This window comes from Erythrolamprus reginae, chromosome 2 (genome assembly GCF_031021105.1).
Source record: "Erythrolamprus reginae isolate rEryReg1 chromosome 2, rEryReg1.hap1, whole genome shotgun sequence".
In the NCBI taxonomy this organism is placed as follows: Eukaryota; Metazoa; Chordata; class Lepidosauria; order Squamata; family Dipsadidae; genus Erythrolamprus; species Erythrolamprus reginae.
In genome coordinates, this window is record NC_091951.1 from 347,544,970 (window position 1) to 347,617,058 (window position 72,089).

At 42.4% G+C, this 72,089-nt stretch overlaps 1 protein-coding gene across 1 annotated transcript; it reads left to right on the top strand.

Annotated features, from left to right (window-relative positions):
- The first annotated feature begins 27,078 nt into the window (after positions 1-27,078).
- SYT4 (synaptotagmin 4) lies at positions 27,079-55,263 on the top strand. The gene is made up of 4 exons (XM_070736431.1): positions 27,079-27,112; positions 30,815-31,629; positions 49,802-49,922; positions 54,956-55,263. Exons 1-4 carry the CDS (start codon positions 27,079-27,081, stop codon positions 55,261-55,263), a joined length of 1,278 nt encoding a protein of 425 aa, XP_070592532.1.
- The last annotated feature ends 16,826 nt before the right edge of the window (positions 55,264-72,089 follow it).

Genomic DNA, 72,089 nt, shown 5'->3' on the forward strand with positions numbered 1-72,089 from the left:
TCAGAGATAGAGATAGAGACACACACAGAGAGCGTGTAACCTCACCTACAAAAAGATAAGGATAAAATAGGCTACAAAAAACGGTGGAAGGTCTTAAGCATAAAACTCATCAGGAAAGACTTCATGAACTCACTCTGTATAGTCTGGAGGACAGAAGGGAAAGGGGGACATGATTGAAACATTTAAATATGTTGATGGGTTAAATAAGGTTCAAGAGGGAAGTGTTTTTAATAGGAAAGTGAACACAAGAACAAGGGGAAACAACCTCAGGTTAGTTGGGGAAAAGATCAGAAGCAACCTGAGAAAATATTATTTTACTGAAAGAGTAGTAGATGCTCCGAATAAACTTCCAGCAGACGTGGTTGGTAAATCTACAGTCAATGAATTGAAACATGCCTGGGATAAACATATATCGGACCAGAATATCTCCGGGACTGCCTTCTGTCGCACGAATTCCAGCGACCAGTTAGGTCCCACAGAGTTGGCCTTCTCCGGGTCCCGTCGACAAAACAATGTCAATTGGCGGGACCCAGGGGAAAAGCCTTCTCTGTGGCGGCCCCAGCCCTCTGGAACCAGCTCCCCCCCCCCCGAGATCAGAATTTCCCCCACCCTCCTCGCCTTTCGTAAACTCCTTAAAACCCACTTCTGTCATCAGGTATGGGTGAACTGAGATATCCTTTCCCCCTAGGCCTATACAATTTATACATGGTATGTTTGTGTGTGTGCTTGTTTGGTTTTTAATAAGGTTTTTTTTAGTTATTTTAAATATTAGATTTGTTATATGCTGTTTTTATTATTGTTGTTAGCCGCCCCGAGTCTACGGAGAGGGGCGGCATACAAATCTAATAAATAAATCAATAAAATAAATCTCCATACTAAGAAAAAAATACAGGAAATGGTATAAGGGCAGAGTAGATAGACCAGGAGGTCTTTTTCTGCCATCAATCTTCTATGTTTCTATGTTTCGTGCTTGTGTGTGTGTGTGAGAGAGAGCGAGAGAGACAGACAGACAGACAGACAGACAGACAGACAGACAGACAGAGACACACACAGAGAAACACACACAGAAAGAGAGAGAGAGAGAGAAAGACAGACAGAGTGAGACAGAAAGAGAGAGAGACAAAGAGACAGACACACACACACAGAGACACAGAGACAGACAAAGAGAGTGAGAGATTGAGAGGCTTTTTCACACATTACCCAGCATGAGGTCCATCTGAGATGCACTCAGGTGTCATTAGAAAAGAAGGATGGATAGAAAAAAGGTCTCCCGGCCAACCATCTTATTTGTTTGTTCCTGAAGGTCACCTCTCCAGCTCCACTTTTCGGACCCTAATTATTCATTCTCATTACACAGCCATCATTTCGGATTTCAAAACTGCGGGGGGCCTTCAACCCCTTCGTAATGATACCTGTAAAGTAGGCATCAGGTCTTCGCTTGAAGGACACTTTGATTCCCTCTGATGAGGCCATTTGGAGTCCGAAGGCAACCGAGTAGCCATCAAGAAGAACGGGCCTCGCTCCAACAGGCAGCTTTGATAGCCTTGGACTTCTGATCATCAGACGAGACTTGAACGTTGCATGAGTAAAAGCTTCTCACTGTTATAGAGATTGTTGAAGTGACGTCTACTGGAGTAGGCAAAGTCAATCAAAACGGTTGCAGGAACTGGATATGTCTTGTCCCGTGAGAACCTATGGCTTGTGTTTGCATTTTTATCAGCCTTTTATTAAGGCTGACTATCATTGAAAGTGCTCTTATTATGTTTGTTTTTTTGCCAGAGAAAAAACGTTAATCACGTATGAGTTGTTTCTTCTAAACTAAAACCAGTGATGGGCTATTGTCTCCATGGGAGGTTGGGGGGCGCAGTGGGAGTATGCACTATTTTTGATTATTTAACAGGGTTTTTTAATTGTCCTTCCTTCTCTAGTACATTAGTATGATCCTTAATTACTTAAAATAGGAAATAATTAAATAGTATGTTTTACACATAAACACTGTAATCATTTTAATCATCATCTAGGACTGAACTTTTATAGGAATGAAAGAAAAAGTGGGCCTTCTCCAGGTCCCGTCAACAAAACAATGTCGGTTGGCGGGGCCCAGGGGAAGAGCCTTCTCTGTGGTGGCCCCGGCCCTCTGGAACCAACTCCCCCCGGAGATTAGAATTGCCCCCACCCTCCTTGCCTTTCGTAAGCTCCTTAAAACCCACCTCTTCCATCAGGCATGGGGGAACTGAGATATTCTTTCCCCTTAGGCCTTTACAATTCATGTGTGGTATGTTTGTATGTATCGATGTTTGGTTTTACAATAAGGGTTTTTTAGTTGTTTCAGTATTGGATTTACATGCTGTTTTTTGTTACTGTTGTTAGCCGCCCCGAGTCTACGGAGAGGGGCGGCATACAAATCCAATAAATAAAATAAAATAAATAAAATAAAATTTTAAAAAATGGCTTCCAAAACTGACAACATCCTTGTACCTTTGCTTATTAATTCAATCTGGAAAGTCAATTTAACCCAGAGACTGAGTGTATCTTCAAACTAGAATATTTGCACAACTTTAGCAGAATATGGGCAAACGTTTTGTTTTGAATCCTGCAGGTGTTTTGGCTTAAAGCCAACTTTTTTCTTGGAATCCCAATGCTCTTCCTTTATAGCATGTTAAAAGCAGTTTATTATTCTTGCCCCTTTGACAAAGCATTCTGTAACTTTGCCCGTTGCAAAACTTGTAATCACATTCTTGATCTGCTGGTAACAGATGTTTTATGTACATCTCTGGGACCACCTTCTACCACACGAATCCCAGTGACCGGTTAGGTCCCACAGAGTTGGCCTTCTCCGGGTCCCGTCGACTAAACAATGTCGTTTGGCGGGACCCAGGAGAAGAGCCTTCTCTGTGGCGGCCCCGACCCTCTGGAACCAGCTCACCCCGGAGATCAGAACTGCCCCCACCCTCCTTGCCTTTCGTGAAGTTCTTAAGACCCATCTCTGCCATCTGGCATGGGGGAACTGAGACATCTCCCCCGGGCCTATACAGTTTATGCATGGTATGTTTGTGTGTATGTTTGCTTTTAATAATGAGTTTTTTAGTGTTTTTAAATTATTAGATTTGTTCTTACATTATCTTTGTTATTGTTGTGAGCCGCCCCGAGTCTATGGAGAGGGGCGGCATACAAATCTAATTAATAATAATAATAATAATAATAATAATAATAATAATAATAATAATATTTTGCAGAATATATTTTCCAAAGCACCAAGAGGGCAGAACAAGAAGCAATGGATGGAAACTGGGAGAAGCAACCTGGAATTAAGGAGAAACTTCCTAGCAGTGAGGACAATTAACCAGTGGAACGGCTTGCCACCAGATTTTTTTTTCAAATCAATTTTTATTTTTTTGTTCCCCATACCACGTCCAACATACCTATTTTATGAACAGAGTGTTGTCCGGATCAATCTTATATATCTTTCCATATACATAATACATATATATCATCCGTCTATTTCCAATTTCAACCATAATATTCTCTTTACATATTTTTTAGCTTAACTTATATTCTTCTTAATATATAAACAATATTACTAATCGCCCAAATTCCTAATCTCTTACAATAACATCAATTATCATATTTATTCATTATCAATACACTTCTCAAGTTTTCTAACCCACCACATTCCAACTTCATCCCTAATTTAACATAATTTAATTTGTCTTTGAAAGTAAAACCTTTTCACATTTCAGCTTCCTTTTCCATTTTACCATAATCAATATATTCTGCTCAAAAAAAATAAAGGGAACACTTAAACAACGGAATATAACTCCAGGTAAATCAAACTTCTCTGAAATCAAACTGTCCACTTAGGAAGCAACACTGATTGACATTTAATTTCATTTTGTTGTTAACACATTCAACTTTTTACAGAACAAAGTATTCAATGAGAATATTTCATTCATTCAGACCTAGGATGTGTTCTTTGAGTGTTCCCTTTATTGTTTTGAGCAGTGTACATTATTATCTTCAAATCTTACATAAAACCCTTTTACTGTCCACCATTAATAATATATCAAATTTCCCATCTCCTTTTTCCTATTAATTTGTTTTGCCCTAAAATATACATCATCATACAGCTTGATTACTACTGATCCATTTTACCATAATCAAAATACAGCAGCCCTATTTGGACAGTGTTGTGGTTAGCTCTGGCCCAGCTCCTGCTCCAAGGACTGTGTATCCACATGCTGCAGGCCTGTTTTGCCCCCGGTGGAATCTGCTGATGAAGGCTCTTCTGACCAAGAAGACATGAGTGACAGGGAGGAGGAGAGTGTGGCAGACAGCTCAGAAGGAGATCAATTATCTAGCTCCTCCTTGGATTCGAAACAAGAGTTAATGATACAGCCACTCATGCGGAGAGCGATGCATAGGAAGCAACAACTGAGAGATTATTATCAAAGAAAATGAGGCCACCTGTGGTTGGGTGGGGCTGTGGTAATTAGTGAGGCTGCTATAAATAGCAGCCTGTGGGTTTGCCCATTGTGGAGGATTATCTGATCGTTGTGTTTCATGACTGCTTTGCTGACTTTGATCTTTGTGTGCTGATTTTTCCCCGCTTTGAAACTAAACCAGAGCAAAGTGTGTTTCACTTTGTGAAAGAAGAAGGACTGTGAATTGCCTCACAGCTGCAAGCTAAGTATCACAGAACTGATAAGGGACTTGTACAAATTACCAGGTTGTTTGGAGACGAGGGCTCTTTGCTATACCAAAAGAGGGCTTGGTTTAAGTGACTTTTCATTATAAAGAACATTGTTTTGAATTTTCAAATGTGTGTGTGTCTGAAATTTGTACCCGTGCATTTTTAGGAGGAGTCTACCAGAGAGCCCGACACAACAGACAGGGAGTCACTTTTCACAGTGACTCATGCCCTCATCACTTCGTGGTTTGACTACTGCAATGCTCTCTACATGGGGCTACCTTTGAAGAGCGTTCGGAGATTGCAAATAGTGCAAAATGCAGCCGTGCGAGCCGTCATGGGCCTCCCAAGATCTGCCCACATTTCAACATCCCTCTGCAAGCTGCATTGGTTGCCGATTGGTCTCTGGAAGCAATTCAAAGTGTTGGTTATTGCCTATAAAGCCCTACATGTCTTAGTACCAAATTACCTACAGAACCGCCTTCTGCCTCATGTATCCCAATGACCGGTCAGTTCCCAGAGGGTCAGCCTTCTACAGGTCCCATCGACCAAGAAATGTTGTCTGGCAGGGCCTAGGGGAAGAGCCTTTTCTGTGGCAGCCCCGGCCCTTTGGAACCAACTCCCCTCGGAGATTCACACCGCTTCCACCCTTCTGGCCTTTCACAAAGGCCTGAAGACCCATCTTTGCTGGCAGGCATGGGGGCCATGAGTGTTAAGAATTAACTCCGTCACTGAATGGTTAATTAGTTGGATCAGTGTGGATGGTTTTTTTTTAAAAAAATAATGGGGTTTTAGACATTTTTTTTAGATTTGTAACGTCAGATTTCTACATCTTTGCATTGTATTTATTATGTTGTAAGCTGCCCTGAGTCGGTTGAGAAGGGCGGCATAGAAATCTAATTATGTTTCGCCATCACTCCGCAGTCTGCATTGGTTGCCGATCAATTTCCGGTCACAATTCAAAGTGTTGGTTATGACCTTTAAAGCCCTTCATGGCATTGGACCAGAATACCTCCGAGACCGCCTCCTGCCACACGAATCCCAGCGACCGATTAGGTCCCACAGAGTGGGCCTTCTCCGGGTCCCGTCAACTAAACAATGTCGGTTGGCGGGCCCCAGGGGAAGAGCCTTCTCTGTGGCGGCCCCGACTCTCTGGAACCAACTCCCCCTGGAGATTGGAACTGCCCCTACTCTCTCTGCCTTCCGTAAAGTTCTTAAAACCCACCTCTGTCGTCAGGCATGGGGGAACTGAAACACCTCCCCCGGGCATGTACAATTTATGTATGGTATGTTTGTGTGTGTGCTTGTTAATATAGTGGGGTTCTTTTTAAACTTTTTTAAATATTTAAATTTATTTGGATTTGTTACGATTTGTTTATGCCTTGTTGTGAGCCGCCCCGAGTCCACGGAGAGGGGCGGCATACAAATCTAAATAATAAATAATAAATAAATAAATAAATAAATAAATAATAAATAAATAAATAAATAAATAAATAAATAAATAAATAAAATATATATGTTTTAATCTAGCAAAGAAACCCTATAACTTAACTATTCACAATTAATATTATCTGTACCCTCTCCTTAAATCTACTAATATGAACCCTATTTCCTTCCTCCTTTCCACTATTTTTTTAATTCTCTCAAGAATTCCACTTCTCTGTCTGTCTGTCTGTCTGTCTATCTATCTACCTACTAAACCAATAAAAAAACCCAATTATTAAAAAAAATCCAAAATAATAAACCAATCAAATATACACATACATACCATTCGACACAATTTGGCCGTGACAGATGGTAATAATCATGGCCCACAGGTCTTCACAGCCTTTCGGAAGTCCAGTAGGGTGGGAGCAGTACGGACATGGGGGGGGAGGTATAATTGGTTCCATGGAGGTGAGGCAGCCACAGAGAAGGCCCTCCCCCATGGTCCTGCAAACCCTCATTGCTTAGTTGATGGGACCTGGAGGAGGCCAGCCACATGTGATCTTATTCATCTCTGGGAGGTATGCGGCAGGAGACGGTCCCGTAAATGTTCAGATTGATTGACTAAGATCATCCCATCACAGTCCTCATCGAAAGAAATAATCTCTGGCCTCCATTCTTCTCTATACAAAAGGAATTTTTTTGTGTGTGCAGTGGCCTTGCCCTTGCTACAGAGAAAACCGGAATAAAAGCAGAATCGCCTATCTCTGCCACTCTTCATCATTAGTAGGCATACTTTGTTCAGATCTGTTTCTTGGCAACCTGTTTGTATTCTTCAGTTCTATTTAGAGTAGCTAAAACCCCAGTCCTTCTGGCTGCATACAAAGAAGAGGTGAGACAAGATTTCTTTGCTGGCCTAGTGAGGTGGAAATGGCATGAGATCATTACAATTGTTTACCTCTCGGGGAAAAATGGTACACAGTAGATACCTTACAACAGCTTACATGTGTTCTTTTTGATTGCATTGCATTAAATTAATTTAATTTAGAAAAGACATGTGCAAGCACATTAACAAACAGTCTCATAAGAATATAAGAAGAGCCATGTTGAATCAGGCCAAAGCCCATCAAGTCCAGCATTCTATGTAAGGGCAGACTAGATGGACCAGGAGGTCTTTTTCTGCCGTCAGACTTCTATGTTTCTGTGTTCTATGTTTATGTCACACAGTGGCCCACCAATTGTCCATGGGGATCTTGAGCAGAAGGAGAAGGCAAAACCCTCCCTTTCCCTTGACCCCCAACTTATGGTCCCAAGACTGCCTGTGGCCCCTCCACCTCCAATTCTCTTTTAGCCCCTTCTGACCCACTGTGAATGAAACACAGTTATATCATTTCCCATAGTGCTGAAGAAAGTGACACCATACAACCAAAAAATTGATATTTTTTTTTTAAATGAAGAATGAAAGAAAATGGCAAACTCTTAATGAAGGAAGATGACAAATTTCCGATTCCTACCCATTATGTAACAAAACTTTGTTTCATTATCCTGACTTCAAACCCAACAATATAGTTCCTGGCCATTAGAAGCTAGGCAAAAAGTAAAACACCACAACTTGGCACGAAGGCACAAGCAAATAAAATTCCCTTATAAATGGCTGTCTGCAAAGCAATGATACAGAACAGAGGTGGGAAAGTTCAAGTAGGAACTGATCCAAGCAGGACCATAGCCACATGCAATTTGTACATCTGATAGGTGGACCAACTGGCTCCTCTCGGGACGTAGCCTTCTAATGTTCCAGTTATGAATAGCAATAGTAAACAGTCCGTCTTTAACACCGGAACAAAGGAAATATATTTTAGAATGTCCTCTCTTCACCACTCGCATTCGAAGGGGGAAGGAAGGCCTGCAATTACTTTTAACTGTTAAAAATATCATCATGATTCAATCGCAGCCCAATTCATGGTGAAAGGGCTGCAAGGGAATCCTGCCTGCCTCAACCAACATAGAGGTGGCACATGGACATCCATTTCAATAACCACGGATACACTTGGCATCCATGAATCTGTCTAGTCCTGCCTTGAAGCTATCAAGGCTGACAGCTGTCACAACCTCTTCTGGAAGTTAGTTCCATAAACCAATGACCCTGTGGGTGAAGAAATATTTCCCTTTATTTGTTCTCACTTTCTTACCTATGAACTTTAGGGAGGGCCCCTTCGTCCTATATTGTGTGATAGAGAAAAGGATTTTTCTCTATCCACCTTTTGCACTGAAAGAAAAACAAAATGCATAAGCCACGCCCACAGTGTGGTAGTAAAAATGTTGGTAGCCCATCACTGCCACCAATGTACATATTAAAAATAAAATAATGGAATTGGCAGAAATGAATAGACTAATTATGCATATAAAAGAGAAAGAAGACTCAGTCGTCTACAAAATTTGGGATAAATGGTACAATTGGTTGCAAAAAAGAACAAGAAGGAAAACAACTAACTTAAATATACCACATTGAGGAGACCTTATGAGAAGGAAGAAGAAAAACTTTTTTAGATATGCTAGAATATAGATAGGAAAGGGAAAGCTACATGTTAGACATTTCAAGGTTAGGTAAGATACATTTATTTGATTTAGAATGATTTTTAACTGCTACTAACAATTAAGTCTTTATTTCAAATTTAACTTGTTATTACAATTATTATAAGACATAGAGTTAAATTGTATAACCATAGAAACATAGAAACATAGAAACATAGAAGATTGACGGCAGAAAAAGACCTCATGATCCATCTAGTCTGCCCTTATACTATTTTCTGTATTTTTATCTTAGGATGGATATATGTTTATCCCAGGCATGTTTAAATTCAGTTACTGTGGATTTACCAATCACGTCTGCTGGAAGTTTGTTCCAAGGATCTACTACTCTTTCAGTAAAATAATATTTTCTCATGTTGCTTTTGATCTTTCCCCCAACTAACTTCAGATTGTGTCCCCTTGTTCTTGTGTTCACTTTCCTATTAAAAACACTTACTTCCTGGACCTTATTTAACCCTTTAACATATTTAAATGTTTCGATCATGTCCCCCCTTTTCCTTCTGTCCTCCAGACTATACAGATTGAGTTCATTAAGTCTTTCCTGATACGTTTTATGCTTAAGACCTTCCACCATTCTTGTAGCCCGTCTTTAGACCTGTTCAATTTTGTCAATATCTTTTTGTAGGTGAGGTCTCCAGAACAGAACACAGTATTCCAAATGTGGTCTCACCAGCACTCTATATAGCGGGATCATAATCTCCCTCTTCCTGCTTGTTATACCTCTAGCTATGCAGCCAAGCATTCTACTTGCTTTCCCTACCGCCTGACCGCACTGTTCACCCATTTTGAGACTGTCAGAAATCACTACCCCTAAATCCTTCTCTTCTGAAGTTTTTGCTAACACAGAACTGCCAATACAATACTCAGATTGAGGATTCCTTTTCCCCAAGTGCATTATTTTACATTTGGAAACATGCATGATACTGATATGAAAATCTGCAAACAATTTAGAAATGTCTAAGTGAAAATACTTAAGGAAAGAAACAGCAAAGTCATCTCTCTTGTTTTTAAAGTTCTGTGTATATTTTTCTGTGCGACTTATATTTGTATATACAATTAGACTTTTCTAATAAAATAAAATAATTTTTTTTTTTAAAAAAAGAAGCAATTGGGTGTGGATTACATATACTCAACTCCTGGAACGATTTAGCAGAGCGACACAAATTTTCAATACCCTATAAACTTTGAGGCAATCCTCGAATACAGCTCATCTGTTTGGAACCCATATCGCATCTCAGACATTAACACCCTTGAAAATGTCCAAAGATCCTTCACCAGAAGAGCCCTTCACTCCTCCACTCGAAACAGAACACCCTATGAGACTAGACTTTCAATCCGGGGCTTAGAAAGCTTAGAACTAAGACGCCTTAAACAAGATCTAAGTATTGCCCACAAGATCATATGCTGCAACGTCCTGCCTGTTGGCAACTATTTCAGCTTCAATCACAACAACACAAGAGCACACAACAGATTTAAACTTAATATTAACCGCTCCAACCTTGACTGTAAAAAATATGACTTCAGTAACCGAGTTGTCGAAGCATGGAACTCATTACCGGACTCCATAGTGTCATCCCCAAACCCCCAACACTTTACCCTTAGATTATCCACGGTTGACCTATCGAGATTCCTAAGAGGTCAGTAAGGGGCAAGTACAAGTGCACTAGAGTGCCTTTCATTCCCCTGTCTAATTGATCTCCTATATCTCCTATACCTTTCTTCTATTCCTATATCTCTTCTTCTATTCTTTCATTGGTATGTCTTATTCCTATATCTACTCTTCTATTCTTTCTTAGATATATTTTACTATGAGTATCTCCTCTATAACCTTCATCATGTATTTTACTATGTGTATAGCCACTAAAACCCTCATTGTGTATTGGACAAAATCAATCAATCAATCAATCAATCAATCAACTTGACGATTCCCCTCCTCTCCTAATAAGGACTAAGTCTGACTGGTGAGAATTTGGGCTGGTTTGGAAAAAAAAATTACCCTAAAAGCAGAGGGCATTCACCCCTTTTGGGGAAAGATTTCAGAACTGGCCTACATTTAGATTCCAGTTTATGCATGGGGAAGAGAGGAGATTTAAGCAAAAGGAAAGAAAGGGGGAAAGGTTTTTTTTTTCTTAAATAAAAAAACCCACAGAAATAATCATTGAGGTGTTGGCTACTTTGGGAAATGTATGAATTGTCGCCTAGCAACTACATGCCCCCACCCTTCCTTTTCATCCCTCTAGTGCTTATGCCTAGAAACTTGATAAGCTGCTTCTAAGAGACACCCAGGCACTTAAAAGGGGGAGCAGTTGCTGGCTCGCTTGTTTTCTCATTTACTTTGAAAAATGTTGCTTTAAACTAAGAGGCAGCTTTTAAGCAAACTCTGCTCGACAAAAGTGGTTTTAATAAGGACCTTGGTAGATAGAGGCTGAGTCTTTTTCTATCCCTCCTGGGTTATTATAGAGGAATAAAGAAAACAATACGGGCAATTTACAATGCAAATGTGAAAGGGGATCCAAGTAAATTTCTTGCTATTGAAGGTCAGTTTCTAATAGCCTCATGACCATGTCCATAGAGTTTCCTTGGTAGACATATGGGGGTGGTTAGTGGGTGATTTACACTGGGAAGGGAGGGAGGGAGGAAGAAAGGAAGGGATAGAGAGAACAAAAACAATCCATCTTGTGTTCATCTCGTTGGAAATTTGTGGCAATGTTGACAATAATGAATGTTTATAGTCTATATTGACAGTAATGGAAGGAAGGAAGGAAGGAAGGAAGGAAGGAGGGAGGGGATAGAGTGAAAAACAACAATCCATCTTGTGTTCATCTCATTGGAAATGTATGGCAATGTTGACAGTAATAAAAGGAAAGAAGGAAGGGAGGGAGGAAATAAGGAAGGAAGGAAGGAAGGAAAGGAGGGAGGGGATAGAGTAAACAACAACAATCCATCTTGTGTTCATCTCATTGGAAATGTATGGCAATGTTGACAGTAATAAAAGGAAAGAAGGAAGGGAGGGAGGAAATAAGGAAGGAAGGAAGGAAGGAAAGGAGGGAGGGAGGGGATAGAGTAAACAACAACAATCCCTCTTGTGTTCATCTCATTGGAAATGTATGGCAATGTTGACAGTAATAAAAGGAAAGAAGGAAGGGAGGGAGGAAATAAGGAAGGAAGGAAGGAAGGAAAGGAGGGAGGGAGGGGATAGAGTAAACAACAACAATCCATCTTGTGTTCATCTCATTGGAAATGTATGCCAATGTTGACAGTAATAAAAGGAAAGAAGGAAGGGAGGGAGGAAATAAGGAAGGAAGGAAGGAAAGGAGGGAGGGAGGGGATAGAGTAAACAACAACAATCCCTCTTGTGTTCATATCATTGGAAATGTATGGCAATGTTGACAGTAATAAAAGGAAAGAAGGAAGGGAGGGAGGGAGGATGGATGGATGGAGAAAACAACAATCCATCTTGTGTTCATCTCGTTGGAAATTTGTGGTGATGTTGACAGTAATGAATAAATTTATAGTCTACATTGACAGTAATGGAATGAATGAATGAATAAATAAATAAAGGAAGGAAGGAAGGAAGGAAAGAAGGAGGGAGGGAAGGAAAGTCAAGTTAGTTTCCAAAGCACCAAACTTTAAGAGAAGAAACAATGGATGGAAACTAACTAAGGAGAGGAGCAACCTAGATCTAAGGAGAAATTTCCTAATGATGGCAGCAATGAACCAGTGGAACAACTTGCCTTCAGAAGTGGTGGATGCTCCATCATTGCAGGCTTTGGTATAGGGTCATCTGCGCTACCAGGGGTTAGGACTAGAAGATTTCCAAGGTCCTTTCAATTTTATTATTTTATGTTCTAGAAGGAAGTAAGGAAGGAAGGAAGGAAGGAAGGAAGGAAGGAAAAAAAGAATGGAGGGAGACAAATTTCAAGGACTAGTCCATGCAGTCACCAAAAGTCAGTACTGATTTGAAGACATATTTTGTTCCTTTATCCAGGAATGGTCAACCTAAAATCCTCCAGATTTCCTTAAACCCTTGTTGAGAACATGGAGTAGTCCAAGTGGAATTTTTTTTCAAGTCAAGCATAACCATAATATACTGAGGAATGGACACACTTCCCCACCTCCCAAAATTTATATTTCTACATTTCATAGAGGTGTCCTCCTTGGTAGACCCATTTCTGACCAAAATATGTGTGCATAGCTAGAGGTATAACAAGCAGGAAGAGGGAGATTGTGATCCCCTTATATAGAGCGCTGGTGAGACCACATTTGGAATACTGTGTTCAGTTCTGCAGACCTCACCTACAAAAAGATATTGACAAAATTGAACGGGTCCAAAGACGGGCTACAAGAATGGTGGAAGGTCTTAAGCATAAAACGTATCAGGAAAGACTTCATGAACTCAATCTGTAGAGTCTGGAGGACAGAAGGAAAAGGGGGGACAAGATCAAAACATTTAAAAATGTTAAAGGATTGAATAAGGTCCAGGAGGGAAGTGTTTTTAATAGGAAAGTGAACACAAGAACAAGGGAACACAATCTGAAGTTAGTTGGAGGAAAGATCAAAAGCAACGTGAGAAAATATTATTTTACTGAAAGAGTAGTAGATCCTTGGAACAAACTTCCAGCAGACGTGGTTGGTAAATCCACAGTAACTGAATTTAAACATGCCTGGGATAAACATATATCCATCCTAAGATAAAATACAGAAAATAGTATAAGGGCAGACTAGATGGATCATGAGGTCTTTTTCTGCCGTCAGTCTTCTATGTTTCTGCTCAGGTGGATGTGAGTATGACCTTCAACCTTGCTTTTCGTATTTGCACCTCTCTCCCCATAATTAGCTGAGATATTTTTCACACTAGATGGAACTTGCACAAAGCACCTGTCTCATTCTTTTCACTACTCTTCTAGCCCCATGCTGGCACCTAATTGTATTTCATGACACCTTTAGATGTTAACAAACTGCAAGGGAGGGTTAGATGAGAGAATATTCTACTGCAAAATGCTGGAGATTGCCTTCTGATTTGGCTGATATTGATTAGCTATTTATATCATGGTGGAAAGATTGTCGTGTTTAATGAGCATTAAAATTATGTTTTGCAAATAAATCAATACAAACAGGTTCCTAATTACACGGAGGGAAATAATAATGTGAATTGTGTTTAATATGGGTGCTTAGGAACCATCACCAGTCAACCACTGCTAATAAGGTCTTGAAAAGGGATGTCTTTTAATTCTGTTCGTTTATTTATGTTTTTATGTATTTGTCATACTTACATAGCTGTCATCTCCTGTAGTGACCCTGGGTGTGTACATAATAAAATCAAATACAAAAAAAGGAAAATATGTTTTAAAAAGGAAACAATAAAATCCAATTAAAGTTAAAAATGAAAGCAAAGTACACTGCTCAAAAAAATAAAGGGAACATTAAACTCCAAGTGAATCAAACTTCTGGGAAATCAAACTGTCCACTTAAGAAGCAACACTGATTGACAATCAATTTCACCTGCTGTTGTGCACCTTCAACTTTATACAGAACATATGCGATACAAGAATATTTCATTCATTCAGATCTAGGATGTGTTCTTTGAGTGTTATCTTTATTTTTTTTGAGCAGTATATAATACCAGAAACCTTTGTTGTGGTGCAGAGAGTGCGCCAGGCCTAATCATTTAAATGGACAATCATTTAAATGTGAGCCAGCCATGTGCTGCAGCTGCCAAAAAAGCCAACACATTTAATCAAGATCACACAAAGTGTTAATACTTAATCATTCCTTCCTTCCTTCCCTCCCTTTTCCCTTTCCTCCCTCTTTCTCCTTCCTGCCTTCCCTCCCTCCCTTTTCACTTTCTTTCCTTCCTTCCTTCCTTCCTTCCCTCCTTCCTTCTTTCTTCCCTCCCTCCCTTTTCCCTTTCCTCCCTCTTTCTCCTTCCTTCCTTCCCTCCCTCCCTTTTCACTTTCTTTCCTTCCTTCCGTCCCTCCCTTTTCTTCTTCCTTCCTTCCTTCTTCCCTCCCTCCCTTTTCCCTTTCCTCCCTCTTTCTCCTTCCTTCCTTCCCTCCCTTTTCACTTTCTTTCCTTCCTTCCGTCCCTCCCTTTTCTCCTTCCTTCCTTCCTTCATCTCCTCTCTCTCTCTTTTTCTCTTTTTTTCTCTCTCCATCTTTCTTTCTTTCTTTCTTTCTTTCTTCTCTTTCTTTCTTTTTCTCTTTCTTTCTTTCTGTCTTTCTTTCTTTCGAGTTCCATTTTCCCCATTGGGCTGTGTTTCACCCTCTGGGAATCCTCCGGAGGGCGAAACGGCCTTACCCAAGGCCAAAAATCAACTGGCTAGCACATGCACACCTCACGTGCCCTCTGATATGGCTCTGTGCGCTACCTGTGGCACATATGCCAAAGGTTCTCCATCCCTGCTTTACAATGTGTGTACACGCATGGTCTTCCCAGCACTCACTCTGGATGACTTACAGGATTTTAGTCTGTTCAGGAAAGACATTTTTCCCTTTCTGGGGTGTGCTCCCCACTCACAATTGTCTTCCCACATTTTAAATTGTCCGTGTTGATGCTCCTTTAAGCGACGCCCCCCCTTTCGTGCTTGCTTTGACACCGAGGCATTTTTTGGCAAGGTTGCCTGTCTCGTTGGAACCCACCCCCTGCAGAAGCTGCCTTCCTTGCCTCCCAAGAAACCCATAAGGAAAGCACCTTTGTCAGCCGCTAATTGACAGCTCCGTCTTCCTCCTTAACACTAATGGGCACCCCTGCTAGACTTCCTGTTTTCTGCCGCCCGCTTTCGTGAAATGCATCAATGGGTCAGACGCAGCATCTATATTATGCTGCTGACTGTATGCCACTAACATAAAACTGATGCTCTTTGGATAGGCAGATCAATAGGCTCTGTGCAATAAGAGTACGTGGCACATATTGATGTTCTGGTTTCGCTGTGTTAATATTTAGCTACAAGTGTAACTAAACATGCATTCCCCATCCTCGCATTGTTCGGCTCAACTCTCCTTTCTCCCTCACCCCCCTTTCTCCTTAACTATTGTTTTGATGGTAGCTGGCTAATTGTGTTTGGTCTGACAGTATAGTGATATGCACAAATTATCTTGGGGGATGCAGCCAAGGAGACGGCAGGATAAACACCAACAAAATGTTGTTTAATATCGACAAGAGCAAAGTCCTTCAGCTAGGCAGAAAAAACCCTGGACACACATACAACCTGGGAGAAACCCCTCTTAGCAGTAGCGACTGCGAAAGAGACCTCGGAGTCTTGGTGGATAATCAACTAAACATGAGCCAACAATGTGCAGCAGCAGCCAAAAAAGCCAACACAATCCTAAGCTGCATCAACAGGGGAATACACTCCAAGACCAGGGAAGTCTTAATACCACTCTACTATGCCCTGGTCCAACCACACCTGGAGTACTGTATTCAGTTCTGGTCACCACACTTCAAAAGAGACATTGAAACTCTGGAGAAGGTGCCAAAAAGAGCAACCAAGATGATTAAGGGATTGGAAACCAAGACTTACGAAGAGAGACTGTGGGAACTGGGCATGGATAGCCTAGAGAAAAGGAGGGCCAGAGCAGACATGATAGCAGTCTACAAATATGCGAGGGGATGTCACAGAGAGGAGGGGATCACTTTATTCTCCAGGGCACCAGAGGGCCGGACGAGGAACAACGGCTGGAAGCTGACCAAGGAGAGATTCAACATGGAGATAAGGAGGAACTTCCTGACGGTCAGAGCGATCAACCAATGGAACAACCTACCAGCGGACGTTGTGAACTCCAACACTCTGGACATTTTAAAGAGAAGATTGAACTGCCACTTGACTGGTGTACTATAGGGTTCCTGCTTGGGCAGGGGGTTGAACTCGATGGCCTTCATGGTCCCTTTCAACTCTAACAATAAATAAATAAACAAAAAAAGACCATTTAGCTTAGAGTAGAAATGTGGCTGGGGCAAGAGGCTGAGAAGACCCCCTCTCTAGTGTCTTGGGATGTAAAAGAGATTGGGGGTGTGGGGAAGAGATACTGTAGGACATGGGTAGGCAAAGTTGGCTCTTCTATGACATGTGGACTTCAACTCCCAGAATTCCTGAGCTTGAATGATTGGCTTAGGAATTCTGGGAGTTGAAGTCCACAATACATAGAAGAGCCAGTTTTGCCTACCCCTGGTCTAGGAGATGACCACACTGTACCTGAAAGAGAGGTCAAATGCATCATCAGCCCTGAGTTCCTTCACACCCACAAGACATCTCAATCCAGCACAGCTCAAATTCCTGTAAGCACTGATGGGCTCCTACGGGTTCTGTCAGGTACGCAGAACTTGTAGAAAAAGTTTGGTCAGGTACACAGAACTGCTAGAAAAAAATTATTTTTTTTTCCCTTCTGGGCTCTGGGTATGTTTTTCCTATTGCAGTATATTATTATTATTATTATTATTATTATTATTATTATTATTATTATTATTGTTGTTGTTGTTGTTGTTGTTGTTGTTGTCATTATTATTGTCATTATTATCATTATCATTATCATTTTATTATTAGATTTGTATGCCACCCCTTTCCGTAGACTCGGGGTGGCTCACAGAAATAATAAAAACAATGTACAATAACAAATCTAATATTTAAAAATATTTAAAAACCCCTTATTTAAAAACAAGACATACACACAAACATACCATACATAAATTATATAGGCCTGGGGGAGATGTCTCAACTCCCCCATGCCTGATGGCAGAGGTGGGTTTTAAGGAGTTTACAAAAGGCAAGGAGGATGGGGGAAATCCTAATCTCCGGGGGGAGCTGGTTCCAGAGGGTTGGGGCCACCACAGAGAAGGCTCTTCCCCTGGGTCCTGCCAGATGACATTGTTTCGTCGATGGGACCCGGAGAAGGCCAACTCTGTGGGACCTAACTGGTCACTGGGATTGAATGAGGTTGAATGTGTATAATTTTAGAAGAGCTGTGCATGCGTGTGTATATACACATACAATTTATATAGTAGATAATGTATACTTTTGTGTGCCTGTGTGTATTATTATTATTATTATTATTATTATTATTATTATTATTATTAATTAGATTTGTATGCCACCCCTCTCCGTAGACTCGGGGCGGCTCACAACAATGACAAGAACAATGTAAGAACAAATCTAATAATTTAAAAAACACTAAAAAACCCATTATTAAAAGCAAACACACACACAAACATTCCATGTATAAACTGTATAGGCCCGGGGAAAATGTGTCAGTTCCACCGTGCCTGACAGCAGAGATGGGTCTTAAGAACTTTACCAAAGGCAAGGAGGGTGTACACATATGGCATATATACACAGAATTAAATAGTCTATTTTGGATGTTCAGTAATAGTAAATAGATAGGGAAATTGTATCTCTTTGATGCGAGGAGAGGCCAGGCATCCTAACCCTAACCCTTGACGTGAGTGACATCAGGTTGTTCACCTTTAAGCCAGGCACATGACCTTTAAGCCACCCCAGTCACATGATCATCAAGCCACTCCCACCTGGTCACACGGTGGGAAAACCACACCCACACAATAACCCACGCCCACAGTTTGGTAGTACTAACAATTTTTGCAGCCCTTCACTGCCTGTAACCCTTATCTACCACCAGTTTGCTTGGGCTGTTAGTAGCTCGGATTTTTGTAGAGAGTTGAAGCTTGCAATACATCTTTGTACCCATTTGAACTGTCCGGATCACCTGATTTTCCTTCCGCTTGGCAGATAGACTGCCAGACTTCCAAGAGTCCATTTGTGTAACCCGACAATAAAGTAGAATTAGCTCATGTGGTTGAGTTTCCTGTCTGGCATACCTCACAAGACTGACAGACCCAAGCTAAATGTCATTAGTCCCCAGAAGCTGAATAGCATGGAGAACCATGATTTTTAGATGTTGGAAGGAGCAGGGGGGAAATGACAGATGGGGATGGAGCGCAGGCAGGGACACCTACTTACTGCAGCTACCAGAACGATGAACATATAGCTCTGCATTGCCGATGTACATGCACATGAACCCCAGAAAGATTTTGCACAGAAAGCAAAATATTATAAGAGGATGCACTATTTGGACAGGGAGTCACTGCTCACAGTCACTCATACCCTCATCACCTCGAGGTTCGATTACTGCAACGCTCTCTACATGGGGCTACCTTTGAAAAGTGTTCGGAAACTTCAGATTGTGCAGTATGCGGCTGCGAGAGCCATCGTGGGGCTTCCAAAATTCACCCACGTTTCTACAACACTCCGTGGCCTGCACTGGCTGCCGATCAGTTTTCCGTCACAATTCAAAGTGTTGGTAATGACCTTTAAAGCCATACATGGCATTGGGCCAGAATACATCTGGAACCGCCTTCTACTGCACGAATCCCAGCGGCCGATAAGGTCCCACAGAGTTGGCCTTCTCTGGGTCTCGTCGACCAAACAATGTCGTTTGGCAGGCCCCAGGGAAGAGCCTTCTCTGTAGCGGCCCCGGCCCTCTGGAACCAACTCCCCCCAGAGATTAGAACGGCCCCCACCCTCCTTGTCTTTCGCAAATTACTTAAGACACACCTTTGTCGCCAGGCATGGGGGAGTTAAGTTATCCTTTCCCCCTAGGCTATTACAAGTTATGCATGGTATGTTTGTGTGTATGTTTGGTTTTTTATAATAAGGGTTTTTTAGTTGTTTTTATTAATTGGATTGTTCATGTTGTTTTACCACTGTTGTTAGCCGCCCCGAGTCTGTGGAGAAGGGCGGCATACAAATCCAATAAATAATAATGCACGAACACAAATAAGATTTCGGCGATTGTGCAGAAGTAAAAAACTGCCAAAATCTGTCTCACACGCATCTTCTCATTTTTCCGTGAGGCAAAAATATGTAGGAGGGTGGCCAGTGGAAGGATTCTTTCAAAGGTCCATCACTTCTCATGTTGCAAAATGTTAAGATATTACAATTAGTAGCTGGGAAATTTAAGTGTACGATGGGCCAGGGAATACGGTTTGGGTTGAACATTGAACTGCAGTTTAATGTTTCCAAATGTAAAATAATGCACTTGGGGAAAAGGGATCCTCAATCTGAGTATTGTATTGGCAGCTCTGTGTTAGCAAAAACTTCAGAAGAGAAGGATTTAGGGGTAGTGATTTCTGACAGTCTCAAAATGGGTGAACAGTGTGGTCGGGCAGTAGGAAAAGCAAGTAGGATGCTTGGCTGCATAGCTAGAGGTATAACAAGCAGGGAGAGGGAGATTATGATCCCGCTATATAGAGTGCTGGTGAGACCAGATTTGGAATACTGTGTTCAGTTCTGGAGACCTCACCTACAAAAAGAGATTGACAAAATTGAACGGGTCCAAAGGCGGGCTACAAGAATGGTGGAAGGTCTTAAGCATAAAACGGTTCAGGAAAGACTTAATGAACTCAATCTGTATAGTCTGGAGGACAGAAGGAAAAGGGGGGACATGATCGAAACATTTAAATATGTTAAAGGGTTAAATAAGGTCCAGGAGGAAAGTGTTTTTAATAGGGAAGTGAACACAAGAACAAGGGGACACAATCTGAAGTTAGTTTGGGGAAAGATCAAAAGCAACGTGAGAAAATATTATTTTACTGAAAGAGTAGTAGATCCTTGGAACAAACTTCCAGCAGACGTGGTAGATAAATCCACAGTAACTGAATTTAAACATGCCTGGGATAAACATATATCCATCCTAAGATAAAATACAGAAAATAGTATAAGGGCAGACTAGATGGATCATGAGGTCTTTTTCTGCCGTCAGACTTCTATGTTTCTATGTTTCTATGATGGTTTAGAGTGTGCTGCCTCCTATGTGAAGTAATCTGTGCTGTGATTGGTTGCCGTGGGTGAAAAGAGGGAGTGTCCCTTTTTTCCCGCCAATTTTTTCTGGCCTGATCTGTAAGCTGTTTGATTTTACCTCATGATATTCCTCTGCTCCTGAATATCAGATGCAAATGTTAAATATATTTACTACAAATACAAATTTATGTCAGTTCCTCCCACTTCATTTGGATAGCAGCTGTGCAATTCCTCTATACAAAGTCTGTTTTCTGCAGCTTTTTGAAAGAATGTCCTTCCGAGTCTCCGGAGAGGGGCAGCATACAAATCCAATAAATAAAAAAACTAAAAATAAATAAAAAAAACAGATTGCCTGGACTTGTCCCATCTCCCAACAATTTCCCAAGCTTTGTGAATCACAATGCATTGGAGGCAAGCTTGAGAAATCCTCTTTTCTTCATATCTGCCGCTGAAAGGAGAAATTTTGTTTTTCTCCCCACCTAAAGGTCCCTTGGGTTCTTTATATATTTAATGCATTGATATCTCTGCCCTTCTCGTTTATAGGACTCTGGGTGGTTAACAATTAAAACAAAATAAAAACAGAGCTTAAAAAAACAGAAGCAATAATTAAAAACATAAATAACATAGCAGCATTAAAGCGACAAAGAACAATCTCAAAATCTCTGTTGAGCACAAACAACTGGAACCATTAGGGAATAGGCCAAAGTGGACATTTTATTGTTGATCACCTATATTAGTAACAGTAATACAGTTGGATGGGACTTTGGAAGTAACCTAGTCCAGCCCACTGCTCTTACAGGAGATCTATACTATTTCTGATTATTATTATTATTATTATTATTATTATTATTATTATTATTATTATTATTATTATTATTAATTGGATTTTTATGCCGCCCCTCTCCGCAGACTCGGGGCGGCTAACAACTATGATAAAAACAGCATGTAGAAATCCAATTAATAAAACAACTAAAAACCCTTATAATAAAATCAAACATACACACAAACATACCAAACATAATAGCTGTTCAAGATTCTTCTACTTACAGGACCGCCTCCTGCTACGTGAATCCCAGCGACCGGTTAGGTCCCACAGAGTTGGCCTTCTACAGGTCCTGTCAACTAGACAATGTCACTTGGTGAGACCAAGGGAAAGAGCCTTCTCTGTGGCGGCCCCGGCCCTCTGGCATCAACTCCCCATGGAGATTCATACTGCCCCCCCTCCTCCTTGCCTTTTGTAAGAGTCTAAAGACTCAGCTATGCTGCCAAGCTTGGGATCCTTAGATTCTGCCCTATGGCCGAAGAATGTATAGTGGGTTTGTTGATTGAATGGATGTGTGTGTATTCTAATTGGTTTTTTAGTTTTTTAGATGTAACTTTTAATTTTAATTAATTGGATTTTGATGTATATTGTTGTTGTTTTAATATGTTGTAAGCCGCCCTGAGTCCTTGGAGTGGGGCAGCATATAAATCCAATAAAACCCAAACTTAAACTTAAAAGCCTCTAGCATTGTGACACCCACAAATTTCCAAAGGCAACCTGTTCCATTGATTAATTACAAAAAACATTACCAGTTAATCTTATATTACAAGAATGTTGCCAGATTGTTCTATGTTCTAAATTGCAGCTCAACTCACAAAAGAACAGTATCTTGGACAACATTGTTCTAAAGGCAGGTTCTCTTCAGGATTCTGCTAACAATGTTTCCAATGTGCTAAACCAATAGCCATTATTTATTTTGCATTATGTTTAACTGCCTGCATGAATGCTTTTATTCTAGTTGTGAATTCAGAATTCCAAGCCATATTAAAATATTGGTCTGCAGTCATTCAAGCTATGTTTTGAATTGATACCAGCAGCCCTCTAAAACACAGGGCAGTGGGAATCAATTTAGCTTTTACATTGATTTATATAAGGCAGCAGAAGCTTTGGAGCAGGTTTCAACCAGCTGAAAATCACGAGTAATAATAATAATAATAATAATAATAATAATAATAATAATAATAATTTATTAGATTTGTATGCCGACCCGCTCCGAAGACTTGGGGCGGCTCACAACACGATAAAAACAGTATTATACAGGCACAAATCTAAGTAATTTTTTTAAAGACTGAAAATATTATTCCCAGGCAGGATTTCATGGAAATAACAGATAAGGAATGGGCTATCTACATGGAGCATAGAAAATAATAATAATAATAATAATAATAATAATAATAATAATAATAACAACAACAACAACAACAACAACAACAACAACAACAACAACAGAGTTGGAAGGGACCTTGGAGGTCTTCTAGTCCAACCCCCTGCTTAGGCTGGAAACTCTACACTATTTCAGACAAATGGTTATCAAAACATCTTAAAAACTTCTAGTGTTGGACTGTTCACAACTTCTGGAGGCAAGCTCTTCCACTGGTTAATTGTTAATTGTTCTAACTGTCAGGAATTTTTTCCTTAGTTTTAAGTTACTTCTCTCCTTCATTAGTTTCCACCCATTGCTTCTTGTTCTACCCTCAGGTGCTTTGGAGAATAAATCGATTCCTTCTTCTTTGTGGCAACCGCTGAGGTATTGGAACACTGCTGTCATGTCTCCCCTGGTTCTTCTTTTCATTAAACTAGACATAACCAGTTCCTGCAACCATTCTTCATATATTTTAGCCTCCAGTTCCCTAATCATCTTTGTTGCTCTTCTCTGTACTCTTTCTAAAGTCTCAACCTCTTTTTTGCATCACAGTGACCAAAATGTGTGGTCTTACCAAAGCCTTATAAAATGGCATTAACAATTAACGTGATCTTGATTCTATCCCTCTGTTAATTGCAGCCTAGAACTGTGTTATAAAGGCAGTTCTTGTGTTAAAAGATAGAAGTGTTCAGTTCTGGAGACCTCACCTACAAAAAGATATTGACAAAATTGAACGGGTCCAAAGACAGGCTACAAGAATGGTGGAAGGTCTTAAGCATAAAACGTATCAGGAAAGACTTCATGAACTCAATCTGTATAGTCTGGAGGACAGAAGGAAAAGGGGGGACATGATCGAAACATTTAAATATGTTAAAGGGTTAAATAAGGTCCAGGAAGGAAGTGTTTTTAATAGGAAAGGGAACACAAGAACAAGGGGGCACAATCTGAGGTTAGTTGGGGGAAAGATCAAAAGCAACATGAGAAAATATTATTTTACTGAAAGAGTAGCAGATCCTTGGAACAAACTTCCAGCAGACGTGGTTGGTAAATCCACAGGAACTGAATTTAAACATGCCTGGGATAAACATAGATCCATTGTAAGATAAAATACAGGAAATAGTATAAGGGCAGACTAGATGGACCATGAGGTCTTTTTCTACCGTCAGTCTTCTATGTTTCTAGGTTTCTATGTTAAGTGGGGAATGGAGGAGATGGAGGAGGAGGAGGAGGAGGAGCCCAGATCTTCCTGTCCCCTTCTTCTAGAGAATTATATTTTAAGCCCAATTCCAGTCACATCTACATGGAAAGTAATCCCATGGAGTTCAATGTAGCATATTTCACAGAACTCTGGCTTCATTCTTGAAGCAGCTACAGAGCCAATATTTTTTTTTTAAAAGAATCCTAGAGGGGTGATGCACTTGAAAATTATAATTAAGGGAAAGTAACCTGAAACCAAAAGGAACCTGTGTTTGTAGTGATTCTGAGAGAGATGGGCAGTTCAAAAATGTGAAAAATAAGTAAATACATTTTTCTTTAAAAAAAAAAAAATCCCTCTGTCTCCCCTCTCCACTTGCTTGCCCATCAACAAGTATCTAGATATTTTTGTGTGGCTTCTCTCTTTGGTGTGCTTTTAGCAGAATAACAGGGATGGAAGGGACCTTGGAGGTCTTCTAGTCCAACCCCCTGCTCAAGCAGGAGACCCAATAGCATTTCAGCTGTGCAATTCCTTCTTGAAAACCTCCAGTGTTGGAGCATCCACAGCGTCTAGAGACAAGCCATTCCACTGGCTGTCTTCACTGTCAACAAATCTACCCTTAGTCCTAGGTTGGTTCTCTCCTTGATGACTTTTCACCCATCTCATCCTGCCTTCAGGTAGTTTGGAAAATAGGTTGTACATTTTATAATGTAGGCCAAAAGGAGACCGGACTGCCATCTGGCTGGGGTGGTGTAAGGTCTCCTACTTGAGCAGGGGTTGGACTAGATGACCTGCAAGGTCCCTTCCAACTCTAACAACAAACAAACAAACAAACAAAAATGTACTCCTAGTGACTGCACAGCAATGCCTATGCGCCTTTCCAAGAAGTAATAGAAAAGTGGTTGGCCATTGTTTCCTTCTGTTTTTAAACGTCCCATTTTTTCTTCCAGATTTCCTGGTCCCGTCAACTTCTCAGGGACCGCCTTCTACTGCACGAATCCCAGCGACCAGTTAGGTCCCAGTTAGGTCCCACAGAGTGGGCCTTCTCCGGGTCCCGTCAATTAAACAATGTCGTTTGGCGGGACCCAGGGGAAGAGCCTTCTCTGTGGCGGCCCCGGCCCTTTGGAACCAACTCCCCCCAGAGATTAGAATTGCCCCCACCCTCCTTGCCTTTCGTAAGCTTCTTAAAACCCACCTCTGCCGTCAGGCATGGGGGAACTGAGATACTCTTTCCCCCTAGGCCTTACAATTTATGCATGGTATGTTTGTATGTATGTTTGGTTTTATAATAAGGGATTTTTTAGTTGTTTAGTATTGGATTGTTACATGCTGTTTTTTATCATTATTGTTAGCCGCCCCAAGTCTGCGGAGATGGGTGGCATACAAATCCAATAAATAAATAAATGAATGAATGAAGGAATGAAGGAAGGAAGGAAGGAAGGAAGGAAGGAAGGAACGAACGAACGAACGAGCGAGCGAGCGAGCAAGCAAGCAAGCAAACAAACAAAGAAAGAAACAAACAAACAAAGAAACAAACAAAGAAACAAACAAACAAACAAACAAACAAATAGTTCTTCATCCCAGTCCATCCCAACCTAGCCCATGGCTGCAGACCTTTTCAAGATCATCCAGCCCAGGACCCATCCACCAGGGATATCCATTTATGATGGAGAAATTTTTAATAATGCATGGCATTGCAGTGACAGATTTCAAAAGTAAAAATGTAAGGGAATATTGGGCGTGGGGGGGGGGGGGAGGGAGGAGGAGGTATCAGGTAGGTCCAAAAAGCCACAATCTGTTAAGGATCTACATCTAACAAGCTACAATCTGCTTAGAATGGAGCTTCTAACAAGCTATCATCTGTTTACGCCTATTTCAGTCAGTCTGGGAATCAGTGTTCAATGTTCCCCCTAGTGAACACTCCAGATATTTGGCAAATCACTCTTAAGAAGCATTTACAAGGGAAAAAGAAATTGTGTCTGGGACATTCCCTCCCTCCTCCTCCACTTCCTACACCGGGGAATACCCCTTCTCTCCCCCACTTTTTTCTCTCTCTCTTTCCCTCCCTCCCACCCTCCTCTGCTCTTCTTTTTTCCTTTCTTTCTTTCTCTCTTTCTTCTCTCTTTAAACAAGTCTCCCTTTTTTCTCTCCCTGCCATATCTCTTTCTCACTCTTCCTCTTTCTCCTCTCTCCCTCTCTCCTCCTCCGCCTCTTTTTCTCCTCTCGTCTTTTTTCTCTCTATGTGTCATCTCTCTGTTTCTCAATCTCTCCCTTTCTCTCTCTCCCCCCCTCCTCTGCCTCTGTCATCTCTCTCTTTTTTTCCTCTCTCCCCCTCTCCCTTCCTCCTTCCCTCTCTCTCATCCCTCTTTCTCCCTCCTTTCCCTTTCTTCCTCTTTCCTCAGTCCCGTCTCCCATGTTTAAGACCGCCAGACTGGTGGCAGCAAAAAAGGAAAAAAAAGAAAAAAAAGAAAAAAGAACAACCCCCCCCCCCAAAGAAACCCCACGCGTAGCAGGGTTGGCCCTAGAAATTAGCATTGCTATCTACGCCCGGCTGAGAATGTGAGCTAATCTCCTGCAGCAGAGACGTTAAAATAATTGATGAATGTGGGCTAGTGTCTCAGGAGTGGAAGAGTGTTGGGTTGGCGGGGGGGCGGGGGGAGAAGAGAAGGGGCGGGGGGAGGAGGTGCTGATTTCACTCCGGTAGCGTCAGAATTGCGTCAATTTGGGTTTCAACCACGTCTTCGGGCTCCGAGCCTCGGTGAGTCAGAAGACGCGAACCAGCGGACGAGGGGCTCACGAATCGCTGTGACGGAGGGGAGGACCCGACCCAGGCTTGCCCTTCTTTCCGTCTCTCTGCCTCTCTGTCTCTCTCCATCTCGCTTTCCTTCTCTCTCTCTCTCTCTTTCTCCCTCCTTCCCACCCGATATTCCTCTCTCTACCTCCTCCTCTTCTTCCTCCTCCTCTTTCCCAAACCTCCCCGGCTCTTTCGGGCTGGTGTTGGCATCGCGTCGGGAGAAACAAGTCCCCCCTCCCCCTGTTTGGCTGGTGGGCTTGCGCGCGTGTTGCCTTTTGCGCCCAGGATCCGCGCAAGGAGGGAAAAACCTTGCAATCCGCCGGAGGGGGGGAGAAAACCAGAAAGGAGAAGGGAAAGAAACCTTCAGCACCTTGGAGAGCGCACGCAGCAATCAACATGGCTCCGATTACAGCCAGCCGAGAAGAATTTGGTAAGAAAGATCATTTTAATATATATATTTTTTTAAAAGAGAGAAATTACTAAATGCGAAGCCAGGTGGGTTTCATTAACCCCCCCCAGGTCCTTCTCAAGAAAAGTAGATGACTCTGCCATTTTTTGGACAGTCCTTAGGGGCTTCGAACCCTTGGAAGCGTCAGGCACGTGTTTTCTACTTAGATCTCGGGGACCCGTCTTCACCTCCCTTTCCAATCATCTATGGGAGGAAGGGTGGTTTGGTCAAAAAGTTTGTGCCTTCTTCTGCTGTTTTTAGACATTCTGATTATCCCTTTTTCGTCTTTCTGTCTTTCCTTCTCCTGATGTTGGGAGCAGAATATAAGGACCCCGGGGTAAGGTAGGGCTGAGGTTTCAGAAAGGATGGGATTTGCCTGGATCTTTGTTTAAAGGAAGCTGTGATGGAGAAGGGGATGAGTCATTTCAAACCTCTGTTCTACATGCTCTCAGAAAAAAATGGTCCTAATTGCTTCTGTTCGTCCAAGGATAGCTGCTAGACACTTAAAAAAAGATTAGTCATCCATCTCAGCATTCATATCGATGTGCCTTCCTGCCTCTGCTCTAAGTAGATGCCTGTTTGCCTCTTGTCGTAAGTGCTGTTTCTTGGATAATGCACACAAAGTGTTACCTCATGCTTTTAACTCGGTGCAAGATTTCGGAGAGAAACTTAAAGTGGTGTTGGCGTTGAAAACCTGCAAATTAGAACACCCTTGCGTTAGTATTTCTCATCTGCTGAATAAATAAGCTTTTTTTTTTTGTTGATCAAGGAGAAAAGTGCATTTCTGCTTAGGTTTCTTTTTTTCAGGTGTTTGAGTGTGAGGTAGATGAGTGAGTGGACATTGTCTCATTGGTTGTCTTTGCCATGCTGTGATCTTGGGGTACCACTTTCACCGACAAAGTATTGTGGGTTTTTTTAAAAAAAATGTTATTAAAGAGTATTGTGTTTTAAACTCCCGATTGCCTCTTGTGGGGCAATGAAATCACTCCTAAGCAACATCTATTATTTCTTCCATCCCTGGGTCAAGTCGTTTTGGCTTTCCATTAGAATAAATCCATTAAATGTTGACTTCAGTTTCCATGCAGAGAAGGAGGAAAGGGGTCTTTTCATATCAACACTCTTGAAATCTGCCTTGTTCTTTTTCTTGATAGCTCCTAGAGTCTCAAGTCAGCATCTTGTTCTCACACAGATGTTAGACTACCTAGGTGATCCTAAGAAAACAGCATCAAAGCAGATGGTGTTCCCACCGGTGGTTGCGAGAGAGCATGATGAGTTGGGATTTCTTTTTGGTCCATCCCCTCATAGGTGCTTCTAATTTCATTTGCAACAGCTTGCTCACCTCATAATTGACTTTGGGAAGATAATTAATACCTGTAACTTTCTCCCAGGAACAATCTGCTGGGTGCAGGCTTCTAATACTTGCAAACACATCGGTTGACAATGAAAAGCTGTTCAAGGTGGATAGTACCCGCCTGAACATCCTTATAGAGCATCAAATTGGAAATGTAATTCCTTCACTGCTGATAAGTTGTCCCTCAACATTAAAAAGGGTGTGTGCGAAGGGAGTTAGTGACCTAGAAAGAGGATACAATGGAATTGACTCAGTGACCAATGTCTTATCCCAAAGCAACATTTCCTGCAGATTAATGAGCAACCATGAGTTGTCTTCTCATTAATCAACCCTAGTCAAAATGGAAATGTTCTCTCTTCAAAAGACAAAATGCTAGAAGGGGATGACTCCAAAAATGGCAATGGTCCATACTCATCCCTTTCAATGCTTGCTAAGTATGTCCATTCATTGTCCCATCATTTTGATAGAGGGATCAGTCTTTCTCCCACTCAAAAGTGGAGTCCTTTTTCTCCAATAAGAATAATCAAGGACACATCCACTTCCCCTTTCCAGAAAATCAAGAAAGAACGTTTCCTTGAATGCCTGTCCCTGCGCATGAAAGACGCACTTCTTTTCTGCATTAATATTTCATGCGTTCCCATTTTGCTAGGAGAAGGTAGACTTTCATTTGGATTGCTGTTGCCAGCGCCTGGCGCTTAAACTTGCTCGGGAATGTTACTTATGGGCAGAATTGGATTTCCAATTAGTAGCATTCATTTGGCCCTGTGCTGCTTACTCATGAAATGCTAATGATCTCCTCGGTGTCCCAATTTCATCCCTACTCCAGATGTCATCGCAGCTTCCATGCTGTTTTTCCCATTGCTCTGTAGAATGTGGGCTGTTTTCTCTGAGCGATGGAGAAGGGAAAAAAAATCATAGTTGCTATGCTTGTAGAAGTAGACACCAAATCCTTGTTCTTTAGGCATTGCCAGAGACTTCTGAAAATCCTCATCATTTTTTTCCTGAAATTAGAAAAGAAAGGATGAACCATGCACATAAGAGATAATGAAATAATGTGGGGTAGGTGGGGAGAATCATTGTACTCTGCTCAAAAAATAATAATAAAGGGAACATTTAAACAACACAATATAACTCCAAGTAAATCAAACTTCTGCAAAATCAAACTGTCTACTTTGGAATCAACACTGATTGACAATCAATTTCACATGCTGTTGTGCACATTCAACTTAGTGCGGAACAAAGTATTCAATGAGAATATTTATTTCAGGATGTGTTATTTGAGTGTTCCCTTTAATTTTTTGAGCAGTTTATATTATCTCTATATAGCAGTATATATTATATTATAGTATTATTTTTATATACAGTGTTCCCTCGATTTTTGTGTGTTCGAACTTTGCAAAAAGTCTATACCACGGTTTTTCAAAAATATTAATTAAAAATACTTTGCGGGGTTTTTCCCTATACCATGTTTTTTCCCGCCTGATGACGTCATATGCCATCGCCAAACTTTCATCCGACTTTAATAAATATATTTTTAATAAACTTTAATAAATAAACATGGTGAGTAATGATCTAAATGGTTGCTAAGGGAATGGGAAATTGTACTTTAGGGGTTTAAAGTGTTAAGGGAAAGCTTGTGATACTGTTCATAGCCAAAAATAGTGTATTTACTTCCGCATCTCTACTTCGGGGAAATTCGACTTTCGTGGGCAGTCTCGGAACGCATCCCCTGCGAAAATCAAGGGAACACTGTATAGCAGTATATATTATCTATATCAACATTGTGTTCAATATCAGTATGCCAGACTGGTGGAACAGCTCATAAAAGTTAACATTTTTCTGCTGTTCTATGAAAGGTTTGTATAAAGATGAAGTTTACTGAACATGAGGGACAAAGCAAAGACTGGTGTGAAAGTGAACCTTATGGGGAAAATATATTTTAAATCTTTGTTGTTGTTTTTTAAATTGGCCAAGCAAAAAAGTAAATGTGAAGGATGTAAGAGGAAACCAAATGTCTTTGTATACTTAGTGAATCCGTAATTTCATCTAGGAAACCCACAACATTTAATTGCCCCAGGCTGTTTATTACCATGATAGCTAAACTCTATTTCTCTCAATCATTCATGCATTCTGGAGGGAAAAAAATCTCTAGACGGAATTTTTTTTCACAGATACCTGCAGGGGGCACAAAATGAATATGCTTTTTCTTAGTGTATTGTACAGTTGAATTGCTTCACTCTATCATTTTGCCGGGTTCTTGCTAAGTTAACTATCACTTGCGAGTTCTGAAGCCCACCGTTCATATGTTTGTTGACATTTGCTTTGATTTGCAGATGAAATCCCAACCGTGGTTGGGATCTTCAGTGCCTTTGGGCTGGTCTTCACCGTCTCGCTCTTTGCTTGGATCTGCTGCCAACGCAAGTCTTCCAAAGCCAACAAGACTCCTCCTTACAAATTCGTCCATGTGCTGAAAGGTGTTGATATTTATCCGGAAAACCTCAACAGCAAGAAGAAGTTTGGAGCAGAGGACAAAGGGGAAGCCAAAACCAAGCCTATCATGCCAAAGTTGTCTCTGCATCTCGACCTGGAGAAACAAGATCTGAATGGCAACTTCCCCAAAACCATCCCTAAAGTCCCAACGTCTTCAGAGGTTGAGGGCTTTACTCCAAAACTCTTTCCTGAGCGGGAAAAGGATTCGGTGTCTCCAGACAGCTTGAAGTCCACCACCTCAATATCTTCTGAAGAAAAACAAGATAAATTAGGGACTCTCTTCTTCTCTCTCGAGTACAACTTCGAGAAGAAAGCTTTCATGGTGAACATCAAAGAAGCGAGGGCCTTACCCGCCATGGATGAACAATCCATGACTTCTGATCCGTACATCAAAATGACAATACTTCCAGAGAAGAAGCACAAGGTGAAGACCCGAGTCCTGAGGAAAACCTTAGATCCAGCGTTTGATGAAACATTCACCTTTTATGGAATCCCTTACACTCAAGTTCAAGACCTGAGTCTCCACTTTATGATCCTGAGTTTTGACCGCTTCTCCCGCGATGATGTCATTGGAGAAGTCCTGTTCCCCTTATCGGGAATCGAGTTGTCTGGAGGAAGGATGCTGATGAACAAGGAAATAATCAAGAAAAATGTTAGGGTAATTGATCTTATTTATTCTTTCTCTCCCACCTCCCCACCCCATGCTTAAGAAATATTTTGAAGAGATGAGGTGTACGAAGAGCAATATCATGTTGACATTTTGAAGAAATGAATGTACTAGACCAGTGATGGTGAACCTTTTTTTCCTTGAGTGCCAGAAGAGCGTGCACGCACATTATCGAACATGTGCAAATGCCCACACCCATAATCCAATGCCTGGGGAGGGCGAAAACAGCTTCCCCCACTCTCTGAAGGCCCTCTGGAGACTGGAAATGGCCTGTTTCTCAACTTCTGGTGGGCCCAGTAGGCTCATGTTTCATCCTCTGCAGGCTCCAAATTCTTCCTTGGAGCCAGGGAAGGGTAAAAACGGCCTCCCCCATCCCTCCGGAGGCTCTCTGAAAGCCAAAAACACCCTTCCAGAACCTCTGTGTGAGGCAAAAATCAGCTGGCCAGCACAAACATCCACACTAAATCTGAGCTAGGGCAACGGCTCACGTGCCAGTAAATATGGCTCCATGTGCCACCTGTGGCACCCATGCCACAGGTTCGCCATCACTGAACTAGACCTTCTAAACAGGATGGAAGGACTTGCAAACCAATATCTGTTTTTGGAGATTATCAATCATCTTGCTTAGGGTAGCCCTAAAGGTGCTTTGTCAAAACGCAACTGGACTTTCTCGGGTTTTTTTCCCCCTTGAAAACTTTTCAAGGAAAACATCAAGTTCTGTGGATGAGAAGTAAAATATTTTCAAGGAAAAAAACAAATAAGAAAGTCCAATTTTGGAAAAGAACTTTTGGGATAAGCCAATTTTCTCTTTTCACTTATATCAGGCCAAACGAGAAGTGATTCTTTCTTTGTCATCTGTCTGTCCGTCTATCCATGCATCCATGCATCCATGCATCCATGCATCCATGCATGCATGCATTCATCCATGCATCCATCCATCCATCCAACTAACTAACTATCTATCTATCTGCCACCCCACTCTGAGGGCTCGGGGCGGTTTACAACATATAAAAAACAAACAATATAAATTTCCTAATCCAATTAAGATAACTAATTAGTTTAATTACCCTGTAATTAGACCCTAATTACCCCTTTAATGACCCTGCATTAGGGTGGAATCAGGGCCACTGAATTGGACTGAGTGTTTATTGGCCGGATGCCCTTCCTGTCACCAATGCGGAGTCTGCAACAGATCTATTCCCATTGTGCCCAAAGAGAGAAGTATCTAGTTATATAATAAATATATATCTACAACTACCTAGGATTCGAACTCACAACCTCTTGATTGCGAGGCGAGAGCTCCACCTCTTAGGCCACCACACCACCTAGGCAAGACAGGAAATGATTTATGATACAATAACTCTTGACTGAACCTGTCTCATTTTCCCAATCCCTACTTAGCATTTTAGCGCACGCGTTCAGACATTCATTCATTCATTCATTCATTCATTCATTCATTCATTCATTCATTGGATTTGTATGCCGCCCCTCTCCGCAGACTCGGGGCGGCTAACAACAATGATAAAAAATGACATGTAACAAATCCAATTTAATAAAACAACTAAAAACCCTTATTATAAAACCCAAACATACACACAAACATACCATACATAACTTGTAATGGCCTAGGGGAAGGAATATCCTAACTCCCCCATGCCTGGCGACAAAGGTGGGTCTTGAGTAATTTGCGAAAGACAAGGAGGGTGGGGGCCATTCTAATCTCTGAGGGGAGTTGGTTCCAGAGGGCCAAATGACATTGTTTGGTCGACAGGACCAGGAGAAGGCCAACTCTGTGGGACCTTATCAGCCACTGGGATTCGTGCGGTAGAAGGCGGTTCCAGATGTATTTTGGCCCAATGCCATGTAGGGCTTTAAAGGTCATTACCAACACTTTGAATTGTGACCGGAAACCGATCGGCAGCCAGTGCAGTCTGCGGAGTGTTGCAGAAACGTGGGCGAATCTAGGAAGCCCCACGATGGCTCTCGCGGCTGCATTCTGCACGATCTGAAGTTTACGAACACTTTTTAAGATAGCAACCCACTTTCAGAGTTGTGTACAACACAGTGGGACAAGCAGGGGTGGGCAGCAGGCAGGACGGGGTGGAATGCAGTTCCACTGGCGGAAATGAAGCTGTGTGCCCAGCTCCACCTGACTATCCCCCATCCCATCCTTCTCCTCTTCCTCGGAAAGCGGCAGGGAGACCAGCACCAGGACGAGTTGCAGGGGGCCCTTTTCCTCCTGCCTGATTGGCACCCATTTGCCTAGCTACCCAGCCTGAGGCAGGGGGCAACCCAGGAAGGAGAGCGCACGAAACACGAAGCAAATTGTCACCCCAGAGTGAGACACTGGTGAGGTTGTAAGTCGAGGACTTAACAGTTCCCTTGAACGATGATGATCGTTCAAGCCACTCCCACCTGGTCACAGGGCTGGCAAGCCACTCCTACCCAGTCACATGACCATCAAGCCACACCCCACAAAATAAGCCACACCCACAGTATGGCAGCAAAATTTTGGCTGTTCATTAATTCATTCATTAATTCATTAATTCATTAATTCATTAATTCATTAATTCATTAATTCATTAATTCATTAATTCATTAATTCATTAATTCATTAATTCATTAATTCATTAATTCATTAATTCATTAATTCATTAATTCATTAATTCATTAATTCATTAATTCATTTATTTATTAGTATGCCGCCCCTCTCCGAAGACTCGGGGCAGCTAACAACAATGAAAAGACAATGAAAACAAATCTAATATTAAAAATAATCTAAACCCCCCCCCCAATTTAAAGAACCACTCATACATACAAGCATACCATGTATAAATTCTATAAGACTAGGGGGAAGGGAAATTTCAATTCCCCTATGCCTGATGACAGAGGTGGGTTTTAAGGAGCTTGCAAAAGGCAAAGAGGATGGGGCCAACTCTGATACCTGGGGGGAGCTGGTTCCAGAGGGTCAGAGCCGCCACAGAGAAGGCTCTTCTCCTGGGTCTCACCAAACAACATTGCTTAGTTGATGGGACCCGGAGAAGGCCAACTCCGTGGGATCTAACTGGTTGCTGGGATTCGTGTGGCAGAATCCCCATTACTGGGGATAAGCTATATCTCAGAATATTGCAAGGGGTTTTCAATGAGCCAGACCATGGGTCGATGCCGCTGGCAGCAGCTCTCCAAAGGGATTGCAGAGATCCAACCTGTAGTTAATGATTCCTCCTCCCAGAAGTTAAAACTTGGTTTGATGGCCCTCTGTGCTGACTAATGGGAATAGATCCTGCAACAAGCCAAATTCAGTATAGGGTACTTGCATCAGCACACACACAAAATAACCCCACAGGGCATATATTTTGTGTTATATCAGCATCAAGGCATTGAACTCATCACAATAGAACAGCTCTCTTATGCTCTGATTGATTGGAGGGCGGGGGCCATAATGCTGAACTGTTGAATAGCTCTAAGAGTGGGGATCACAGATTTGCCAGGATCAGCAATAATTCGGACATAATTCACCCGGGTGACAGGATAAAGGAAATAATCTACCGACTTGAGTTTTACGAGCCTCCTTCGTAAGACAAACTCATTTCACAGGAGGCCAACCAGGAGAAACCTTGCTTCCTTCCCAGGCACGGTGTAGCAATCAAAGCACAAAGATATAAGTCAATAGTTTACGAGCCTTGACAGGGACAAGAAATTAAACAACAATCCACAGGACAGCTGTGAACTGTTGATTAAACTCCATCAAGAGGTAATCAGATCAACCGCCAAAGGGACAATTCCCCACCTTTCTTCCACTGAGACAGTAATGTTCATATTTTATTTGTGATTAAAAATATTGGAAGCAGAATTGGGCTGACCCTGGTACGCATGGGATCGCCGATCCGGAAGCAGAAACGGTGATGCGTGCACATCTGTATGTCCCTGCCATGCGCATGCACCCCCCATGTACCCAGTGAAGGGCTACCAAAACTTTTATTTCCACACTGTGGGCGTGGCTTACGCAGGACGCCCAGCGGTGGGTTAAGAGCTGGAATGCTAAATTGCGCTCACTGCCGCGCAGTAATGGGCAGCCAAATTTTTTACTGCCTCACTGTGGGTGTGGCTTATTTAGTGGGTGTGACTTAATGGTCATGTGACTGGATAGTGTTGTGGTTAGCTCTGGCCCAGCTCCTGCCCCAAGGACTGTGGATGTGGGAGAGACATCCACATGCTGCAGGCCTGTTTTGCCCCCGGTGGAATCTGCTGATGAAGGCTCCTCTGACCAAGAAGACATGAGTGACAGGGAGGAGGAGAGTGTGGCAGACAGCTCAGAAGGAGATCAATTATCTAGCTCCTCCTTGGATTCGGAACAAGAGTTAATGATACAGCCACGCATGCGGAGAGCGATGCATAGGCAGCAACAACTGAGATTATTATCAAACAAAATGAAGCCACCTGTGGTTGGGTGGGGCTGTGGTAATTAGTGAGGCTGCTATAAATAGCAGCCTGTGGGTTTGGCCATTGTGGAGGATTATCTGATCGTTGTGTTTTGTGACTGCTTTACTGACTTGGACCTTTTGTGTGCTGATTTTTCCCCACTTTCAAACTAAACCAGAGCAAAGTGTGTTTCACTTTGTGAAAGAAGAAGGACTGTGAATTGCCTCACAGCTGCAAGCTAAGTATCACAGAACTGATAAGGGACTTGTACAAATCACCAGTTTGTTTGGAGACGAGGGCTCTTTGCTATACCAAAAGAGAGCTTGGTTTAAGTGAATTTTCCTTATAAAGAACATTGTTTTGAATTTTCAAAAGTGTGTTAGTCTGAAATTTGTACCTGTGAATTTTTGGGAGGATTCTGCCAGAGAGCCCGACAGAACAGATAGGAGTGGCTTGGTGGCCATGTGACCAGGTGGGAGTGGCTTGAATGACCATCATCGTTCAAGTGAACTGTTAAGTCCTCAACTTACAACCTTACCAGTGGCGCTCGCTGACAATTTGACAATTTGCCTCGCGTTTCCCACACTCTCCTTCCTGGGTCTCCCCCCTCCGCCTCAAGCTGGGTATCTAGGTAAATGGGTGCTGCCAGAAGCATAAATACTGCTAGCGCCACTTCCACCCATGCCTTCTGCTTGCACCTCAGGTGGGAGGTGGCCACGTGAGGCTGGAAGGGAGCTGGGCAGGAGAGAGGGAAGCTTGTCCGAGCCAGGAAGGAGGAAAGAGGAAAAAAGCAAGGAGTGCAGAGGCAGCAGCAGCAAGGGGGAAAAGGAGAGCTGAGCCGACACCAGTAATTCAGGAAGTGACAGCCGCCGAATCAGCTGGAGCTGCGCACAGATCTTCATTTCCACTGGTGGAACTGTGTTCCACCTTGTCCTGCCTGCTGCTCACCCCTGCCGCCGCCGCTTGCAAGTTCTTGCGGGGCCAGCGCAATTTTGCTGCTGCACCTGTGGAGGCAGCAAAACCATGCACGGAGCTGCAGGTGCGCCTGTGTTTTGGCATGCGCAGGAGCAAAAAAACTCACCGAAACATGGGCGCACCTGCAGCTCCGTGCATGATTTTGCTGCCTCCACAGGTGCAGCAGCAAAATTGCGCTGGCCCTGCAAGAACTTATGAGCCGCGGCGAGAGCAATGTAGCGTTCTGGCTTGTAGGTCACTGCTGAGGACGCCCTGCTTTTTCTTTCAACATCTTTCAGTGCAAATTGGGTGCTCTGGGATGGAGCTCCATTTTCGCTACCCCACTGCATTCCCCCCATCCCAGCAGTAGCCCACCCCTGCGCATACCGCCACTCAAGAATTTGCAAAGAAATTGGTGAAAATTGCTGAAGTCTTGCGCAGGGTACTCGAACACACAAGATTTTGCTGATTTTGGGGTTTTCTTGGCTTCTGTGCATGCGCAGAAGCAAAGAAATCGGTGGAAATTGCCAAAATCTCACACATACAAACGTCCTCGTGTGAGATTTTGGCAATTTTTACCAATTTCTTTGCTTCTGAGCATGAACGGAAGCATATTATCGCCTGTGCCGCCTCCAGAACCAATCCAGTTGGGAAAGATAAGTGTGACCCTTCAGTGATTGGAAGGGAGAAAAACTAACTATAGACACAGTCCAAGCAGGGGTGGACTGATGCCCAGATGGGGAGGAACGTAGTGCGGTAGTGGAAATGGAGCTCCATCCCAGAGCACCCAATTTGCACTGAAAGAAGTATCCTGTATAAGCCACGCCCACAGTGTGGTAGTAAAAATGTTGGTAGCCCTTCACTGAGTCCAAGGAATGGGGTAGGTGCATCTCTTATCAAACCATAAAGCATTGTCACAGAATAACTGAGATGAAAGGTCAGGAGGCAACTAGAACTAGACCCCCTGACCAATAAATGTGGTGTATGGCTGTGATTGAATTGGTTGGTTGATTTTAATATACTGGGTTTTTAGCATTGTAGTTTTATAACTAATTGGACTTGTTTTGTATGCATTGTTTTATATTGTATAGATAGATAGATATAGATAGATATAGATAGATATAGATAGTTAGATAGATAGATAGATAGATAGATAGATAGATAGATAGATAGATAGATAGATATAGATAGAGAGAGAGAGAGAGAGAGAGAGAGAGAGAGAGACAGACAGACAGACAGACAGACAGACAGACAGACAGACTTTGGAGGTCTTCTAGTCCAGTGGCCCACAGAAAAATTATTTGCATTTTTTATATTGTACTAAGTCAGAGGTCCTCAAACTACGGACCCTGGGCCAGATACGTGCAATGAAGGTTTATCTTGCTGCAGAAAGTCTCCCCCTTCAGGGTCTTTTTATGCAGCTTGGAGGGGGGGAGGGGGCAGAAATTCCAACTTGGGGTGTGCTTCAGCTTCCTGATAGGGGGCTTTGAGTAAAGGCTGGTGGCAAAGAGCCACAGAGCCGCGTTCCAATGGGATGGCATCATGGCCTGGAGTTAGCTGACTGTCTCAGCCCGCTGAGCCTCCAGGTATCAGTCCCTGGCCTTGAACTCCTGCAAGTCTTTCCTCTGCTTGAAAATCCTATGCTCGTAGTCCTCAGTGAGGTGCTTCTGCTGAGCCTCCTTCTTGGTCAGATCCAATTTGAACTGAGCCACGTGTTTTGCCAACTCTTTCTCATGGTGGTTGCTTAGCTACTCCTGCTTTATTTTGGGGCTCTAAGGAGCCTGGATGGGCAGGAAGGGAGTGTGAAAGAGGGGAGGGGAGAGTAGAAGCTGGAGAGGCAACCCCCAACATGAATAGAATAGAATAGAACAGAACAGAATAGAAATCATGGAATAGAGTAGAGTAGAGTAGAGTAGAATAGAATAGAATAGAATAGAATAGAATAGAAATCATGGAATAGAGTAGAGTAGAGTAGAGTAGAATAGAATAGAATAGAATAGAATAGAATAGAATAAGACTTAATATTTCCAAGTGAGTCAGACAGATGCTTTCCTAATTTACTGGAATAGCAGAAGGTAGATATATAATATGCAAAGAGATACTTTGCTCTTGGGTTAAAATGGTTTATACAAGAAACACCCCCGATTTGGTGGTGGGGTATGGATTTATTTATTTATTTTATTCATTAGATTTGTATGCCGCCCCTATCGCGTAGACTCGGGGCAGCTCACTGCAACAATAAAACAATGTACGATAAATCTAATAATTTAAAAACACTAAAAACACCATTATTAAAAGCATACACACAAACATGCCATGCATAAACTGTATAGGCCCGGGGGGGATGTCTCAATTCCCCCATGCCTGACGGCAGAGGTGGGTTTTAAGGAGTTTACGAAAGGCAAGGATGGTGGGGGCAATTCTAATCTCTGGGGGGAGCTGGTTCCAGAGGGTCGGGGCCACCATAGAGAAGGCTCTTCCCTGGGTCCCACCAAATGACATTGTTTAGTCGACGGGACCTGGAGAAGGCCAACTCTGTGGGACCTAACCGGTCGCTGGGATTCATGCGGCAGAAGAATGTTTGTCTGGTGGTGGGCACAATTCACAAAGCACTTGTTTTATGTTGTGTGTGTGTTTATATTGTAAAAAATCAATAAAAATGTTTAAAAAGAGCTAAAAAAAAGAGTACCAGAAGGTAGAGGAGGTATAGCACACTTAGAATATAGAATGACTGAGTTGGAAGGGACCTTGGAGGTCTTCTAGTCTAACCCCCTGCTTGAGCAGGAGATCCCATACTCAGAGTGCATTTTTGTAATCTCACTAAATTGTTGTTTTCATCTTCCTGGGCACTAGATCTCCTGGCCTGGTCAACCTACTGGGGCTGAATACATGTCATTGTGCAATAAAAACTAAAAATGTTATTGGTTTGGAAAGCACACCTGGTTTATAAAATAGACTTTTAACTAATCTCAACAGGTGACAGCACATTTTCATTTTATTTATTTATTTATTTATTACTAGTGTTGAAAAGGACCTTGCAGGTCATCAAGTCCAACCCCCTGCTCAAGCAGGAAACCTACACCTCCCCAGCCAGATGGCAGTCCAATTTCTTTTTGAATGTGCTTTGTTTGAGTTCAGGAGGTAAACAGAGTTGAGCTTGATAAGAGACCTCCATTAAATACCAAGGTTATATGCTTGAGTGAGATGCTGAAATTATTTTTGGAAGAAGGCAACGATAAGCCATTTTAATGATTTGTGGAAACCATTTCAGATTAAGAGAATAAAAGAGCTAGAAGGGACTTACTTTGGAGGTCTTCTCATCCAACTCCTTAAGCAAGAAACCCTCTGCCGCCCCCTTCTCTGTTTCTGTCTGTCTCTGTCTCTCCCTGTCTGTCTGTCTCACTCTCTTTTTTTTCTCTCTTTCTGTCTCTCTCTCTCTCACACACAGATCTCTCTCTCTCATCTTATCTCTCTCATCTCTATATCTATCTATCTATCTATCTATAGTGATTGGCGAACCGAACCCGCATAATTCGGGTCTGTACCGAATTTTGCGGTGTTCAGTATGCCGAACATGAACCTGAAATTTTTTGAAACTTCGGGCAAAGTTCGGGGTCGCGTTCGGCATTCGGAGCTTTGATGTCACCGGCAGGTTGCTAAGGACGCCAAGGTGATCACTTCCTGGATTCAATGGAATCCAGGAAGTGATCACCTTGGCATCATAAGCAAGCTGCCGGTGACGTCAAGGCTCCGCCCCCGGAATCTCTTTGTGGGAGGGATTCCCCAACTCCTTCAAAGGGAGGTCTTCACGTAAAAATAAACATTGTTATTTTTACGAAAAAGGACACCGCAGTGGCACTGCAAGCAAAGGGCGGTCCTTTCACGTAAAAATAAACATGGGTTTGCCCATCACTATCTATCTATCTGTCTGTCTGTCTGTCTGTCCGTCCGTCCGTCCGTCCGTCCGTCCGTCCATCCATCCATCATCGTCTGTCTGTATGTCTGTCTATTAATCACTCACTCTCTCTCTCTCTCATCTCTCTCACCTCTATATCTGTCTTTCTGTCTTTCTGTCTTTCTGTCTTTCTGTCTTTCTGTCTGTCTGTCTGTCTGTCTGTCTGTCTGTCTGTCTGTCTGTCTGTCTGATCTCAGCTATGCATGTTGAGAAAGGGATGGTATTTCCATAGACTATAGGTCTAAACTCAAATTCTGGGTCACTCCTTCAAGAGTCAAATTTACTGATGGAGTTTTAGGGAAACTGAGTAATACCTTCTAAAGAACAGCCCAATATTAAAAAAGATTGCCAAAGGTGGCTTGGGTGTTGGAGTGGGTTTAGAAGGAGGCAAAAAAGTGAAGTATTCTAGGTAGGGTCTTGATATCCAGCCAAGGATAGAATTTGCTGGGGACGCGAACACCTCATCTATTAGAAGCTGATTTTATCAGATGCTAAATTTGTATTGGGCACTTCTGCCTGATATTATCTGTGGGTGAGGCCAAGGAGTGACAGAGCAACCATAGCATCATCGTAGCATTGCCACATAACCCCTCCTCTTTTTGATGGACATTGCATGCATGCTCCAAAATTGTAGTGAGATGAGCTGTTGGTGTAGTGATAAAGATGCATTAAAAATCCCTTAGGATTTTATCTTGACTTACTTCCCTTCTCCCTAAATTGGTACCTGGCAAAGTAAGAAAAATAGGCTTGTAAATTGCAATCGTAATCAGTCACCTAGGCAGATCAATGCACATCTGTTGTAACAGCCTTGTTTATGCACCATATTTCCATCCTTTAATCGTTCCATTCTAACTTTAAGATATGAATTTCACCCCTGGAGAAGCACGGTATTTAAGAGGAGGTTGATCAAAGTGAAAGGATTATCTCTAATGATTAATGAACATTGGGTGATTATCAATTGATTCTGCTGTGTCTGATGATTAATGAATATTTCTGCTTGAACATGCATAGGAAAACATAGAATATTATTTTAAACTGTGTTGATCTAAATGATTAATAGGTTTTGCTAAACCATTAATGCCGCATTCTTGAGAATTCCCAGCCAATGTTGGGAAAACTATCTATCTATCTATCTATCTATCTATCTATCTATCTATCTATCTATCTATCTATCTATCTATCTATCTATCTATCTACCGCGTTTCCCCGAAAGTAAGACAGTGTCTTACTTTCTTTTTACCCCCAAAAGCCCCACTATGTCTTACTTTCGGGGTATGTGTTACATTGGAAAATAATTGAAAGGGTCGCGTTCCCGAAGGCATCTCCCCAGAGTCCAGAAGCGCAGCCTCGGGACAAGAGCCTCATGAGCCCTTTTCCAAGTTCAACCTCAGGGCTCCAAGCGGCGTGCACGCATGGAGCCACAGACGCATGTCGGGGAAGCGTGTGTCTGGAGGGGAGGAACCGCTCTGCACAGTTGGGCAGCCCCACCTGCCTGCCGGAAAGGAGGCGGGCGAAGGAGGGCGCAGCTCCCGCAGCTTGCCTCGGAGCTGGTCGGCCTCGCTGGCCACTTGCAGCTGAGCCTCGGCAGGACTTGGTTGCTGGGACGAGTGCCTTCACTGCAAGCCGCCGCCCGCTCGGCTCGCTTCGGACCAGCGCCGTCCTTCGCTTTGCCAAGCCGGGGAAGAGGCAGTGGCGCCGCGGCGAGCCGAAGGTGAGGGGCGCGCGGGGAGCTTGGAAGCGACGTCATCGGGCTCCCCCCGGCAATACCCCCGTGTTTCCCCGAAAGTAAGACATATGTCTTACTTTCGGGGTACGGCTTATATTAGCCGACCCCCCTGAAACCCCAGATACGTCTTACAATCGGGGGTGTCTTACTATCGGGGAAACAGGGTATCTATCTATCTATCTATCTATCTATCTATCTATCTATCTATCTATCTATCTATTTGATTTGTATGCCACCCCTCTCCGGAGACTTGGGGTGGCTAACAGGAATAATAAAACGGCATATAATAATAATCCAATACTAAAAACAGTTAAAAACCCATTATTATAAAAACCAAGCATACATACAAACATACCATGCATAAAATTGTAAAGGCCTAGGGGGAAAGAGTATCTCAATTCCCCCATGCCTGGCGGCAGAGGTGGGTTTTAAGCAGCTTACGAAAGGCAAGGAGGGTGGGGGCAATTCTAATCTCTGGGGGGAGTTGGTTCCAGAGGACCGGGGACGCCACAGAGAAGGCTCTTCCCCTGGGTCCCACCAAGCAACCCGGAGAAGACCCACTTTGTGGGACCTAACTGGCCGCAGGGATTCGTGCAGCAGAAGGCGGTCCCTGAGATAATCTGGTCCGGTGCCATGAAGGGCTTTATAGGTCATAACCAACACTTTGAATTGTGACCGGAAACTGATCGGCAACCAATGCAGATTGCGGAGTGTTGGTGTAACATGGGCATATTTGGGAAAGCCCATGATTGCTCTCGCAGCTGCATTCTGCACAATCTGAAGTTTCCAAACACTTTTCAAGGGTAGCCCCACGTAGAGAGCATTACAGTAGTTGAGCCTCGAGGTGAAGGGGGCATGAGTGACTGTGAGTAGTGACTCCCGGTCCAAATAGGGTCACAACTGGTGCACCAGGCGAACCTAGGCAAACGCCCCCCTCGCCACAGCTGAAAGATGTTTCTCTAATGTGAGCTGTGGATCGAGAAGTACGCCCAAGCTGCGAACCCTCTCTGAGGGGGTCAATGATTCTCCCCCCAGGGTAATGGATGGACAGATGGAATTGTCCTTGGGAGGCAAGACCCACAGCCACTCCGTCTTGTCTGGATTGAGTTTGAGTTTTTTGACACCCATCCAGGCCCCAACAGCCTCCAGGCACCGGCACATCACTTCCACTGCTTCGTTGACTGGACATGGGGTGGAGATGTATAACTGGGTATCATCGGCACATTGATGATACCTCACCCCATGCCCTTGGATGATCTCACCCAGCGGTTTCATGTAGATATTAAATAGCAGGGGGGAGAGGACTGACCCCTGAGGCACCCCACAAGGGAGAGACCTAGAGGTTGACCTCTGACCCCCCACTAACACCGACTGCGACTGACCGGTGAGGTAAGGGGAGAACCACTGAAGAACAGTGCCTCCAACTCCCAACCCCTCCAGCCAGCGCAGAAGGATACCATGGTCGATGGTTTCGAAAGCCACTGAGAGGTCAAGAAGCACCAGGACAGAGGACAAGCCCCTGTCCCGGGCCCACCAGCGCGACCAAAGCAGTTTCCATGCTGTAACCGGGCCTGAATCCAGACTGTTGAGGACCTAGATAATCGGCTTCTTCCAAGGACCGTTGGAGTTGAAGCACCACCACCTTCTCAACAACCTTCCCCATAAAGGGAAGGTTGGAGACTGGAGAGTAGTTATTGAGCACGGCTCGGTCCAGGGAAGGCTTCTTGAAGAGGAGGCGCACAAGTGCCTCCTTATAAGGAGCCGGAAAGGACCCCCTCCCCAAGGAGGCGTTGACAATCTCCTGGACCCAGCTCCATGTCACCTCTCGACTGGCCGAAACCAACCAAGAGGGACACGGATCCAGTAGACAGGTGGCGGAACTCAAAGCTCCAATGGCCTTGTCCACTTCATCAGGTGTCACCAAGTCAAACTCCCCCCAGACAGATGGACAAAGACGTTTAGCCCAAGTCACCTCGACTGACTCATTGCCAGTCGACTCTGTTTTACAATTGGAGTTGAGGTCCACTCGGATCCGAGCGATTTTATCAGCGAAAAACGTGTTACAATCCTCGGCACTACTCTGCAAGGACTCCCCAACTCCCCCCTGGTTAAGAAGGGAGAGGGTTTCCCTAAACAGAGCGGCCGGGCGGGATTCCGCTGATGCAATCAAGGCGGCATGATACGCGCATTTTGCCGCCTTGAACGCCACTTTGTAAGTCTTAATATGAGCTCTTACAAGTGTTCGATCGGATTCGGACTTACTCTTCCTCCATCGCTTCTCTAGACGTCTCTTCCGGCATTTCAACTCCCGGAGCTTCTCATTGAATCATGGAGCTCTATGGGGTCTAGTGCCACAGAGAGGTCGCAGCAGCACAATTCGGTCAAGAGCCTCCGCTGCAGCCTTGTTCCAGGCCTCAGCCAGAGACTCTGCCGAACTATGGATGAGTGTATCTGGAAGAACCCCAAGTGCCTTCTGAAAACCTTCTGGATCCATCAGGCGCCTGGGGCGGAACAACTTAATTGGTTCCACCTCCCTGCGGGGAAGGATTGGAGCCAGGAAGTCAAGCCGCAGTAGAAAATGGTCTGACCATGACAAAATATCTGGACAGAAATATTTCAAACTATCCTGCTACTGGAGTTGCTGAAGTTTATTTTCTACTAAATCATTATTTATACTAGCCAAAATGCTTTGAATTCAGTTATTTGGCCTGCCAAAAATGTTATTGGGCAAAAATTAGTATTGATACATTGTCTTCATCAATATAAAGTGGACTATATAAACTAATATATAAATGAGAGCAAACCCCACACCCTTGTAACCAGTGAAGAGCTACCAATTTTTTTACTACCACACTGTGGACGCCCTGCATTTTCTTTCAACATCTTTCAGTGCAAATTGGGTACTCTGGGGTGGAGCTCCATTTCCGCTACCTCACTGTGCCCCCCAGTAGCCCCCCCCCACTTGTAACACTGATAATGTTAAAGATCAAACTGATAAAGATCAAAAGCAACATGAGAAAATATTATTTTACTGAAAGAGTGGTAGATCCTTGGAACAAACTTCCAGCAGACGTGGTAAATAAATCCACAGTAACTGAATTTAAACATGCCTGGTATAAACATATATCCACCCTAAGATATGTTCTGTCGAGCTCTCTGGTAGAATCCTCCCAAAAACGCACAGATACAATTTCAGACACACACAAGGAGGAGCTAGATAATTGATCTCCTTCTGAGCTGTCTGCCACACTCTCCTCCTCCCTGTCACTCATGTCTTCTTGGTCAGAGGAGCCTTCATCAGCAGACTCCACCAGGAGCAAAACAGGCCTGCAGCATGTGGATGTCTCCCCCACATCCACAGTCCTTGTGGCAGGAGCTGGGCCAGAGCAAACCACAACAAGATAAAATACAGAAAATAGTATAAGGGCAGACTAGATGGACCATGAGGTCTTTTTCTGCCGTCAGACTTCTATGTTTCTATGTTACTTTGATGGGTAACATTAGGAAGAAAACAACTAAGCTCAGTAAGCACCAAGCATCCCACAGGTCAACCCCGAGCTACAAATATTGTCATCAGTCAATCAATCACCAAGCACAGCATATTTTGCCTTCCAGTAAATCAAATGACAAAAACTTTGTAATGGCTTTGAATATTACCTATTATTGCCATGGATAAAATCCATAGAATCTGCCAATTCCCTACCACAAATTCCCAGTAGTCCATTAAACTTCAGTTGGCCAATGAAATAAGCAGCTTTTATAATGCAGGCATCGGTTTTTATTATTATCATCAGGCATTCTGGCTCCAATTCTAAATATTTTCTTTGCCCCACTGAATTTTACATGGTTTATGACCAGATCAATATCTTTGATATCAGGTTGCAAATCAGTTTGGAAATATCTTCATTTTTAAGTGGCAGCCCATTTCCTATTAAAAATCCCAAATCTAATACATGTTTCAAAGCTCAGATAACCAATATCCCGACTTGAGGATCTGCCAGTATATTGACTTTGGGATAATTGCTTTCAAAAGATCAAGCATCAAATCAAATTGCTTCGATGTGTAGCAAACAATATTCCCATCAAGAGTGCTTTATGGCTTTTAATCCATTTCTGACCTGAAGACATGAAGCTTGTTTGGCTTATATTTCCCGGCTTATATATTTTGTTCCCACAAGGTGACCATATTGTTTTCTGTAAAATCTGATTTGTATCTGGTATTTCCTTGGGTTCATTGACATGTTAATTTATCGACTATTATTTGTGACAACCTTTGGAGAGATTGGTTCCAACGTTTTATTCTGCATTGGAGGGTTTGAAGTTATCGTTCCATTTTTTCGAGACAACAGAAGAGCAGAATAAGAGAGTAGGATAGAGAATATTTTCAGAATAGAAAGCAGAATATTACCAGAATAGAGCTGGAAAAGATGTTGGAGGTCTTCTAGTCCAACCCCCTACTTAAGCAAGATACCCATATAAACATATAAACATAGAATATTGATGGCAGAAAAAGACCTCGTGGTCCATCTAGTCTGCCCTTATGCTATTTCCTAAATTTTATTTATTATTAGAGTTGAAAGGGACCTTACAGGTCATAAAGTTCAACCCCCTGCCCAAGAGAGAGAGAGAAATAAATAAATAAATAAATAAATAAATAAATAGAGAAATAGAAAAAGAAAAAAAGAAGGAAAGAAAGAGACAGACAGACAGAGGAATATACTGTAGATAATAATATATAATCAATGATAGACACAGAAGGTATGACAAACAGACAAGACAGGCAGGCAGGCAGATAGACAGAGCAGGGGTGAAATGCTACTGGTTCAGACAAGTTCGGTCATACAGGTAGCAGCGGCCACCAGTGGTTCCCCGAACCAGTAGCCATGGCTGGCTGGCCATGCCCCAAAACTGATCCCCTGGTTGCCGCTCGCTCACCCTGCAAGCAGGTGTCTCAGGGCTGCACATCCGCTAGGTCACATGTCTGCACCAGAGGAGGATTGCGGGCAATGCTGGAGCAAGCGCATTGCTTTCGGCCACCTGCTGCTGCTGCTCCTAAATACCGCCTTCCACCCTCTTGCCCCCTTCTCTAGTCTGTGGTGCCTGAGCTCTGGCCCTATTCTGCCCATCCTGATGTCATGCTGGAGCGTCAGCAGTCTAACGCAGTGCACATTTGCAGAAGCCCTGGGACATCCACTTAGAAACATAGAAGACTGACGGCAGAAAAATACCTCATGGTCCATCTAGTCTGTCCTTATACTATTTTCTGTATTTTATCTTAGGATGGATATATGTTTATCCCAGGCATGTTTAAATTCAGTTACTGTAGATTTATCTACTACGTCTGCTGGAAGTTTGTTCCAAGGATCTACTACTCTTTCAATAAAATAATATTTTCTCACGTTGCTTTTGATCTTTCCCTCAACTAACTTCAGATTGTGTCCCCTTGTTCTTGTGTTCACTTTCCTATTAAAAACACTTCCCTCCTGAACCTTATTTAACCCTTTAAGATATTTAAATGTTTCGATTATGTCCTCCAGACTATACAGATTGAGTTCATTAAGTCTTTCCTGATACGTTTTATGATTAAGACCTTCCACCATTCTTGTAGCCCATCTTTGGACCCGTTCAATTTTGTCAATATCTTTTTGTAGGTGAGGTCTCCAGAACTGAACACAGTATTCCAAATGTGGTCTCACCAGCGCTCTATATAAGGGGATCACAATCTCCCTCTTCCTGCTTGTTATACCTCTAGCTATGCAGCCAAGCATCCTACTTGCTTTTCCTACCGCCCGACCATACTGATCACCCATTTGGAGACTGTCAGAAATCACTACCCCTAAATCCTTCTCTTCTGAAGTTTTTGCTAACACGGAACTGCCAATACAATACTCAGATTGAGGATTCCTTTTCCCCAAGTGCATTATTTTACATTTGGAAACATTAAACTGCAGTTTCCATTGCTTAGACCATTTATCTAGTAAAGCTAAATCATTTACCATATTTGCCTTCCTGGAGTGGTGTTGCTGCTGCCACTGTTACCACTGCTCTCAGCCCCCAAGCAGCAGCAATAGAAGTTATGGCCAACACTGGCGATTGAGAGAAAGACACGCTGCGCTCGTCTGAGTAGCCAATTTAGAGGGACATGGTGAGGCTCACTTGCCTTTTGGGCAGGGATGGGCTGCCAAAGTTTTTACTGCCACACTGTGGCTGTAGCTTATTTTGTGGATGCGGTTTGATGGTCATGTGACTGGGTAAGAGTGGCTTGCCAGCCATGTGACCAGGTGGGAGTGGCTTAACAATCATGTGACCAGGTAGTTGCTTAAGGTTATATGACTGGGTGGGAGTGGCTTACTGACCAAGAAACCCAGCGGCCGATATGGTCCCACAGAGTTGGCCTTCTCCGGATCCCGTCGACTAAGCAATGTCATCTGGCGGGACCCAGAGGAAGAGCCTTCTCTGTGGTGGCCTCTGGAATCAACTCCCCCCGGAGATTAGAACGGCTCCCACCCTCCTTGTCTTTCGCAAATTACTCAAGACCCCCCCCCTATATCGCCAGGCATGGGGGAATTGAGACATCTCCCCCAGACTTTTATATTTTATGTTTTTGGTATGTGTGTGTTGCATGGGTTTTAAATTGTCAGGGTTTTATATATTGTTCTCTTTTGATATTAGATTTGTTGCCATGTTATATTGTTTTTGATTATTGTTGTGAGCCACCCCGGCATACAAATCTAATAAATAAATAAATAAATAATAAGATAAGTTTTCAAATAGGTGCTTGGACTCTTTTTTTCAGTTGATTAAGTCCCATTATTTGAATAGACTAAGATGACCAGACATCAGGCTTTTGGAGGGACAGTACTATGTTTTGATGATTTGTCCCATGTCCCGGTGCCTTTAAAAAATGTCCATCTTTTTAAAAAAAGTTCTTCTCCCCTAAGGCTGCAGCGGGACCCTGGATAAAGTGGTGTAACTAGAAATATTTTGTTTCTCATGGTAAAATTAGTTTACGAATCAGAAAATTGCAAATCTGTCCATCTCTATCCCCAAACTTGCAGTAGCTCTAAGCATTACAACTCAACAAACCTATCTTTTTAATTCTGCAGAAATCTTCTGGACGTGGTGAATTGCTGATCTCACTTTGTTATCAGTCTACAACAAATACTCTCACGGTGGTTGTTTTAAAGGCGAGGCATCTACCTAAGGCTGATGTTTCAGGATTATCAGGTAATTTGCAAGGGAGACCACATGCAATGACATTGATGGATTCTCAGCTGGAGAAGTTGGGGACACTTTCAACATAGAAATTTACAAATTACAGGGAACTAAATGATTTTCTATAGCTGGAAACTATCCTTGGTTTTTTGGGTTTTTTTTTTTAAAGTGTTTCAGAGCTGTTTTTGAAAGGGACAGATTTATGAATTTCTTTTTGGTGGAGTTACAGTATAAGCCTACTCTAATTCCCAGAAAGATAAATTCACACTAAAACCAGGTTAAGTGTGAACGCAACAATATTTTATCGGTGTGTGGGAGAAGATAAAATGTGACATGAATTATGAAAGCTGTTCTAGATCATGCGCTCCGGACATGTTTGAGGAATAATATCAACACATGCAACATTCATCATCTTTTATTGAAGTGGAACTAAGTGGTGCTACCTACCCATAGAGTTTAATTCTGACTTATCCTTCATAAAGATACTTTAAATCCACGCACCTTTGAAATGGTTCATTATTGTTCTATGTTGGCTTTGCCCGTTTGCTCTCATTTCCAGAGTTATTAGCAATAACCATTCAGAACCAGGAAATATGAGAATTGCCAAATATCCTCGAGATGTTATTGGGCCGTTATGGCGAACTTATGGCACGGAGTCATATCTGCCGATACGTGAGCCATTGCCCTAGCTCAGTGATGGAAAACCTTTTTCCCTTGGGTGCCAAAAGAGCATGTGCGTGCGTTATAGTGCATGTGCAAGTGCCCACAGCCATAATTCAATGCCTGGGGATGGCGAAAACAGTAACCCCCCCCCAAAGGTCCTCTAGAGCAGTGTTTCTCAACCTTGGCGGTTCAAAGATGGGTGGACTTCAACTCCCAGAATTACCCAGCCAAAGACTTCCCTGGAGCCAGGGGGGAAGGTAAAAACACTTCCCATCCTCCCTGGAGGCTCTTGGGAAGCCAAAAACACCCTCCCAGAGCCTTTGTGTGAACCAAAAATCAGCTGTGTAGCACACAGATGCACATTGGAGCTGAACTAGGACAACAGCTCGCGTGCCAGCAGATAGGGCACCCATGCCATAGATTCGTCATCACTGGTCTGTTGCATCCTTTCTCATCTGAGCTTCTGTGAAAACTTAGAGATTAGGATTTTTGAACTTTGAATGCCATGCAATGTTAGTCAACGGGATAACAGAGTAACAGAGTTGGAAGAGATCTTGGAAGTCTTCTAGTCCAACTCTGCTGAATCAGGAGACATATACCAGTGATCAGGAGACATATACCATATACCAGCACAATCCCCTCTGCTCCTCCATTTCCCTACTTCTGGTGGGCCCAGTAAGCCCATTTTTCACCCTCCCCAGGCTCCAGAGGTTTTCTTGGAGCCTGGGGAGGGCAAAAATGCCCCCTGGACCACATGGAGGCCCTCCGGAGGACAAAAACACTCTCTCAGAGCCTCAATGTGAGCCAAAAATCAACTGGCCATTGTGCATGAGTACTGGAGCTGAGCTAGGGCAATGGCTCACATGCCAGCATATATGGCTCTGGATGCCACTTGGATCATGTGTGCCATTGGTTCGCCATCATGGCCCTATACCATTTCTGAAAAATGGTTGTGCAGTCTCTTCTTGAAAGCCTCCAGTGTCAGAGTACCCATAACTTCTGAAAGCAAGCTGTTCTACTGATTCTAACTCTCAGGAAATTTCTTCTTTAGGTTGATTCTCTCCTTGGTTTCCATCCATTGCTTCTTGCCCCTGATGGGAATGTTTGCGTGCCATGACTAGTATTGGGCGAACCGAACCTGCACAATTCGGGTCCGTACCGACTTTTGCAGTGTTCGGCATGCCGAACCTGAACCCAAATTTTTTAAAAAAAATTGTGCTCCGGTTTGGCGTTCGTGCCAAGCAACGCGAAGCGCCACCGCCCGGCTGTCATCTGCTGAGAAGAGGAGGAGGAGCCGGGTGCCGGTGGCGGCGGAGGAAGGCGAACACCGGGGAGCTGTCACCCGGTTGGGAGGCTGGGAGGGGGGCACAAAAGGAGCTGGGGAATCCTACGAAGGGATTCCGGGTGCAGAGCTTTGACATCACGTATACTGGCAAGTTGCTAAGCACACCAAAGTGATCACTTCCCAGGATTCCGGGGGCGGAACTAGAATAATGGAGGGAGGATGGAATCCAGGAAGTGATAGAAACATAGAAACATAGAAGTCTGACGGCAGAAAAAGACCTCATGGTCCATCTAGTCTGCCCTTATACTATTTTCTGTATTTTATCTTACAATGGATATATGTTTACCCCAGGCATGTTTAAATTCAGTTACCTTGGCATGCTTAGCAACCATGCAGATCACCTTGGCATGCTTAGCAACCTGCCGGTATACGTGACGTCAAAGCTCCGCCCCCGGAATCCCATTGTTTTTTATTTTTATGGATTTTTTATTTTTATTTATTTTTATTTTTACATGAAAGGACGCTGCAGCGGTGCCACAAGCAAAGGGAGGTCTTTTCACGTAAAAATTAAAAAAAAAATTTTACATGGACCGTTCGGAGTTCGGGTTCGGCCGAACTTTGCGTGAAGTTTGTCTGAACTCGCCGAACCCGAACACCATTGGGTTCGCCCATCACTAGCCATGACTCAATATAATCATTTTAATGCATGAGTTTCAGAGACCTGAACATGATTTCAAGGGTTCCTTCATGGTGAAAAGGGTTCAGAGAGGCTGCTCTGTAGAATAACAATGCCTATTTTTCCTTGGGCCAAGAAATTGCCTCCAGAAGGCAAGAGAGCCTCGATGGTGCAGTGGTTGGAGTGCAGTCCTTCCTTCCATCTTTCCAAGGTCGGTGAAATGAGGACCCAGATGGATGGGGTCAATATGCTTACCCTCTGTAAACCACTTAAAGAGTTCTATAAAGCACTGTGAAGTAGTATATAAGTCTAAATGCTATTGCTATAAATGCTATAAGTTGTGGGCGCTCCAACACTGGAGGTTTTTAAAGAAGAGTTTGTACAATCATTTGTCTGAAATAGTACAGGGTTGGACTCTAGAACAGGAGTCTCTAACCTCGGCAATATTAAGACTTGTGGAAATCAACTCCCAGAATTGGAGTTGACGTCCACAAGTCTTAAAGTTGCCAAGGTTGGAGACCCCTGCTCTAGAAGAGCTCCAAGGTCCCTTCCAACTCTGTTATGCTTTTAACTGTTATCTGTTGATAAAGACTTGGAGTCCTGTACGGAAGAGGCTATGGAAGAGAAGACAGGTGAAAGTTCCAATCTCTGAATTTATCTCATTTTTGGCAGTCAAAATGTTATTTATTTACTTGTAAAATTTATATGCTGGGCAACTCCACTTGGACTCTTGGCGCTTACAATAAAAAGCACCAATTAAAAGTCAGTTTTAAAACATATCAATAGATTTCATGGAGGGCTGTATCAGAGTTGAGTTCAGGGGTGGGCTACTGCCTGGATAGGGGGGAATGCAGTGGGGTATCAAAAATGGAGCTCCACCCCAGAGCACCCAATTTTCACTGAAATATGTTGAAATGAAATGCAGGGCGTCCTGCATAAGCCACGCCCACAGTGTAAAAATTTTGGTAGCCCTTCACTGGTTGTGTTTGACCTCAGCATGTCTGTGTGTGTGTTTGTGTGCGTGTATGTGTGTCCAGGATAGGCGTAGCCAGCATGAGGTTATTATTTATTTATTTATTTATTTATTTATTTATTTATTTATTTATTTATTTATTTATTTACTTACTTACTTACTTACTTACTTACTTACTTACTTACCTACTTACTTACTTATTTACTTATTTATTTACTTACTTACCTACCTACCTACCTACCTACTTATTTACTTACTTAATTATTTATTGGATTTGTATGCTGCCCCTCTCCGTGGACTCGGGGGGGGGCTCTGATTGTATGAGTGCTCTACCTGGGAAAACAGCCTCCCGAGCTCTGTTTTCTACTGCCACAGCCCCCTACTACCCTCTTGCAGTGAAAAATGGAGCTATGGCTGTGTGTGGCTCTCCTGAGCTCCGTTTTCACTGGCAGGTGTACCACAGACCAATCCTTTGCTGTATTCAGTGTGACCCCACACTCTGTGGGCTGGATCTGACCCCCTTGAGTTTGACACCTCTGGTCCAGTGAAGGGCTGCCAAAATTTTTACTATCACACTGTGGGCATGGGTTATTTTGGGGTGTGGCTTGTCAGCCATGTGACCAGGTAGGTGTGCCTTGATGATTATGCGACCAGGGCTATGTCTTAAAGTTCATGTGACTGGCTTAAAGGTGCCCAACTTGATGCCACTCACGTCAAGGGTTTGGGTTACGGTTAGGGTTCCTGGCCTCTCCTTGCCTCAAAGAGATACAATTTCTCTATCTATTTACTATTACTGAACATCCAAAATATACTATTTAATTCTATGTATATATGCCATATGTGTACCTACATATTACACACAGGCACACAAAAAATATATACTGCTCAGAAAAATAAAGAGAACACTCAAAGAACACACCCTAGATCTGAATGGATGAACTATTCTCATTGAATACTTTGTTCTATACAAAGTTGAATGTGCACAACAGCAGGTGAAACTGATTGTCAGTCAGTGTTGCTTCCTAAGTGGACAGTTTGATTTCACAGAAGTTTGATTTACTTGGGGTTATATTCTGTTGTTTAAGTGTTCCCTTTATTTTTTTGAGCAGTGTTCATTATCTACTACAGTGTTTTCCAACCTTGGCGACTTGAAGATATCTGGACTTCAACTCCCAGAATTCCCCAGCCAGCATTCGCTGGCTGGGGAATTCTGGGAGTTGAAGTCCAAATACCTTCAAGTCGCCAAGATTGGGAAACACTGATCTACTATATAAAATATATGCACACACAGCTCTTCTAAAACTATACACGTTCAACCTCATTTACTGAAATAGGAAAACATGTCCAGAGTCCAGAAGGGAAAAATAATAATAATCAAAATTTGCTACTGGTTCTGCCTACCTGAGTGTACCTGAAGTCAAACCAATCTCATGTCACTTGTCTTTCAGACCCTTATGTCAAAGTGAACCTTTACCACGCCAAGAAACGGATCTCTAAAAAGAAGACGCACGTCAAGAAATGTACCCCCAATGCGGTGTTCAACGAACTCTTTGTCTTTGACATCCCTTGCGAGGGTCTCGAAGAGATCAGCATTGAATTCTTAGTACTGGATTCAGATAGGGGCTCTCGGAACGACATCATCGGCCGGTTAACCTTGGGGGCTTCGGCGGAAGGCACGGCTGGAGAACATTGGAAGGAAATCTGTGAATATCCCAGGAGACAAATTGCGAAATGGCACGTGCTGTGCGACGGCTAACCAAGGAGAGGGAGGTTGGACCTTTTCAAAGAGAAAATCCCATAGGCAAGGATTCGTTTTCTTTCTTTGCAATGTATAATCACAGGCTTGTGCTCTTGGGGGAGGGGTGGGGAAAAAACTTTATTGTTATCATTATTGTTAAGACCGGATTGAACTATGCCAACAGATGGTAACTGACATTTTGGTTGAGTTCTTCTTCTTCTTCCACCTCCTCTTCCTCTTCCTCCTCCTCTTCTCCTCCTCCTCCTCCTCTTCTTCCTCCTCCTCTTCTTCCTCCTCCTCCTCCTCTTTTTCTTCATCTTCTTCCTCTCCTCCTCCTCCTCCTTCCTCCTTCTTCTCCTTTTCTTCCTCTTCCTCCACCTCCTCCTCTATCTCTTTCTCCTCCTTTTCTTCCTCTTCCTCTTTCTTGTCTTCTTATTCCTCCTCCTCCTCCTCCTCCTCCATCTCTTCCTCCTCTTCTTCTTCCTCTTCCTCTTTCTTGCCTTCTTATTCCTCCTCCTCGTCCTCCTCGTCCTCGTCCTCCTCTTCCTCTTCTTCTTTTTTTCCCTTTTCTTTTCTTTTTTCTTTTGCAAAAATCAAACCTTCAATCCTGTACCACAGGTGCATATTCTGCGAGAGAAATACACCACTTTACAGATACACACACACAGCGCTGTAACCACAAATCGAAACCGGTTTTATTTTTGATTTTTTTAAAAAAAAACCCTAATGTATTAGGAACTTTAAATCATTGTTATCACCTAGATCATACGACAGCCTCATTTGATACATGCTCGGTATGTTTATATTGTTGTAAAGTCGAAAACCATGAAGCAAATTAACGGAAAAGGACTCCAAGAAAGAGGCGCGGACGGGAAGGAAGTTCATCCTTCGATCTGATTTGATTTTTTTCTCCTTGTGAAACTGTAAAGGTTCATTTATCCTTTAATACAAAGAGCTGGGATTATTTTTGAACATTTCATATTACCAGTCTAACTTTGTTCCTTTTCAAACTAAGAGGTGATAATCTTTTTTAGACTTTACACAAAGGACTTTTGAGATAAATGCATTCAGCAATTATACTACCACCCTTGAAATTGTTCACTTTGTTTCATCAAGGGCTTAGAAGGGAATACAGGTGGTGTAAATTTTACTAGGAGGTTAGGGTTTGTGCTTTTACATATAGCCTATGGTGATTTTTTTTTTTTAAAGAATTTCTGTTGTCCTCTCCTCCTTACACCCTCTAGCATAATACAAATTTCTCCCCACACCCCACCCCAGATCTAACCAGGTGAACCTACTGTAGAAAGTTATATAAGATATTGCTCTTTTTACCTGGTGTATTTTGAAACAGCTCTGGATCAAACGGAAACTTGTTTCTATTTGTTTTATTATGCTATACCTAAAAACAAAACATTAAAAAAAATTTAAAAAATTTAAAAGAAAAAAAAAGAACGACGAAAAAAGTTAGGACATACACACCAAGCACTGATTCTTTTAAAAACGATGCCATTGTCACTGGGTAAATATGGGATTTTTAGCAGAATCGGGCTCGCGGTGAGCTTTTACACCTCACGCTAGCTCACATTGTAGATAAGCTGTTTTGCTGTAGCAATTCATACAGGGAGTCCTCGAACTACGACCAAAAATCGAGCCCCAAAGTTCTATTGCTAAGTGAGATATTTGTTTTGCTCTACTTTATGACTTTTCTTGCCGCTGTGGTTAAAGTGAATTGCCGCAGGTGTTAAGCTATGAATACAGTTGTTAAGTGAATCTCCCTTCCCCATTGTTAGGAGTTTGCAAAAGGTAATCCTGTGACCTCCAGGAGACTCCTAAATGTGAGCCACTTGAAAATTTTGACCATGTGAGTATCGATGGGGATGTTAAAATGGGTGTAAGTGTAAAAAACGTTCATAAGTCGCTTGTTTTCAGTGCTGTCGTAACTTCAGTACGGCCGCTAAATGATCTGTCCTATGTCGAGGACTACCAATATCATTTGTGCCATTGGGTGACTTGAAAATCAGAGGGGCGTATTAGATCAGCGGTCTTCAAACTTGGCAACTTGTGGACTTCAACTCCCAGAATCCACCAACCAGCACAGGAGAATTCTGAGAGTTGAAGTCCACAAGTCTTAAAGTTGCCAGGTTAGAGTAGACGGACAGTGTCAGAGCTATCCTATCAATGCAAGATGTATGCATCATACAATCATTATTATTATTTTCACAGGTATGAGTGGGTGGTATGAAACTAAGTTTAGGAACCTACCTTCCATCCAATCACATCAGCCCAAGCATGTGTAGTTTCTTCCTACTTCCCTTAAGAATCTTCCTGGCTAATTACTTTTAGACAGAGAGGACAGAAACCCAGATTGTGTGAGCTCCTGGTGGGCCACTTTCCATATCAGATGGGTTGAACATCACGTGGTGCGTACCAGAACGCACTGGCCAATGCAAAGCGAACTCATGGGTTAAGAATATGTACCCAGCTTATTCACCTATGGAATTTACTTATATGGTTACATAGAAATTATTTTAGAAACTGAGACATCAACACAATTGCAGTGGCCAATCCTATTCCTTGCAGGTGGGAATTTGAGCTAGGCATAATTCTTCATTCCAGTGAAATTTAGCATGTTCTCCAAAATCAGCTTTGGAGACAGATGTGGCCTAGTGTTTGGCAGAACATGTGGAATAATGCATCGGCAGAACAAAACAACCCATATTTTTTGAGGTGTGTGAAATCAGTTATATAGGTAGCAATCAATGAAATGTAATTGTCCTGATGATGGGATCCTTCTTAGATCTTACTGGAGAGAAATATTCTTTGGAAGAATTTCTAGTGGAAACAATCAAGCTGGAAATTTAGACACCCAGAGGTTCAAGTTGAGAAGCGGACCATTCTATAAGAGATACATCTAATGAATTATTTGGAGAAGAGCAGTTGTAAAAGCAGTATGAATAAGGCAATGGTGGGATCCCAGAGATATGCAGGAGGGGGACATACATGCAAATTGGCCTATTTTCCTAAGTCCCAAACATAAACCTTGTTCCTTAGATCAGTGTTTCCCAACCTTGGCAACTTGAAGATATCTGGACTTCAACACCCAGAATTCCCCAGCCAGCATTTGCTGGCTAGGGAATTCTGGGAGTTGAAGTCCAAATACAGTGTTCCCTCGACTTTTGTGGGGGATGCGTTCCGAGACCACTGGCGAAAGTCGAATTTCCGCGAAGTAGAGATGCGGAAGTAAATACACTATTTTTGGCTATGAACAGTGTCACAAGCCTTCCCTTAACACTTTAAACCCCTAAATTACAATTTCCCATTCCCTTAGCAACCATTTAGCTTATTACTCACCATGTTTATTTATTAAAGTTTATTAAAAAAATATTTATTAAAGGCGGACAAAAGTTTAGCGATGACATATGACGTCATCGGGCAGGAAAAACTGTGGTATAGGGGAAAAAACAGTGAAGTATTTTTTAAATTAATATTTTTGAAAAACCGTGGTATAGACTTTTTGCGAAGTTCGAACCCACGAAAATCGAGGAAACACTGTATCTTCAAGTTGCCAAGGTTGGGAAACACTGCCTTAGATGAAGCGCTGCTAAAAGGAACGTACATTCATTCAGTGATGGACAATGTTTTGGTGGCAAGGACTACCTAGTTTTTAAGGAAACCCAAATCCCCCCGACATGTGGGCGACATTTCAAATATAGGGATGGACTTTGCTTTCAAGGGTCAGATGTCTATTTTTGGTCTTGCAATGCAGTTTTTAACCTGTTTCCCATCTGCAAATGGCAGGAGGCTGTACTGTCATTTTTTTTCAGCAATCAGGGTCATAAGTAGTGTTGGGCAAACTTCACGAAGTTCGGGTTCGGCGAACTCACCCAAACTTTGCCGTGAAGTTCGGGTGAGTTCGCCGAACCCAAATCTGAACTTTACCCAAACCCGAACAGCAGCAGTGCTTTTTAAAACTTTTTTTAAAAGTTCAGGTAAAGTTTGGGTTAAGTTTGGGTAAGGTTCGGGTTCAGGTTCGGCCGAATACCGTGAAGCGCCGCCGCCCGGGAGGAGAGAGGGAAATCCCACGAGGGGATTCCAGGGGCGGGGCTTTGACGTCACGGAGACTCCTTCCTCCCCGTTTCAGCTGGCCATGAAGTAGTCTCCGTGACGTCAAAGCCCCGCCCCCGGAATCCCCTCGTGGGATTTCCCACCTCCTTTTGCTTGCAGCTCCGCAAACAAAATGAGATGGGAAATCCCATGATGGGATTCCCTACTTTCCTCCCGGGTGGCGGCATTTCGTGGTGTTCAGTCGAACGCTGAACCTGAACCCGAACTTTACCCAAACTTTTTTAAAAGTTCGAGTTCGGGTTCGGCATGCCGAACACTACAAAATTCGGCACGAACCCAAACTTTGCAAGTTCGGTTCGCCCAACACTAGTCATAAGGCCAGGAAAAGAAGACTTGGTGGACCATGTGTAGTCTTGAGGGTGCAGTCTGATCACCCCTGATCTATGTCTTCTTAGCCTCACAACCTTTATGTGAAATTTTAGGTGCTGAGATGTTACTTTAGCCTTACAAGGAAAAGAAGAAGTGACACAATAGTATAGCATTATACCATTTAGACTTATATGCCACTTCACAGGGCTTTTATAGCCCTAAGTGGTTTACAGAGAGCAAGCCTATTGCCCCCAACAATCTGGGTCCTCATTTTACCCACCTGGGAAGGATGGAAGGGTGAGTCAACCTTGAGCCTACTGAGATTCGATCTGCCAAACTGCTGGCAGCTGGTGATCAGCAGAAGTTGCAATACTGCACTCTAACTACTGCACCACCGAGGCTCTTTAGTGTCCCATACGTATGGATTTCAAGGAGACTCAGCTGACCCAAACCCATATTTTAACTGACCTGAGAGCCAAAGTACTTCTTACTTAAGGAACTGAAAATGGATTAGCCACATCAAGCATGGATCATAAAATTGAGATTCTGGTGAAAGATTATAAATGGCTTTTATTAGATTCATCACTGGCCAGAGCAAAATCAGAAAAGACTGGAATATGAAATATGCAACAAATATGACTGAAAGAATTCCACTTGGAGCCTTTCACAATGTTCTTCTTTTTTGGGTAGTGATTTATCCAGGTTTTTGAATGATGTGTTTGATATAATGGTGTTTGTAAAATTCTAAGGCATTTCCAGACATGCTTTTTATTGAAATGCTCTATGTAAAGATAACACTTGTAATGACACTTGTGTGTGAAGGGTTCAAATCAATTTTTTTTTTGTTCTATCTTAAAAGATTTGTAGGTCAAAGGCTTGAAATCCTCAGACTGCATACTCCAGGGTGGTCCTTCTAGGTTAAAGATGAATGTGGGTCTAACTGTTGTAAATTCCATAAAGGTGATTTAGAAAGTTTCAAATAAGCTTTCAGAGGAAAAACTAAAAGGATTAATTCCTGAGTAGCTGAGAGGGGAGTTATTTTCTTGGGATGGGGTGGGCAGGTGGGAAAGAGGTTAAATATCAAGAGGACAGGCACAATCATGTGATCAAAGCCACACCCATTTCTAATGTCTATTCCAGACATCATAATAATAATAATAATAATAATAATAATAATAATAATAATAATAATAATAATTTATGTGGCCATTAACTATCATTGTGACTTTCCTCCCTCATTATCTGAGCTGAATAGTGAAAAGTAACTGAGCTAAATAGTTTAAATAAAGACAGGGACGGTAGCATTCTTAAGCGGTCTTTATGGAAATCACCTCCAATCGAAAAGATGGATTTTAAAAATCAGTATCCTTAGTCCTACAACTAGTGCAATATCTCTATCAAGGGCACATGCCAAGAATTCCACATTAGTTGGGATTTTCTCCCCATTGGATTTCAAGAAATGGTTGCGTTAAGATTAATATCAGTATGACCTAGCAAATTTAGAATAGCATTTTGGAGTTCCTTACTCCTCACTGATAAGATAAATTATGGAGAATAAACTTCATGGAATGCTGGCTACTATTAACAGCAATCTGTTTTGACCATATTTAAAACTTGATTTAGTCTTGTCTGCAATTGTATAGGCATTGACCCTTACCTCCTCTGAGAAGGGGTTGATGAGTAAATGGGGGTTGCAGATGGGTTGATGCCCACATCCTCCCAAATTTTAACAACACACTGTTGATCTGATTTCAAGTTGAGAAATATCTCTGGTTTGTTTCATTTTGTTTTTTAAGCACAGGGGAGTCTCCAAACTTGGGGACTTTAAGAATCGTGGACTTCATGGCTGTCTGAGGAATTCTGGGAGATGAAGTCCACAATTCTGAAAATTTCCAAATTTGGAGACATCTACAAACAAACAAACACACCTCGTTTTTGCACCAGAACGTTAACATTTGCAGAAGTATAAATGCAACAGCTATGCAACTCAATGACAGACATACACTCCCTGGTGTGCAGTGAGGCAGAAGTCTTAAGAGGGCCTTCAATGCCTAACATTGTAGGTCAATCTAACATTGACTAACAATGTTCAGATGGGCCAAAACTTTGAAGGGCCGCCCGTGTAAATAGAGTGAGGAGCTTTCTTCAGAATTCTCGAGAAGGTCCAGAGGTCCACACAGAAGGTCTCCACAATTAGACAGTTTGGAAATGTCTATCCTGACACCTAACTAGCATCTCCTAGTACCAAATCTCCTTGTACTGTCTGTTGATAGTTTTAACCATGAGTTCCTTCTGGACTAAAAAAAAAAAATCACTTCACTGTTTGTTATCTCTTTGTTTCCTTCTTTTTTTAAAAAAAAGAAAAATATAATATAGGGTTGTGACAATTTGTCATTTTGCCAGTGGGTCATAACTGGATGACTCCTTTTGGTAGTTTGAAAGTAGCGTTTTATTGTCCCCCCCCTCTTCAAAGGTGTTGACAGCTGTCAGGGTAGGAAGGAACACTTCTTTTCCTATTATAAAACTTATAAATAAGTTTATTTTGTTTTCTTTTTTCCCTAAAAAGGAAAAGGAAAAAAAAAACACAAATAAGCATTTGTCTTGCAAAGTCCAGTTGTCGACCCACTGAGAACTAGACGGGAGTAAAACGAATATGTTCATGCCTTTAAAAAAAATAAAAGAAGGGGAAATGATATTGCTGTTTTATAAAGTACTTGGGTCTTCATGTGAATATCTTGAAATTTGTTAAGGATACTGTCCTGTATTAAACATGTAAAATAATATTTGTCTAAGTAGAGATTGAAAAAATTAAATAAAAAATGCCAACCTAAGGAGCTTATTCATGTCTGAAGATCTGTTGTATCTCAATAGCCAATTTGTTAATGATGTTGTACATTCAATAGAAATTTTTGGGGAGAAGGCATGGTGTCAGAGGATTTGTATGTCTTTTGTGGTTGGCTCTGTATGTTGTCTCATGTGTGTAAGACCAGAATAAACTACTTCTTTCATTCATTCCATTCCTTGCTGGGATTTTCTATTTTCTTTTCTTTTTTACTAATATTCATCAGTGGACCTTTGATTCAATATCGCATCCAGTTTTGATCACCACTCTATAAAAAAGAGGTTGATTTTTTTTTAAAAAAAAATATTTTTATTGATTTTGTAATATAAAACACACGCACAACATAAAACAAGTGCTCAGTTATTAGTGCCCGCCACCAGACAACATCCGCACCCCTCCACCAAAATGGGGGCATATTTTGTATATACCATCTTAACTCAAGAGCAATATATCTATTCACATATTATAAAGTGATTCCAGTTTATTCCTTATAGCTTGGTCTCAAACTCTACTGACCGTATATGCTCTTATCTTGTCCCATCAGTTCTCACAGATCCGTTCCATTGGCCGAGTTCATCCTCTTATCCATAATCTCAAATTGAATATGATCCACCATGTACCAATGCCAATTTTGTATTGTCCATTTTGTCGCATCCTTCCAGTCTAAAACTATTACGAAGCAGTGGAAGTGATGTGCCGGTGCCTGGAGGCTGTTGGGGTCTGGATGGGTGTCAACAGACTCAAACTCAACCCTGATAAGATGGAGTGGCTGTGGGTTTTGCCTCCCAGGGACAATTCTATCTGTCCGTCCATCACCCTGGGGGGGGGAGTCATTGACCCCCTCAGAGAGGGTCCGCAACTTGGGCATCCTCCTCAAACCACAGCTCACATTAGAGAAACATCTTTCAGCTGTAGCGAGGGGGGCGTTTGCCCAGGTTCGCTTGGTGCACCAGTTGCGGCCCTATCTGGACCGGGAGTCACTGCTCACAGTCACTCATGCCCTCATCACCTCGAGGTTCGACTACTGTAATGCTCTCTACATGGGGCTGCCTTTGAAAAGTGTTCTGAGACTTCAGATCTTGCAGAATGCAGCTGCGAGAGCAATCATGGGCTTTCCCAAATATGCCCATGTTACACCAACACACCGCAGTCTGCATTGGTTGCCGATCAGTTTCCGGTCACAATTCAAAGTGTTGGTTATGACCTATAAAGCCCTTCATGGCACCGGACCAGATTATGTCTGGGACCACCTTCTGCCGCACGAATCCCAGCGACCAGTTAAGTCCCACAGAGTGGGCCTTCTCCGAGTCCCGTCAACTAAACAATGTCGTTTGGTGGGACCCAGGGGAAGAGCCTTCTCTGTGGCAGCCCCGGCCCCCTGGAACCAGCTCCCCCCAGAGATTAGAATTGCCCCCAACCTCCTTGCCTTTCGTAAGCTTCTTAAAACCCACCTCTGCCATCAGGCATGGGGGAACTGAAATATTCCTTCCCCCTAGGCCTTTACAATTTATGCATGGTATATTTGTGTGTATGTTTGGTTTTATAATAAGGGTTTTTAGTTGTTTTAGTATTGGATTGTTACATGCTGTTTTTATCATTGTTGTTACCTTCCCCGAGTCTACAACAACAACAATAATAATAACAATAACAATAACAATAACAATAACAATAACAACAACAACAACAACAACAACAACAATAATAATAATAATAATAATAATAATAATAATAATAATAATACTGCCTGAGCGCTTTCTATCACTGCTTCTTTTATGTCTCTAAATTCTCACATCTCGTTCCTTTTAACTAATACTGCCATTTCCTTTGTAATTTTCCATCGTATATTTAACTTCCTATTAATATCCTCTTGCATTTTCCCCCAGAAGTTCTGCACTACCGGGCATTCCAAAACATATGCATAAACACTCCCTTATCTATAAAAAAGAATGGTTGGGACTCCAGAAAGAGCACAGACTGGAGGCTAAAACACACAAAGAGAGGTTGCAAGAACTGGGCATGGCAAGTCTGGTGAAGAGAAGGACCAGGGGAGACATGATAGCAGTCTTCCAATATTTGGGGGGCTACCACAGAGAGGAGGGGGTCAACTTAGTTTCCAAAGCACTTCCAAAGTCCAGACAAGAAACAATTGGTGTCAACTTGCTATGCCCGGCTATTGGTAATTAGCCCCCAGTGAGTTCTGAATAAGTTTCAAACACACAGAGAGACAAAAGGAATTAAGCAAGTTTATAAAACAGTCTTGAAACACAAGCTCCGAGATGAGTCAAATTACTCTCACCAGAAATTCCTTTGATGCGGAAGCATGCCAAAACAAAGGAGTAGATAAGACAGCTGTAAATTCACACAGCCACACACACCAAAAGTTCTCAAGAGTTCTTTGACCATGAAATATCCCAAAATTTACTAAAAGTCCTTAAATATGCTGTAGCAATCATCTTTCAGAAGTCTCTCTTTCCCAAATGGATAAATGCCCACAGCCCACACTTTCCAACGCCTGTATTTATCACAAACTTACCCCTTGAATAGGTGTGCTCACTTATCTTCTGAGATGCCTGTGCAACTGTTCTCTTCATGCCATAAGCCTGCGCACACGGGTATCCACAAGTAGGTCCTCCTGCAATTCTGAGGACTCACTAATTGGAGCAATGACTGGTGGGCTGGCTGCACCCATCTGTTTCCTCTCCCCCACTGTCTGTCCCTGACTGTGAGCCAATTTCACTGTCCGATTCCACTGGCAACACAACAGGTCCCTGATAAACCAAAGATTCCCATAAATCAACATCAAAATTCCCCACTGAAGGAGCTGGCCCAGAGCCAACCACAACACAACTGATCAAGGAGAGATTCAATTTGGAAATAAGGAGAATTTTCTGACAGTGAGAGCAATGGAACAGAAGTTGCCTTCAGAAGTTATATAACCATACATCTAACATATTTTTATAAGGAAATTTGAAGGAGACCTAAAGATTGTATATATATCCCGCTTTATGTATGGTCTGTTGAGCTGTGTGATTGTTTTTTAATAAGGGTTTCTTAATGTGTTCTGTTTTTTTAATATTGGATTTGTAGACTGTGCTGCTGTTAGAAGCCGCTCCGAGTCCTCGGAGAGGGGCGGCATACAAATGAAATAAATAAACAAACAAATAAATAAATAAATGAACGAATGAACGAATGAACGAACAAACAAACAAACAAACAAACAAACAAGTAAGTAAGTAAGTAAGTTGTGGGCGATAATCCCTGGAATCTTTCAAGAAGAGTTTGGACTCCCATTTGTCAGAAATGATGTAGGGCAGTGATGGCAGACCTTTTTTCATTTGCGTGCCAAAAGGGTATGTGGGGGTGCACATGCCCACACCCCTTCCTGCCCTCCCAATGCATGCATACATCCCTGCATTGCCCCTCGCGCATGCACAGAGACCTTATTGAAGCCTGGTAAATGAAAAAAAAATGCCCAAATTTGCAAACCGGAAGTTCAGGAAAATGCACTTCCAATTTGCCTTTGTACAGGGTTTTTTGCACTCTGGGGCTTCAGGAAGCTTCTCCGAACCCTCTGGAAAACAAAAAACAGCACAACGGCAAACTGGAACTGCGTTTTTCTGAACTTCCGGTTTGCCCATTGGGTGATTTTTTTTACCTCCAGGGCTTTAGGGAAGCTTCCCTAAAGTGTCAGGAAGGTGAAACGCCTTTTCCAAGGCCGAAAACCAGCAGGCCAGTGCCCACATCCATGATGGAACTGACACAGGGCAAAGTCTCATGTGCCTTCCGATGTGACTCCGCGTGCCACCTGTGGCACACATGCCATAGGTTTGCCATCACTGATGTAGGGTCTCCTATTTGGGTGGGGGAGGTTGGACTAGATGTCCATGCTCCCGAACTTGTCCTCCGGTCACTGGTGGCTTGGAAAAATATCTTCCTCTGCACATGCACAAAGGCTTCTGAGCATACTCAGAGGTTCATTTCTGGGTGTTTTGTGCGATGTGATGGGTGTGTGAGGGAAGTGAGTGCATATGCACAAAAGAAGCATTTTGGTTTTTAACCAAACCACTTTTTTTCTTTTTTCTTATGATTTTTTTGGTTTTTTTTAATGGTTTGGTTTGGTTTGGCTTGGCTTGGCTTTGTTTTGTTTTTGAGTTTCCTTCTATTATTTTTACATTATGATTATGTATATCCAATAAATAACAACAACAACAACAATAATAATAATAATAACAATAATATATAAAGTTTGTAAACTTTGTTAAATATTTCAATAAAATCTAAACAAAAAACAAACAAACAAACATCAATGCTGGAAATAAGGAAAATGGGCATGTCTAATAATATTAATTAATTTTAATAATTTAATAATAATAATAATAATAATTTATTAGATTTGTATGCCACCCCTCTCCGAGGACTTGGCTCACAACAAACAATACAATATACAAATCCAGTCTACTGTCTAGTGAAGAAGTCTTCAAATTTGGCAATTTTAAGACTTGTAGACATCAACTCCCAGAATTCTCCAGCCTCCATAGAACATAAGAATACTGTATAAGAAGAGCCCTGTTGAATCAGGCCAAAGCCCACCGAGTCCAGCATTCTGTGTTACACAGTGACCCACCAATTGTCCATGGGGATCTTGAGCAGAAAGAGAAGGCAAGACCCTCCCTTTCCCCTGACCCCCAACAAATGTTACTCAAGGGAATCCTGCCTGTCTCAACCAACATAGAGGTGGCACTTGGATATCCATTTCAATAACCACCGATACCCTTGGCATCCATGAATCTATCTAATCCTGCCTTGAAGCTATCCAGGCTGACAGCTGTCACAATCTCTTCTGGAAGTGGATTCCATAAACAAACGGCTCTCTGGGTAAAGAAATATTTCCCTTTATTTGTCCTCATAGCTGGCTGGAGAATTCTGGGAGTTGAAATCCACAAGTCTTAAATTTGCCAAGTTTGGGGACCCTCGGTCTTGTGCGTTTTGAAAAAAGCAGGATCCATAACCTGAAGAATTGGCTTTTTTTTTTTAACTATATCAAAGCTGATACCCAAATGGTACTTGAAAATACTCTGAAATCTTTCTTCTGCAAACTGTCTGAGCAAGATTGAGGGAGTTCTTTTAGTTCAGCCTTGATATTGTATCTGCCAGTCACCCATGCTTTCCCTCATACATTATTTTAATCAAGCCAACAGTCTTTGCAAGAGAAACATATAGATGATGGTGAAGGAATTCCATGTCATGTTATATTCATCGCCATAAGAAATGCATTCCTAATTGACCTTGAATTTAACCCTGTTGGTTACCATTTCTTTACTGTCAGTTGAGAAAACATGACATACCGGTAAATGCAAGCAACAGAACTTTGCAGTATGTAAATTCTGCAGCCGTTGTGTCTAAAGGAAACAGAGCAATGTTTTCAAAAAGCTTAAAATATTACATCCAGATATCTGGCTTGTTATTTTCAAATGTGTAAACTTCATTTTGCCACATATTTTCAAGAATTTCTTTTAATCTTTAAGACCACTATGGATTTTTCCCCAAACCTATTTCTTCTTCTTCTTCTTCTTCTTCTTCTTCTTCTTCTTCTTCTTCTTCTTCTTCTTCTTCTTCTTCTTCTTCTTCTTCTTCTTCTTCCTCCTCCTCCTCCTCCTCCTCATTATTATTATTATTATTATTATTATTATTATTATTATTCCTTCTTCTCCTCCTCCTCCTCCTCCTCCTCCTCCTCCTCCTCTTCCTTCTCCTTCTCCTCCTTCTCCTACTCCTATTCCTTCTCCTACTCCTACTCCTCCCTTGTTGAATCCTAGCTGGTTTAATTTCTGGTTTTAGAGGGAATATATTTTTTTTCTAAATATCTTTCAACATCTCCAGGGAATTCCCAATCTTGGAAGCTTTAAGCCTTGTAGATGTCAACTCCCAGAATTTCTCAGTCAGGCTGGCTGGGAAATTGTGGGAGTTAAGGTTCAGATATCTTAAAGTCACCAAGGATAACCATGATTAGAGCTGTAGCTGGGAGTTGTCCAGCAATATCTGCTAAATGTTGCTCCCACTTGCCCCTTAGCATAAGTGCACTAGAGTTCCTTTCCGTCCCCTGTCCTATAGTCTCTCCTGTATCTCATACAGGGGTGGACCAAAAAATGGAGACATTTGACTTTTTGGCATAAAGTTTGAACTTCAAATCAATCCAAACTTGACATATTTTAATGTTTTAATTCTGTTAATTGATATGTTTTTTTGAACTACCTTTTTTTTTTTTACAGAAATTGAAGGAAATTGGTTATAACCTTCTAGAAATGGCAGACCTCTCAAACTTTCCAAGAAGCCAAATTGTTGGTACTCGAATGGCAGGTGGTAATGTAACAGAAAGTGCCCGAATATTTGGCATTTCAAGAGGTCATGTCTCAAAAGTATTGACTGCTTTTGAAAGAGAAGGGAAAACGTCCACAGCCAAGCACAGGTCTGGTCGAAAGTCGAAGTTGTCTGAGAGAGACCGTCGGACTCTAAAGTGAATTGTTAGAGCGGATCGCAAGACCGCAGCTCCTAAAATCACTGCAGAGCTCAATAGACACATACAGAACCCAGTTTGCACAAAAACTGTTCAAAGGGAGCTTCACAAATCTGGATTCCATGGAAGAGCTGCAAGCTGTTTCCATTTCTTTGTCCACCCCCTGTATATTTTCTCTTCTATCCCTATATCCTTTCTGCTATTCTCTCATACATACGTTTTATTCCTATATTTTCTCTTCTCTTCTTTCTCTTTCATTCGAGTATATGCTCTATAACCTTTGTTGTGGTTAGCTCTGGCCCAGCTCCTGCCCCAAGGACTGTGGATGTGGAGGAGACATCCACATGCTGCAGGCCTGTTTTGCCTCTGGTGGAATCTGCTGATGAAGGCTCCTCTGACCAAGAAGACATGAGTGACAGGGAGGAGGAGAGTGTGGCAGACAGCTCAGAAGAAGATCAATCATCTAGCTCCTCCTTGGATTCAGAACAAGAGCTAATGATACAGCCACGCATGCGGAGAGCGATGCATAGGCAACAACAACTGAGAGATTATTATCAAAGAAAATGAGGCCACCTGTGGTTGGGTGGGGCTGCGGTCATTAGTGAGGCTGCTATAAATAGCAGCCTGTGGGTTTGGCCATTGTGGAGGATTATCTGATCATTGTGTTTCGTGACTGCTTTACTGACTTTGACCTTTTGTGTGCTGATTTTTCCCCGCTTTGAAACTAAACCAGAGCAAAGTGTGTTTCACTTTGTGAAAGAAGAAGGACTGTGAAGTGCCTCACAGCTGCAAGCTAAGTATCACAGAACTGATAAGGGACTTGTACCAATTACCAGTTTGTTTGGAGACGAGTGCTCTTTGCTATACCAAAAGAGGGCTTAGTTTAAGTGAATTTTCATTATAAAGAACATTGTTTTTGAATTTTCAAATGTGTGTGTGTGTCTGAAATTTGTGCCTGTGAATTTTTGGGAGGATTCTACCAGAGAGCCCGACAGAACAACCTTCATTGTGTATTATTGTGTATTGGACAAAACAAATTAATTAATTACATACATACATACATACATACATACATACATACATACATACATACATACATACATACCCCTGAACAGCCATTTAACAATTGCAGTAAACAAGTGAGTGTAACATGTAGCCTGGCTCTAAATCTTTGTCAAAGAGAACATCAGTTGGCCTGTGGTTTCTTCGTGCTTTTATCTGGATGTCGAATAACTTGATGACCAAGAGAGGGTTTATTTGCTGAGTCTAGTAGTCCATGGAAAGCCCCATTATATTGCAGGATATCAATGAACTACCAAGGGAAGGATTCCTGTGTTGTTTTATTGTTCTTTTGATAAGGCTGTAAAACCCAGAACTCCTGCATTGACATTCTCTCAATTGATTGAGGCCGTTTATAAAGGCCGAGTCACCGGACGCCTTCTGATAAAGGAAACAAACTTGAGACAGCCTTGATTGCCGTGTTCAGGGGTTTGATAAAAGGAGCCGAATGAAGCACAGGACTGTGTTGCAGTCGGAAAGAAAAGACATAAACCAGGAAAAAAGCCATGCGCTGGTCCCTTCTGCCTGCCATAACTTAGACCTTTAATAGCATCCATTTATCTAATGCTGGCAGTTTCCTTAAAGTTTCCCACAGATATACAGCCACTGGTTGGCTTTAAAAATCAGCCTGACAGATCCTTTAAAAAAGAACCAGTGGATGCCATAAGCGGCTGTTTTCTTTAAGGGGGTTTCTGAGAGTTGTGTTTAAGTCTGCGTCGGGCTGCACAACTGCACAAAACAGGCTTGGCTTTCACCCCATGTTTGCTGGAAGTTTGTTCCAAGCATCTACTACTCTTTTGGTAAAATAATATTTTCTCATGTTGCTTCTGATCTTTCCCCCAACTAACCTCAGATTGTGTCCCCTTGTTCTCGTGTTCACTTTCCTATTAAAAACACTTCTCTCCTGAACCTTATTTAACCCTTTAATATATGTAAACGTTTTGATCATGCCCCCACATTTCCCTTCTGTCCTCTAGACCAGTGATTTTCAACCTTTTTTGAGCCACGGCACATTTTTTACATTTACGAAACCCTGGGGTACATTGAGCGGGGGGGGGGGGGGGCTAAAAAAAGTTTGGACAAAAAATATTTCTCTCTCTCTTCCTCCCTTTTGCTTTATTTCTCTCTCCCTCCTTATTTCTTTCTCTCTCTCTCCATCCCTCTTTCTTTCTCTTCCTTCCTCTCTTTTTTGCTCTCTTTCTCTCTCCCTCCCTACCTCCATCTATGTCTTTCTCTCTCTCTCCTTCCCTCCCTCTCTTTCTCTCTCTCTCTTGCTTTCTCTCTCTCTCGTTCTCTTTCTCTCTCTTTCGCTCTTTCTCTCTCTCGCTTTCTCTTTCTCTTGCTTTCTCTCTCTCTCTTGCTTTCTCTCTCTCTTTCTTTCTCTCTCTGAGCTTCGCTGCACACCTGATCATGTCTCGCGGCACACTAGTGTGCCGCGGCACACTGGTTGAAAAACACTGCTCTAGACTATACAGATGGAGTTCATTAAGTCTTTCCTGATCAGTTTTGTGCTTAAGACCTTCCACCATTTTTGTAGCCTGTCTTTGGACCCGTTCAATTTGATCAATATCTTTTTGTAGTTGAGGTCTCCCGAATTGGACACAGTATTCCAAATGTGGTCTCACCAGCGCTCTATATAGTGGGATCACAATCTCCTTCTTCCTGCTTGTTATACCTTCTACTTGCTTTCCCTAATGCCTGACCGCCCTTTTCACCCATTTTTGAATTGAGAGTGAGGGGTATTTATACCTTCTTAAAGTTGCCAAGTTTGGGGAACCCTGATTGAAAGAGGTGTGATAAAAATGTGTGTTACAACAGTTTCCTAAAATATCTTTTTGTAGGTGAGTTCACCAGAACTGGACACAGTATTTCAAATGTGGTCTCACCAGCGCTCTATACAGCGGGATCACAATCTCCCTCTTCCTGCTTGTTATACCTACCAAGAAGTTGGCTTCCATTTTGACAGAATGTGTTTTTAATGGGTTTTCTGAAATA

Excerpts from the sequence above, each read along its gene's own strand:
- SYT4 (XM_070736431.1), top strand. The coding sequence starts at position 27,079 with ATGGCTCCGATTACAGCCAGCCGAGAAGAATTTG. Across the intron at positions 31,630-49,801 it reads TAATCAAGAAAAATGTTAGG|AAATCTTCTGGACGTGGTGA; the intron begins GTAATTGATCTT and ends TTAATTCTGCAG. Across the intron at positions 49,923-54,955 it reads TGATGTTTCAGGATTATCAG|ACCCTTATGTCAAAGTGAAC; the intron begins GTAATTTGCAAG and ends CTTGTCTTTCAG.